A 72089-nucleotide genomic window follows, 5' to 3' on the forward strand; every position below is an offset into this window, starting at 1 on the left:
AGCACTTTACTATGGCATCTAATCTGGCGGCCTTGTAAAAGTATACATTGATTTCATTCAGCTGGCTTAATTAAGCCTTTGCAAACCTTATGTGGACAAGCTTACTTCAATTTATGAATGCCTTGTTTTGTTTACTGAAACTATGTTATAATTCCCATCTTCACAGAACTGAGATTTCACGGCTGCCCGTGATTATTAACATCACCCTGTCCAAAGGGTTTACTGGCTTCTTATCTAGTCTCACTAGACAAGCTAAACTGAAATAATAAAGCAAGCTTTAAAACAGTCTTTTGCATGCTTTAACTAAGTTAAATTAAATCAATGAAACTTTGTGTACAGAAAAACTCTAGAAGCCTAGCCACACAGGGCGCTCTGCCGGAGCGGAGCGGAGCAGAGCACCGTGCATGCTGCTGCTGCCTGTGCCCGCTCCGAGGGGCCTGGGCAGCCGTGTGCCCCCCGACAGCGTGCTCCCACGATTGCTACGTACAGTGTGATGCAGCATCAGCAGGGGACACAGAGGACCTCCTACCTCCACCCCGAAATACTCCGCTGCAATAATTTCAGGAGAGAGGAGTGTTGCCATCTCCTCTGGGATACAACCCTACCCTTCCTTTATTTTCCGTGCTGACCCCCCAAAAATGGTGCTAGTTTGAGTCTTGAACAAAGTGGCATGACATTGCTGTTTGCAGCCCCTAACCTCCTTGGTCAGGTCACCTCATGGCAGCAGGGATCTTGCCCATGGCTGCATCAAATCCAGTCCCCACGTGGTATTCTGTACACAAAATCCTGGAAACAAGCTGGCATTAAAGAGGGCTCAGTGTAGCAGGGCTGATGTTTTATAAAACCTGGCAGTTTGTCTGGGCTTTGCCTGAATTCAGAAGTCAAGGCAGAGCAGCTGCAAGACCCCCAAACAATAGTGGTTGTTTTCATGTCAAATCTGTGAAAACAGATCGTACACCAAAGCAATAGCATGTCCCTGGGATACACTGGTAATGCCAAGCAGGTCTCTCCAACGCCTTCAGAAGCGTGCCAGACGTGTGCAGACCAGAATTGGTGCTCACTCTTGCAGCAAAGGTCCCAAGTGGCTGCTCCTGCCCACATGCACCTTCAGAGACCTGCGCTGCCCACACCACCGGCATGCCTGCTCGGGGAAGCGCTCCAGCGCAGCCTCAGCTCCCGCCGGCACCAGGTCATTCCTGGCAGAGTTCAGCCACCCCCTCAGTTCATACCTGGTACGTCAGGGAAAGGGCTCCTTTACTGGTGCAGGTGTTGGGGAGGGGAGGTTTGCTTTCATGGCTACAGAGCCGAACAATGCAACGGCATGGGTGCACGTGTCATGCTGCTGACATGTTGTCGTGCAAATCAGGAGTTTGGTACATTTTCAGCATCGTTTTTCTCGCTGATAATGCTGAACTTCATTTCCTGCTACTGCTTCACCTGGGCAGATTCCTGTAGTTCTATTGATTTAGGCCCCAACCCAGCATAACATTTAAAAATGTCATTACATTAAACATTTGATTAATTTAATTTCAGTAAAATTAAATTAATTTCAGACTTTTGCAGCCTTAAAGCTGCATGCACACATAAAGGTTGGATGGGTTGCAATCTAACAGAGACACAACTTCTTGGGGTAATACATCTCCAGCCATCAGTATTTTAAAATTTAAATGTTACATTGCTAAGTCTCAGGGTTCTCCGTTAATCAAAATTCACAAAATCACCGTACAATTGCAGCCCTATCAATACATTAGGTCCCAGAAAACATTTGTTAAGAGCAAAAGCATTTTAGCTGTTCATTTTGACATCTTCCTGGGTCTGATGGATCATCAGATTTATGTGAATGCTGTAACAGTTTGAAATCCTTTCTGGGTTTCTGTATATGAAAACTATTTGCAACTATTGCAAATTTGTTCATAGCAGGATCTTCTGCCAGCAACTGCAATTTTTTTCTCATAGACAAAGATAGGCATATCTTGTGGCTAAATGGATTTGCAATTGTCATTATGATTTTATATTTTTAAATTCTATCACATGAGCCCCAAAGTACACGCTCACAGCACTGTGGCGCGTAGCTGGACACGGCGAGGACGCGAAGAGCAGGACGAGGCACACAGTGCTGGGAGGCGCACAGCTTGCCCATGGTCACGGGGATTTCGGGGGCAGAGCTGGAAGGAGACCCCCATGTCCTAGCCGCTCCCCCCAGCGCCAGTGCCTGCCTTGCCCACTCTCCTCGCCCCTTGGAAACACACAAGGGACTGGAAATGTCGCACGCAAGGGGACCAGGCTCAGAGCGCTGTGGTCGCCGTTTGAAGAGGCGCTGTGAGGTGCTGGGTGCCACTGGCAGCAGCCTGGGCTCTGATCCCGCTGCACAGTGCCCCGCATGGGCTCGCCGCAGAGGCAAGGAGGCTCCGCTGCCCATCCAGCCAAGGCTTCCTGACCACCGCCTGGCCAAAGCTGCTTGCAGAGGGGATTTTGGGGGGGTCAAGGACCTGGCCCTTGAAAGGCAATGAGCAGAAATGCAAAGTCCTTCTGTTTGGTCTGCCATGACTGCAAATTATTTCCAATGTTCTGTAGACAGAAACAGAAGTTCCTGCATTTGTTTGATTTTAAGGCAAAACACAAGACAAAACAGCCTTCGAAAAAGGAAAGAAGAAGTAAACTGACAAACTCCAGTAGCCAGGCACAGCACAGCTTGCTTACATAGGTCTAAGACAAGAAACACACATGTAACTAAGGCAGTGCAAACACAAAGGTGGTAAAATTCATCCCTTGATGCTGGCGCCAACTAAAGATTGAACCTTTCCAGCATCACTGCGCTATTTTTTGCAAGGTGGTGAACAAGTGAGATTAGTCGATGGCTCCCATCTTTGCAGTCTCTAGCTCCCGTCTTTGTGTGTGTTTCTAATCCAGGTCTGCTTCACAACTAGAGTATTTTGAAATTAGCTAGCATGTGTGCAGAGATCTGAAATGAATAGCCAGGTCCCTCTTCTCCTAAACTGTGCGGAGATGGGAAAGCCAAGTGTAATTTAAGTAGCGTTAGCATCATGTTGGCAGTTCAGATCCCACTCACAGGGTGTGCTGTATGGAGAGAGATCCACGCATGCAGCATCACTGAAACCTGTGGGGCTAAGTACTGTGCAGCATACAGAAGTGAAACAGGATCAGTCCCCACATGGCATCCAAATTCTCTCTTTCCTCTCAGATCCAAGAAAAACCCTGAGTGCTGCTTTCTCACAGCCAGGCAGGTGTTTGGTCTGACATTACTGACCCGCACTCCTCAGCACAGGAGGTAAACGAGGGTCCCCATAACCGCATCTGATTTTGGCTCCAAGAGGCAAATCTCCACAGGTTTGATTTAAATATGCAAAGACTGTGGGGTGCCTCAAAACCACACGCACTTACAAGTGTGCAGCCTACTCCCATTTAAATGCAGATGCTTCAAGAATAATTATAAATTGATCGATCTCCGTGTGAACCAGTAGCAGAAAGGAGTCCGTACGTGCAGTGAAGACATCAGAGCAGGCAGTCCTAAGGACACTGAGCAAACTGCCTTTCAGCTCTCACATTTATAAATAATTTACTTCTATCCACCTGTGCCCAGAATAACAATTTGCTGCCTGAAATCTCTGAGCTGGTGCCAGGACGCTGCCAGGGACTCACTTTCCCGGGACCCTCTGGACCTGTTGGGAAGTGGTCTGGGTCTCCAGAGGAGCGGCTCCAGAGGGATCTGCCCCTAGTGGGAAGAGGCACCGAGAAACAAACACAGGAGCATCCGTTCAGCTGATCGCATTAGGTCTTCACACTGCTGCTGCTGCCACTTAGATATCTGTCTATGCGGCCATCCATGTGTTTAGAGAAATATATAGACAGAGTGTATGAGTAGGTCTGGAAACGTCTGTAGCTGCAGAAGGCTGCAGCGCTCTTCCGTGAAGCAGACGTAAAGGAGAGGCTCTGTTTCCCCGAAGAGGGGGAGTGTTATGAAACACAAGTGTACCGACTGTGGCTGAGGATTTTGGCAGTGCAGCGCTGAGGCTGTTTCGATCCTGCCTGTTGGCGCAGGAGGCCATGGAGCGTTTTTCTCCTGTCAGCCCCTGCACGGCGCAGGACCCCGGCGCCCCGGCCCGGTGAGCCGCAGGGACCCCGGCGAGGGACCACAACGGGCGGCGGTGAGCAGGGAGCATGTGCGGGGCTGCATGGCAGCTGGGTTAGTTACTGATATAAACAGCTGGAGGGACCGGAGCGCCGTGCAGACACAGGCAGAGCACGGAGGGGTGCTCAGGAGGATTACGGCTTTGCACGCTGGAAGCAGGAGGCAGGAGAAGGATTAGTGGGGAAGGGCAGAGGGAGCAGGATTTATCAGCTTTTCAGATATGCATTACAGCTTTTTATAATATTTCACTGGATTGTCTAGGACTTTGCCTGGCTACAACAGGAGTTCCTCAACCATAAAAGAAAGGTGAGGTTTTTTTCTCTTTTTCTTATATAGTTGCATTATCTGCTTCTGCAAGCTGTTTGTCAGCTGGCCTTGACACAAGTAATAACCAGACAACTTTTTGCAGAGGCTGAGGTATTAACATTCATTGCAGTCTGAATGGCTGTTTGATTTATTAAATTTATCCATGGCATCTAAGTACACGAGGCTTAGCTGCATTATTTATAAAGATTGCAGTTTGCTCTCGAGATGCCCTTCTCTGAGCATCCACGAAACATTATACTTGAAAAGTAGGCACGAATAATGCGAGTGTGTGTTTGTGTCACACAGCCTGGTGAGGCAGACTAGAACGCTCGGCTTCTCTAAACAGTTTCTGAAGCATCATTTTGCTAAATAAATAGACTCTAACAATTTTTAGTAGGTGGATGTTGCAGGAATTTGGATGTTGAGGGGTTTATGAAAGACATTTTTTAAATACTTATGATTTACTTACAATCTGCACGTTATTTTAATTCCAGTAGATTTTCTTGCACACAGGAAAAGATCTCATCTCTGGCTACTGTGGGCTGAGGCAAAAATCAATATATGGTACATTTTTTACAACAATCTTTTCCAAAACTTCAGCCTATAGCCACAGAACCATATTGGGTTTTTTTGAAATTGCAGATAAAGCATCATTTGCTGGGTGCTTGAGTTCTTAATATCAAAGAGATGTACATTATGCACGAATGGTTTATTATTGATCAAAATACTTTCTAGGTTCAAGAATACTCTTTGCTGGTAGGTCTCGCTTTATCAGTGAATGGTGACAGCAGATTGTATGTTATCTTTTGAGTACACATCGCTCTATGTACAGAATGCATACACACATACATATATATGTGTGTGTATGTATACATATAAAATGTACGTATGTATATGTCTGCATCTTTTCCATACTGCATGGAGTCAGTCCTCCTGATTATTACTTTATCACTGAGCTAGGTAAAAAGTATTGGGTTAATGGAAAAAATACCATATCGCCATGGTATGCTTTCTGTTACAAGCTGTCACTGGAACACTTTCCAAGTCAGCACTCTGTCTCACAACAAGCCTTCCTGGACCAGCTGCCTCCTGCAGACTCTTCTGCATCTCTCTCCGTAGGCTATTGCGTTCACCAACAAAATTATTGCCTAGATTTACACCTACCTATGCTAGAAAACTGGTCTCAAAAAAGTTGAATATCTAGTGAAAGAGCTGCTGTGACCAAATTTGCACAAGTTAGCACTGACTCTCCAGCCTCGGGCTGCAGCTCTGCTCTGTGACATCGCCTTTCACTTCCAAAGCTGAATTATCTGTCAACTGTAAACCACCTCCCATATTGTTTACAGTGGATATAATGTATATTTTTAACTTGTGTATTTTCACCTTGATTTGACTAGTTTATGGACTATATAGTTTTTCTCCATCCTCTTGCTATGTCTGCATAAAGATTTTTATTACATTTTTATTTATTTATCACAGTTCATCATTATTTAAGTTTTAACACGCATCAAAGCATCAAAGATAACTTTGCAATCTGATTACATCTTGTAGCAAGTGCACTTCCAACACAGTGTGGGAAGGGAGGACAGGTGAGGGAGGAAATGGTAAATTTGCTAGAAAGCCCTCTCAAGCTGCAATGTTTGCCACTACAGCATGTGGAGAAATTGTGGTGCTTCTACCTCATTTCTAGTTTGTTGACAGATCTTATGTTGTGCTTAAAGTAACACTCAAAGCAGCATTGTGTCAGGAAAGAGTTGCTCACAAGGGGGGCATGTGCGTAGAGTCAGCACAGATCCATCCTCTAGCAAGTAAAACTTTGTAAGTTGGAAGAAGTGCTTATTGCTTCTGAAAGCCCAGATAGTTAGGCCAGATCTTTTGGTAGGGAAGCTGGCATGACACATCGGAGCTTCAGTGGTCAGGACAGACTGAAGGTCCCTTCACTTATGTCTCATTGGGCACCATTACTTTACTGAAAATCCCTAGATGATAAGCTTCGTTTTGATGGGAAACGGGTGGAAGAGTTAGTTTCTAGAAATATTTAAAAGCCAAATTATTCTCTAAATCAAACAATTGGAGGTGACTTGGGAAGAGATGGGGAAGAAACCCTTTTATTATATTTAAATACAAACCCTCAGGCAAGTTCTGCAACAGCAGAACTGAATGATGTGGCGTTTCACATGGAGGGTGATGCAGGATGTGCACGAGCAAAGCACAGGCACTAACTCATCCTCAGCCTCGCATGCCTGAGCTAGACATCCTGCCTTGGAACAAAGAAGAAAAGCAACTTGAGTTTTCCACTTGCCTTGCAGGAAGGGCAGGGATGAGAAAACTGGAGAGCAACAGAACCGGCACAAGCTGCAGTGGCTGCTGGAGCCGTGTGGCACGTCACCGTGCGAGGCTCGAGACATGCCGGGGCTGTCTGCTGGCCCTGCCCGTGCAGGACAGCTTGCGCTGCTGGGATGGTGGCTGCAGTTGCTCCAGGGCCTGCGCTAAAAGCCTCATCTGCAGGGTTATCGGAAGAGCGCGGGGGGAATGCCTGCCCAGGGCCAGCATTGGAGGGTGTTTCTGCCTCTCCATCTGAAGCCAAATGCTCTGGGAAGTCCAGGTTGTTGGATTCTAGATGGGTCTCATTTAAGCATTGCATTGTAACTGCCAGAAAGGTCAATGATCAGGTTATATTCCGCAGATCTTATCTCACAGAAAAGTACATGTTTAAGTTGGTGAAGAAAATCAATATTATAGTAACTCTTCATCAAAAATTTCCCCTCTTTTTGGTGAAAGAATATCCTAGGAAAGGTGGTGGAATTATGAAATCACATCTTTTTCTTTTCTTTGCATAAGTTCCTAAATTACACTGTTAAGTTAGTGAGACGATTCCACATGACACTTTGTTAAGGAGCTAGAAAAAGTAACAATGGCCCTGAGCCAAAATCCATCAGCATCAACCTATATCTTGATCTGAGTAGATTTTGGCTTAAGACAGTAGAGTACCAGGATGTTTCTTCCAAGCTTTACTTTTAGCATGTGCTGCTTTCCACACAAATGTGATCCACGGTTTCATTTTTCTCCCTTATCCCATGATTTGAAACTAGGATAATGTGGAATTTCTCTGTTGATTCCACTATGAGCTCAGACAGCTCACCTTTGTTGTCTTTTTAACCCCTTTCTCAAAACTCAAGAGATGGCTCTGGCCATGCATGAAAGTACGACTGCGAGCAGCACTTGCTGTCGGCCGTCTTGGGACCGACACTGGCAGATACTCAGGGTTACTCAGGGTGCTTTTAGCTGTCAGAATAAAGGGAATTGCAAATATTTGACAGGATCCCAACATTAAATTTATGGCTTCTCAAGAGTTTTTCTTCCTACATGCATTCACACAATATGATGTTGGCCTTGACTTTCCAAACAGCCTAAAGAAAATGGCAGTGTGTATGCAAAAGAAAGGCTGCGAGCCAGAATCCTTCAGCTAGGTCCTAACTGACTACATTTGTCCTCAAAGAAAGCTGACAAAAGAGAGGAGAAATGTGGAAGAGGGATGGATTTTTCTAAAAATAGTGTTCGTGAGTCCAATTCCCTTCAGTTTACAATAGAAAACATGGTCTTGCTTCCGTGCCAAGAACTCTGAATTTGCAAAATGCTGTTGGTCTTTAGACAAGATCAACTATTGATGAGCTGCAGCTGTCAATGCAGTATTGACCTAAGTTTCTGCATTGAGCAACCTGTTAAGGGACAGCCCTCAACTGAGCAACTTTTCACCTGCAAGTCTGGGGCTGTTCTTTAGTGTCTTCAGCCTCTACCGGCTTTCATAGCATCATTGAAAGTATTCAGTCTTCCCTTAAAAATTCTGTAACTACTCCTTTAGCTAGGAGAGTAGAATTGCCAAGAAATTTACAATTTTTCTTCTATTTCTCTTTATAAATATATTAATACAGCTGCCTAGTATGACATCTTCTGTCACACTTTACAAGATCACTTTGGAAGCAAGGTACTGACCTGCTTTTCCTTATACCAACTTTGTAATGGCAGTTATAAATCTGGTATTATATATGTAATGAAAGAAAAATAAGGATTAAAGGAAAACCAGCACTTTAAATTGGAAATGCCTTGGGTCTGGCGCTTCGTCCCATCAGTGCACTCTGAGACGCAAGGTGCTGAGTTCACAATCTGTGCTCTGGCATTTCTCAACACTGTGCATAACTTTGCAGCATTGCAAAGACACCAAGAGAGGGCTACATTTCCAGAGTGGCTGAAATGAGTAGCACACACAGACAACTTGCTTCTCTGCCTCCTTCCAAAAAGAGCTCCCTACAGTCATGTCAATGGTGCAGGTGTTCCCCTACCTGTTAACCACATCGTTTTTGTGAAATATTGATAGAGCTCTACAAAGATACAATAGCCTTGACCAGGCATAGCGGCTGTTCCTAGTGTCTGCAGTGAGTTCAACCAGGGGGCTCACATCCCCTCGAAAACGGCCGGCTGCCTGCTGACGGACGTGTTCAGAGGAGCTGGGTGCTACATGGCTGCCAGAGCTCATTTCAGAGGATACCACTAAAGTCCCCTCAAGGATTGCCGTCTCTGCCACCCCGCCCTTCTCAGCAATGGCAAGACCCCACAGGAGAAGGCTCTGAGCAATGTGGCCTGCAGGAAAGTTGCAGGAAAGAAAAGCAGCTTTTCTGTGGGTGCTGGTAGGACCATGCCTTATCCGAGCATTGCAGATTCATGCAAAACCTTTGGGAGAGCATCTCTTACAGCTGGTACCCAGCACCACACACTCTGATGCCTGACGGCACCTGAATAAACAAATAACCCACCTGCAACAGCGCTTGGGAGGATTTCACCAGTGGTCCAAAAACTTGGCCACCAGCCAGCAAATCCACTGGTGATCAAGTCATGCCAAATTTAGAGGAATCTTTCTTCTAAGATGTTTGCTTTCCCAGAGACAGTGAGAAGAATTGCAGCATTGCCCATTTTAGGAAACAGATTGGAACAGATTCATATTTTGAGATTCTGGGATTTCAGGTAAGATGCATTTTCCAGCTCTGCATTCAGTCCTGCTGGTATATATATATAGGTCTTACAGAAAAAAACCTCAAACTATTTTTTCTAATGATGCTTCTGGACAAAAAAATTCAGGCACAAACAGCTAAAAATGCTGTTCAAACAACTGAATGGTTATCTGACTTCTGAACAGTTAAAAATCCACCTGTCACTATAAAGTGAGTAAATTCATATTTTATAAAAGAAGATCACTCAATGCTTTTCTGAACCCCATCAAATTCTTGCCCTCAATAACCAGATAATTACCCATTTTATAAAAACGCAGCCACCAGATGCACCACCTTTTAGTGGTGCAAGGGATCCTTTCCTTGCTGAAGGCACAGCACCCAGCAGATCTTCTGTACTACCACTCACCATCTCCAGAGCTGATCCTTGCCAGTGCTAATTATTTTCCTTTTTTTTGTTGCAGAGTTAACCCTTTCATTGTTCTCTTCACCTAGAGGTCTTCTCTGCTGTTTAACAGTTCTCATTGCCCATCTCAAAGTCCTTTCAATTATCGTTTTATGATTTTACTGACTAACTCAACTCTCTATTAATATGGTCCTAAAACCCCTTTGGCTGTGAGAACTGATAAACAGGAACAGAAGACTCTACTTTTCTTCCATTTCACTTCATTCATTTTAAGTGAAACGTATGAAAAAGACAAATGATACATTTTCTATTACCAGATACTAGTTCATATCCTCCTTACTCTTTCCTTCTTAATATCATCATCAGAAGTGATGCACTTCAATTCTTTTAGGCATACTTTGATGATATTGCAATATGCAGTTTATGGAAAAATCAAATGACATTTTTTTATGTCAGCAGCACTCTGCTATTTTCCCACTAAAAAGGAACATTTAATTTTTGAGTTGCACATTTGCAGCGGTTGCTGTGGGCGGAGAGTCTGCTTATTTATTTGGTTGGTTTTTACTACAATGCACTGTCATGGCAACTGTACTGAGGGCGAATGCATCTGGAGGTAATTTATATATGTCATATTGACTGCAGTAAAATTGGCTTGTACAATTTAAACTTTTTCCACCACTAGGCAAAGGCAAAGTTAGCCTTTTGAGACCCAGAAGCAGCTTCTTCTTAGTAAATAAATAAATAAACTAGGCAGAGCAACAGGAGCAATACCAAATGTTTCTTGGTGTTTGGATGCAGAGCTTGCTGCATACTTAAATTAGGTCCAATATCTTGGGCAGTTACCCTAGTTCTGCTGATGCATAGTAGGCTTTTCATCCTGCTAACGTGGGAGGCAGCGATCGCACCCCGCACAGGCATTGTTTGGGCAGGCAGTGGCCAGACCTGTCTCCCCTGGCACGAGGAGGCATCACCATGTGCTGCCCAGACAAGTGGCAGATCCTCTCGTCATGGGGATCCATGGATCATGGATCCAGCTGCTCTGCTTTACATCACTGCAAACATGGAGAAATTCGACTGAAATCTACTGAAAGACTCAAGCACACGGTGGCATTAAAAGGGACTAAATTGGGCCACTGATGCAGTTTCAAGCATAACAAGCCCAACCTCCGCTACACGGTTTCGATGGTCCTTCTCCATCCAAGCTGCCACTCGCCATCGCTTATTAGCAACGCCTAAAGGTTCCCGGCTGCTGCAGCACTGCCTTTCCAATGCAAATGACTTGGACGCGCTTGAGAACTTTGGCTCAAAGCATTTCTTGATATTGTAACTTGATCGCTTTGTGAGTAAACCAAAAGAGCTATGAAACCCTGAATTACAGTTGGGCAAAAATGATTGCAAGTCTGATAAATTTATCTAGCCTCATCTTGCTGCTGGGGGGGGGGGGAATCTTAAACCTTTTGAATACCTATGTGATTGCAGCCATTATCATCTCACCGATGAGGCTTTGCAGCAGCGTTTTACTAAGAAGGGCCATCCCTTTGCAACTCGAGATGGCAACTCGAACAGTGTGCTGTCTGCTCAGCCATCAGCCACCACGGCGTGCAGCTGCCTCATCCGTTGGCCAAGCCTTAACTCAAAATACTGTATGCTGTAAGGAGCATGGTAATTTCCCAGTCAGAATCTCAAATGGCTAATACACGCACGCATCCTTCTTTTAGATTAGACAGCCTCTTTTGGAAATAGCTCAAGTTTCCAGTAGCCCCATGTTAGGAACAACTAGTGAATCAAATCACACCTGTGCTGATAGACAGTAGTTCTTCAGATAAATTAGCGCTGTAACAATCTGCAGTATCTAATTATGGCTAATTTCCTGTTCATCTGTCTAGGTACTTCTGACCCTTTTACTGTAATTCTTGAGCACTCACAACGTTGATCAAAGATTTTTCAATAATTTAACTTTAAGGGTCGGCTCTTCAGCTGGTGTAAATCAATGCATTTTCTTTGGCTTTGGAGCTGATCAGAAGGGAGTTGTGGTAACTTTTACAGTGGAGAAAGTGGTCTTAATTTACTACAGCATGCTACAGCCTCGTAGCCCTTTGCACCTGCTTGCTCTCTTGAGTTCACTGGCTGCTAACAGATCCACAGGTACTGGTGGAAAGAGAGTAGGAAGTCCTTATCAGACTGAGCTCTTGGAGAAAGTGTAGAGATAAACACATAGAATATTTTTTGATATTACTCAGCCCTATACAATTGAGACCAGCATACGTGAACCTTAACAAAAAAATTTTGAAAAAGCATCTAAATCAGGTCCTCAAGACCACCTGACTTGTAAGATTAGAAGACAGGGACTCCTGCCTTGTGCCAACCCCGTTTAGCAATCAAGGCTGAAAGGTCACACAAAGAGAATTCAGGCTCAATTGATAAAAGATTCAGCTGAGCTTCAATATATTTTGGGCCTAGAATTTTTTGGGCTTTGTTTTTGATTGCTGGTTAAGATAGAAAGAAGTTGCACAACTAAATGAAAAGGGAATGGGTGGACACTTAATTGGTAGCATCTATTTAAGAAAGAGGCATAAGTGAATATCCACAAAACTTTAAATCAGATACTGAAACAAGAAATACAGTGAATGGATGTTTCTTTGCCATGACTGTGGATTTCAAGAGTGTGCCCCAAATGCAAGTTAAGCAAAAGCCATAATATTTTCTTTTCTGGAAAACACTGCATCTTTTCTCAACACTTGCCTGGCTCCACAGAGAAGTGATTGACTGGGAAAACAGGAACTTATGGGGAGATGCCAGCTTTTATTTGCTACGGGAGGTTAAAGGTTCCCTAGAGCACAAAGGAGCTTTTCTTGCCCAGACAATCCCATCATGGTATACATCAGCACAAGTAAAGCCTGCAAAGCTTAGAAGCAGTCAAGAGATATCTGGTGAAACTTGACATGATTTTTTTTTCAAACATTCAGGAGTCTTTGTCCATACATCCACACGTCAATATTTGGCAATAGAAATCTACTAAAAAAATAGCAGGATCTCTGGTTTCTTTTAAAGTGATATGCACAGCAACTCACACAGCGCTGTGTTTAAGTACACAACCCCCAGACATCCTTCCAGCATAAAGCCTGACTTTATTGTGCTGCAGAGATTAATAATTATTATCTTATCTATTGTGAGTTGATGCAATTTCTTTTTTTTCCCCACACACCCACACTGCTGTTTCCTTCTGATCTGCATTTGTAGCTTAGCTACTGTTTCAGTGAAAGGAAGGAATTTGATAATACCTTCCTAAAAAGACGCCTATACTGTGGCTGCCTGTTCCAGCCAGTGACAAAGAATGGAGATGTCGGCTATTGACAAAAGAAAATAAAGAACTTTTTTTCCAAATATCCCAAGAGAAATAACCTCATCATAAAGGTGTTTCTTGTGCATGCCAAGTTAAAAGAAAGGAAAAAAAAAAGTGAGGCTGAAGATCTGAAACTAGCTTCTGCTTAATCAATCATTCTCATTGGATTATAGTTTTTAAAGTGCATAATTATAAACAACAGATGGAGAAACACTCAGCTGAAAAAAAAAAGGGGGGGGGGGAAGTCACCCTGATGATGAGTATTTTCTCTTTGGATGTGAACCAACCTTCCTCCCTTGGTATTTCAGGTTTGAGCATCGGCTGTTAGGCAGCTCAGCAGAGCACCATGATGGCATCACCCCGCGTGCGTGCAGAGCCCCTTGGCCAGCCGGGTGCCTGAGGCCGGCAGCTGTGCCACGCCAGGCTGCCTTCTCTGCCACAGCCAACCGGGGAGAAGGCTTTTCACTGGGAGAAGGCACCGAAGTGATGGGCTGAACTTATGGGAGGAACCAGCGGCCAGCCAGGTGGAGATTCAGGTGCCCGTTGGGAGGCGTGAAGGGCCCGGTTTCAGCAAGGGCATGGCCAAAGCTTTCTTCAGGCTACAGAAGTTTCTCCGTCGGACCCAGTTTCTGCTCTTCTTCCTCACAGCAGCTTATCTGATGGCTGGCAGCCTCCTGCTGCTACAGCGGACCCGCTTGGTTATCCAGCAAGGTTCACGTGGGACCTCTGCTAATCAGGCCCTGCTGGTGCCGGACGGGATGGCCGGGGTTGGGATTGTAGACTCCAGGACGCTGCAAAACCCCCACCCCGGTCCCAGGCTGCTGGTGGGCATGGACGCGCTGCAGGAGCCGGCCCTGGATCCGCAGCACAGCCCGCGGTGGCTCATGTCCCGCAACTCAGAGCTCAGGCAGTTGAGAAGAAGGTGGTTTCACAGGTTCATCAGCGATCAGGAGCCCATGCAAACAGCGGGATTTAAAGCAATGAAGCACACTGCTGAACACAAAGGTAAGGGATGTACCCCTGCCCCATTTTCTGGCACGCACATAAACTGCACCTCCTTCTAGACTGTCCCAGGCACAGACTGGCAAGCACCACAAAGTCTGCCTGCAGAAATGCCTTCCTCCTGGCTCATCACCACTTTCAAACCAGTTCTTAAGTGTATGCACAGGCCAAAGTACGATCCTGACGTCCTTGGTTATGCTGAGCTGTAACTTCCTCCAAAAATGTATTTTTATTGATTGAATGGAAGCCCAGACAGTGAAATATGCTTCCCTAATTTAAATTATTTTCTCTTCAAGCAGGCAGAGATGAACACTGTTTAATTGATTTTCTTTCTCAGAACAGGGAACACTTTAAAAGCGGGTTTTATTAAATTAACTACCCAAAACCACACAATACCTTAAGTCTACAAGTGCCTCCTTGCTGCTACAGCTTTCTAGCGTATACTAAATTCTGTTATTGCAAACACATTCGCTGTTCCTGACCTGCCCTCTGTGACCATCTCTGCAAACACACTGTCCTTAAGAGGACAAGATGTGGGCCATACAACCGTTCTTCCCTTACTGAGTGCCAAACCAGCACCGCAATGAAACGAGAACTCCTGGATCGGAGACAAACTCCTAGTGTTTGACAAGTTTGCTGGAAATTTGCAACAGGCCAAGGGGAACGCAAGGGGAATTCACACCGCTGCACGGGTGCAGTCCATCAGTGGCCAGAGCACAGCATACAAAACTGTACATTTTCCAGTGCAAATGGAAAGCCATTCAGGTTTGACAGAAATCTGAGTTCACTTCACTGTGAGCCTGATGCTGCTGCCCTAACTGCTGCTGATAAATATGTGCATGGACTGCTTTGGTTTGTTCAGTAGGAAAGCTTTTAAGAAACTATTATCCAGACCAAGCAAAGAAGCAAAACAGCAATCTGTAGATGTTCACATTTCCTGCATGGCTTTATACCCTTATGACCCACCAGAGAGAGCTGCATCATCCCAGGTGAGTTTGGGATGGCACCCCCTCGCTGGGCCCATGACATGCTCCGGGGAGGTGCACAAAGCTGGGTGCCCACGGTGTTGGGCTGTTACACAGCTGAGCTGCTCGCTGTGCAGCAGCGAGCTGGAGCCCCAACTCTGCAGGCCCCTCCGAAGGCTGAGCGGCCCCAGGGAGCAGATGAGCCTCCTTGAGGAGCCCAACACAGAAAGCATCAGGATTCAAGCTAGGTGACTGACCATGCTCTCAAGGCTGCAGCATCAAATTATGACTTTGCAATCTTTGATCCATTGCCTTTCAGAAGAACTAGTTGTTCCTTGGAGATGTTTCACTGATAATAAAAAAAGGAATGGGATCTGGATGACTAGACACCACGTTACTAAACTGTTCTTTTAGTTTGTTGAATAAATTTACCCAAACAAAGGGGCACCTTCTGCAAAAATCCCACAAAATGGGTGCCACCTCGTGACTCCTACTGAGTGAATTGTTAGAAATGGGAACAAGAAGGTGATAGTGATGGTGTATGGGAGATGAGTTACACAGCGTGAGTCAGGCAAACTGTAACCACTGGAGCTACCTGAAGCACCAAGGTGGAGCTTCCAAGATTGCTCCACAGGCGCTTCATAACATCCCGTTGCTAGCAGGTTTTGGTGGCAGAGAAGAAAGGCTGCAAAGCGCAGATGTCTCCCACAGAACCCCACTGCATTTTGTGACTTGCCCCGAGCACGTAGCCTGGGTGCTCAGAGCCTAATGACAGCCCCTGGACTAGCATGAAACATGAGGTTGCAGCTACTCCATCCTGCGCAGCAGTGACCAAGCCTGGCACAGGGGAGTGGAAAGCTTTGGGGAGGTGCCCTGTCCCCATCCCCATCCCCACTGGGAAGGGCACTGGATGCAGACACCGCCAGCTCTCTGCGGGAGGAAGACACACCTTCACCTTCAGCAAATACGTCTTTTGCTGACATTGTTCCCCACCTACTTTAATAAGCTCTTCATGGACAGCTGCAGAAAAGAATCATACGAACCCTCCAGGCTACCACTTTTGTACCTATACCTCATAAAACCAGTATTTAATATTCACGAAGTATTACTTTTTCACTCTTTTGCAAGCAGCAGACACCCTGGTCTCAGCTGCTCAGTAGAGGCTGATGATTTAACCAGGAGGGGCCGGTGGGGTGCTGCTTGGGCAGGCTTGCTGTTCCATGCCGGGAGATTTGAGGGGGCCAGGGAGGAGAGAAAGCAATGCAATAAAATAGGGCACATTATGTTCCCTTGCTCGGGATGCACTGTGATTTGTACTCCCACGCTGCATGTGCTCTGGCAGCACGGAGAGTTTTGGTGGGTTCCATGAAGTAAACCTGGCTTGTTGAACTCAGCGAGTGCCCATGAGCCCTTTGGCTTTGCCTCTTCCCCAGTCCCAACTGTGTAAAGACAGCACGCCTGGTTCTCCCTTCACAGACTGTAGCTACTTGGGCTGCTCTAGTGCCCCTTGCGTCTGGTGATTTTTTTTTCCCCCATGATGAGTGAAAGAATAGATAAAAAGTGGTGAGTCTTTATGAGCTACTCTAATACCAGGCAGAATATGAACCTGTTCTTTAAAAACTTCAGTTAAAACCAAAAAGATTAATTTTGAACATTATCCATAAAGTTAGTTAAGGCTAGTGCCCTTATCAGCTGTTAAGCTAGTGCCTTGCTCAAGTTCTAACTGCTGACTGAGAGGAGCCAGGACTATTTATTGCTACATCCCGCTGAATTATGTTGATTCAAATACGCATCATTTGAATATCTGACTGAACATGAAGTGACATTATTAATAACAGTATTGTTAACAAGTGTTGGAATGCCTTTGGAAATTATTATCAATTAAAAATGTAACTACCTATGTAAGGCATGTTACCTTCCCCCCCCTCCTTCTCCTAGTAAACTTACAGGCTTGTTATTTCATTATGGATCGCTTCCAAGATATAATGAACTTCTCCGTAGTTCCAATGTTTGTTAAAGTTTCAGCGTTGCCCTGTGGTTCCCGCTCAGTAAAGCCGCACATTGCCTTACCACGGAGGCTGTATTTGTGCATTCCTCATCAGTGCCATCCTAATAACGCCCATGCTTCCCGATGCGGCACAGCCACTCTGCCCCTGCCTGTTCACGGGGATTGCAAGCCAGCCCTCAGTGGTCTTCCTGGGCAGACCCTTAACCTGAGACAAAAATCATGGCATCTGCTCAGCATATTGTGAACACCTGCTGACTTGCTTCGCCTTCCTCTGTGTCCACCAGGATCAGCGCAGCCTTGGGTGAGAAAATTCAAGTCCTTTTTTTTCTTCTAAAAGCCTGTCGTGTTAAACCACGACATCAGGGCAGGGACCACATCTTATCCCGCCAGGGAGACTGGCAAATACTATTAGTGCAACAAATGAAAACAGGAATTTGTCAGGTAAAAAATGAAAATTTTCTGTTACGAATGCTTCCAGCGGATGGGGTGTTTCATACTGTTTCCCCTGGTCTGGTTATGTTGTTGCACAGGGTGCAGAGGTGACAGGGACTGGATCGCTGACATGACATGACATTGGGCTCTAAGACCGCAGAGTCTCTCCATGACTCATTCATAGGAGGATGTGAATGAGATATTGCTGCCGGGCTGGCAGCAGCGTGGGAGGGACGCAGGGAGGAGGGCGGACGCCGGCTGTGTCGGCTGGCCTGCCCGTGCCTCCCGACTCGAGCTCTTTGGCCCCACACACTGAGTTTTCTGCTGCTACTGGTTTGAATCAAAGTACCCAAATCAAAAGTCTCAAGTAAAATGTAGAACATCCTCATTGCAGGTGTGCAACTCCCATCTCGTTAACAGTGTGCTGTGGGTGTATATTCACAGCTTGTGAATTTTCTAATTGCATGTTTGCAAATTACTGATGTGCAGGTCTTTGAATCTGCTGTTGTGTTTGTAATACTTAAATGTTTGATTTATTATTCCTAGCTCCAAAATCTCTGTTAGAGTGGCTTGAACTTTCTTTTTCTTGTGGATTATTTTATTGTAAATATAATGCTTTTTAGTTTCATCTTTCATCATATATTCTCTTCCCGTCCACAGCTCATGTTATTTAATTTCCCTGTGTTATCGTCTAATATTTCTAAAATCAAATTTCCTTTTTTTCTTCATATTTTAATGATAAAATGTACTTACATACACACAATTGTTGTATAATAGTGGGACTCTACATCATCCTTCCAATCATATATTAAAACACGGGCTGGATTTTTATAGTATTTTGTTCATGACAACAAAAAAGAGTCTTAAGATAGGATGCAGTCTGAGAGAAATATTTATCTTTTATATGCAAACTAAAGCAAGACATATTTTAAAAGATTCATTTGCACTGGAGAAAGAGATAGTTCAATACAATAACTAGACAGTGCTGCCTAGTTAAGACTGAAGTTATCTTTCCATTATAGCTTTAATGTAACTCTATGTACCCAAAGAAAATTGATTTTCTTGATATTTCTCTTGCACCATCTTATTCTCAACTAGAGATTTTCAAGAAAACTTTGGAGAAATCCAACAAGATTTCTCAAAGTTTATACCATTTTGAAGACTACCTTCTCCTTTATTTTAGAAATTCGCCATGCTTTGTCACCAAAGGGAGGGAGTCAAGCAGGCGGCAGCTGCCTGCGGGAACCGTGGTTCCGGGGTGGTTGCAGACTCTGGGTCTACAAAGGCAGGCCTGCTTAAAGTAACCTGGGTAAGGGAAAAGTCTAATTTCCCTTCTGTTCATTTCCATTGGACATATGAGCTTACCCCTTCAATAGCACCTACAAAGGTTCAGTGCCAGTGGACAGGTCTGCAGAGCAGGCAGGACCCCAGACAGGTGGTGACTTGCAACTTACGGCACTGAATCGCCGCTGGATGGTTTTTTCCCTCTCCCCCGTTCTCCATCCCATGCGCGCTGCCTAACTCTGGTCTTGCATGCACACAGGCACCTACATGGGATGCTTCAGCGATGATTCGAGGGAGAGGACACTGAAGGGCGCTGTGTTTTATGACTTAAGAAAAATGACAGTATCTCACTGTCAGGAAGCTTGTGCTGAGAGGTGAGTGGTATTTTTTCACTGCAAGTTTTTTCTGATAATAGGTGGAACTGAACTTGAAATGGGAAAAGCATGCATATGTTAAACATATAGCATCTGTGAAAACTGTGATTATCTCATACCTTCAGGCATGGCATAGCTCTGCTACCTTGCTTAAAGTAGACTATTTCACTGCTGCCTATCCTCTTTATTATAGCATGGCTACTTACAATGTATTTTCTGTTGTCCCGGTCAAAAATTACTGTTTTGTTAGATAATCTTTGTTAGATATTTGTTAGATATTGCCCTCTAGGCCAAATCTTTGATCTAAAATATTTTAAAAACTATGAACAAACTAGCATTCCCAGAATCAGGAGAGAGAAATACGACCGGGTGTGCGGTAGGGAGCAGGGCCATTCCCAGCGCAGCCGGGGAGCTGCTGGCCATCAAGGAACAGGCAGGCAGAGCTCCTGCCACCACTCTGCCTGCCCTGGTCAGCCAAGACAGGGTTCGGGCCAGGGACGATCATTAGTACCTGGGACAGGACTATACGAAATTATTTATGAAAAGGACTTCCCGTTGCTCCCAAGCACAAGAGAAAGCAGAAGAAACGATGCAATTTAGAGCTATTCCTGTGAAATTTGCTTCCTTTGGTCCGTAGGGCAATGCAGTGCACGTGGAACCCATCACTTTAGGCGTGCCCAAACTGCAGCTTAACCCCATCTTGCTGGCTTTCAGACCCCTCTGTTCCAGCCCAGACCCCTACAGACACACAGTGATGCTCCAGACAGAGCTGTCCCATGGGTGAAGGAAACAGTACTCTCATCTCAGATGGACAGACCGTCAGGCCTGGTCAGACACTTTTCAGAGGACACGGAGCCAGGCCCTGGCTCGGTGCAGCCAGCAGAGGGGTCAGCTGTGGGGTCTGGCCGGTGGGACCCTCACGCACCCTGCGTGGGCACAATGCATGCTTGCCTTTGGTGTGAGAGGCCCAAGGGAGCGCTTCGCCCTGCAAAGGGGACCCAAGGGTCTGCACACCGCGACCACAGGCTGCCGCCTCGATGCAAGCGTCGGCTCCCGTGTCACGAATCCACCCAGACTGGACGGTGGTTTCACGCAGTGTAGGAGACGTTGGTGGCCAGCAGCAACCGCTCCTGGAGCCAGCGTGGTGGCGGGAAGCAGGCCACGGCTTGGGCACCTCGGGAGAGGCAGCGAGCCCTGGGCCTGCTGTTCGAGCAACGGCCTTGCCTTGGTTTGAGCATTTGAAAATTGCCTGACTGGATCCAAAATGCCGAATTTCAAATGCCAGTTAACAGAACCTCTGAAAGGGGCTTTTCTTCTCTGTCACTCTAAACCGTCCTAAATATTTCTGATCAAAACCTCAAGTGGTAGCTCTGGGTCAGGGTGGCGTCACCCCCAGCGGCGAGGCCATCACATCCGCAGTGCCGGGTGGGTGAAGGCAAGCTGTGCTCCTGCGGGAACGGCACCAGCACGTCCTCACGACCAGGGACAGGGCGGTCGCTCAGACACCCACATCGGGAGGCAAAGCCCACCCCGCCCTCCCGAGGACTGCCCCGGGCCCAGGCAGGCCGTGCCGGGCGGACTCTGACCACCACCAGTTCCTGCTGTTGCCTGCGGTACGGTACGAGGTGGCTGCCTGCCTCCAAGAGGCCGTGCTGGTCCTTGGGGCCAGCTGCATCTCTGGAGCCGGGCGGCAGAAGCGTATGCCGTACACAGGGACAGGCTCCTGCCTTCATTAGGTATAAACTCGGGAATAGATGGGGTGCCGGTACCAACAGCACCTGGTTTTGCTCCCTGCAGGGCTTACACCTATGCGGGCCTGGCGTACGGAGCAGAGTGCTACTGCGGGAACAAGCTCCCAGCGACTGCCTCAAAGCCCGAGGAGTGCAACAGCGAGTGCAAGGGGGAAAAGGGCTCCATCTGCGGAGGGGTGAACCGGCTCTCTGTCTACAGGGTGGAGGAGCTGCGGGCAGGAGAGAGACGACGTAAGTGGGTGTGTGACCGGAGAGAGGCAGCCGCTCTCCCCAGGAGCGACGCTCACCCCACGGGGGGGAGATGCCGCAGCCAGGCTGAGAGTGTGGGCTGTCTTCGCTGCTCGTCTCGCTCCATTTGTCACCAGAGTTTGAAACAGCAAAGGACAAAGGTGCCCGTGGGGCATGGTATCCATTTGCTGCTGGTCTGGTCCTGCTCACCGCCTCGGAGTGGCAAGACGTGCCTGGCGTGGCTGCCTCAGGGCTGCCACATAGGAAGTTAGTGTCACCGGGGAAGAAACAAAATACAGTGCAGAGCGATTGCAACAGCAGCAGAATTTCAGCTGAGGAAAAACTACTCCCTTTTGCGTCCATTGCAGGGGACAAACCCACATGTGTTTAAGAAACAACCCTGGGTGCCTTGTAATGGAAGGGCAGAAAAGCACTCGTATCAATGCCACCCTAAGCTCAGAAATGATCCTAAGCAAAATAAAAAAGATGGCGGCAAACTTTTTAGCAGGACCTGTTGCGACAGGACAAGGGGAATGGCTTTAAACTAAAGGAGGTTAGATATAGACTAGATATAAGGAAGAAATTTTTTACACTGAGGGTGGTGAAGCACTGGCACAGGTTGCCCAGAGAGGTGGTGGATGCCCCATTCCTGGAAACATTCAAGGTCAGGTTGGACGGGGCTCTGAGCAACCTGGTCTAGTTGAAGATGTCCCTGCTCACTACAAGGGGGTTGGACTAGATGACCTTTAAAGGTCCCTTCCAACCCAAACTATTCTATGAATCTATGAAAATAAGTGCTATGTGACTGCAGCAGAAGAATAAGTAGAGGCCAGAGAGAAAGGCACACCAATCTCTCTCCTAAGTGAGAGAAATGAGACCACAGAGTTTTGCTTTTCCAAGGACTTCTGTTCTAGCGGTTTTTGGGATTGTTGTTTCATCTTTAGATGACAACACTTACTCTACTTGTCATTCAATTAGCTACCACAGGAGATAAAATAGATAAACCTTTGGGCCAACACAAAGCATATAAAATATCTAAACAGCCGAGCACTCTTTACTTTTGGCAAGCTCACAAGACCTTAACAGATGTCATTTGCTGAGAAGAAGCACCAAGACCTTAGGTTGTGCCAGTATTGATGGTACTTCATTTCTTCTTAAAGACAAGTCAAGGTTTGTACAATAATCCACCCAGCTACATATAAATTATATATCAAAGGTACATAGACCTAAATTGCTAGTGTCAGGCTGACAGGCACATTGGCAGGTTTCCCAGGACATGCATCACTGTTTAAATCTTCAGCATAAAATATATACACATGTTTCACAGGAAAAGGCGGCATTTATTTTTTTCTTAAGTATTAATGAATTAGTCATCAAATTACTCTAGCCTGAAGCTAGATTTGTATTTTGTTTGCCCTTAGTAATACCTGATATTTGACTGTTTGAAGAATCCCACTGACACTGGAGTGGGCCAACAGGAGTATTAATCACACTGAGCAAGTATATTGGAAAGTAACTCTGAAACTGTAACAGCATCTGTGATTTACACTATGCAATATAGGGAACAGACCTTGCATAAGGCTTCTCCTTATGCAGAGCAGATCCAGTGGCATCTCCATTTAAACCTTCCTAGACATGCAGTTTGCTGGCTCACCTCTCTGTTCCTCGCCTCCCCCTTCCCACCCTGGCTCCCTGGGCGCCATGAGCTGCGCAGCTCCTGCACCGCAGGACTCATGCCCCCACATCATGTTAAATGCAGTGAAGCTCAAAGTCTGCAGCTACTGCAGCCCAGGGATCGCTGTGGCACAGAGTGCCATTTTCCTCATGGCAGGATTCAGCCATCCTTCCCTAGAAAGTAGGCAGACGACATAAATACAGCACATTTCCAGTGTGATCCGTGGGTTCTCTGCAAACCCTGCTCCCTCCCGAGTGCTGGTGTGGGCAGTTCAAGCTTTCTTCCTGACCCGCTGAGGCAACTCTAAACATGTTCATAAATATTTTGTTTCAGGAATTAAATATTAGTGTGAGATTTAGTAGGAAGTCTTTCAAGAGCATCCTGAGAAGCCAGAAAACTTCAATTGTTTTATTCTTTGGTGCTGTGCTTGCAGTGATCTGGTCCCAGGGAGACTCCTGTTTCCCCCCAACTTGCATTAAGTTATTTCATTTTCACATCTCCTGAGTGATCCCAAAGATATAGGATTGCTTCTAGTAACTGGTTTGAACAGTTATTAGAATAATATTTAAGCAGCTTCTCCTTAGATTGCTCTTGGCTCATGCTGGAGAATCTGGGCCCTTCTGCCAGGAAATTCATGCAGAACCAAATTTTTCCATCAAAACTGCACTGCATCTCTCCTGTCATCCAACATATTTCCCACATCAGCTCTAGTGAGTATTGTTTAAGGTAGCCAGTGGGTGCGGACCAGGACTCAGAAGACCTAAATTCATTCCCAAATCCACTTTTCTCCCTATTGAGTCGTGCTAGGCAAATTCTATCAATAGAGAGTTAGTACACAGCGATGAAGTAAAAGCATTTTCCACCTTTGTAAAGCCCACAAAATCCTAAGAATTACAGAAGTGTCATACAACATGCAGACTTTTTTCTTTTTCTAACCAGCCACATAATGTTATTTTCTTCATTACCATTAGTTAATCTGTGCAAATGCATTGCCTCACCTGGGGTAGTGAGTTTCCATGACAGATCTGGGGTTTTGTTTGGTTCTGTCAGGGGACATTTCTCTCTTAAGCAGGAAGGAAAATTGTATTGCTGCTTGTAACAAGTATTTGGGCCAAATCCTGACTTCAATCACAGTGATGCAAAAAATGGAGCAATTCTGCCAAGCTCTCTGGCATTTATACAGGAGCAGGTGAGATCAGAGGCTGATGCTAAAGACTTGAAGAAAGCTGTTCTCCCTAAACAGCTTACAAAAGCCTAGTTTAGATTTCGAAGGCTGCAGCAAACTCCCTTGCCCTGAAAAGAAAGAGTGGGAAGAGGAGAGGGATAGCTCAGCAACTGAGCAGATGTGCAGGAAGGTGGGTCCCTGTGGGGGCTTTCAGGATTCATTTAAATTCCTTTCCCTTTCTGGTGCAGATCATGGGAAGCTTTGTAGATTTTTATCGTGGCTTTTAAGTCTTTCAGGGGAAAGCTTGTCTTCAAAAGAAAACTGGGACTTGCAAACAATAGCAATGCCCTCCACTGGTGGAATTTAATTTAAACTCTTTGCTGCAGCCCTACTTTCAGTGGTTAGTACAAAGCTAAAGGCATGTGCTCCTTTCAATACCACAGGATTTGCAACACATTTTTCTAGTGTATATCATGGTTTCTCTTATTTTTACAGCATTTGGAATATAAAATTTCTTTTATTATTTTTAGCTTCTGAACCTAATATTGTTCTTTGTGAAGGAGGCAGGATACTACGGACATTGTTTTCTCAAGAGAAACCTATTTCATATCCCTGCAGGGAGGAATGTTATCTATCGAGGATGTTTTAGAGCTCCAGAAAATTTAACAGACACCTTTCCAGCCTCTTTGATACAGCCCAATTTGACGGTGGAGATGTGCTCTGAATTTTGCTCCAAGAAAGTAAGAACAGTTCTCATTTCACATCCTTTCTTCTTTTTTGTTATTTTAAATTTTAATCTACTAAGGGAATAGCAGAGATTAGTGCCTTAGAGCTTTGAATTTGTAAATGAGTTTCTAAAGGACAAAACTCATCAGAGTAAATACCCAGTGATGCATCTGGTCCAACTGCTCTCTTGAGTGGGGAAGGTGGGAGGGAAAGCCATCAGAGCGATGCCACTAAATATGATGCACAGAAAAGCCATTCTACGTGACGAGTATTGACCATGAGGAAATCGATACCATTTCCGTGTCACATTCAAACCAAGCCCAGAGCCAGATCTGACCCGGGGGAGGTCTCAGTGGCTGTGGCTCATGGGGAGACATGCTGCTGGAGGGTGGATGTGGGCTGAGCAGCACCCGAAATGTGGCTCCAGTGCCCTCCAGGGAGCTGGTCCCCACTCAGCCCTCGGGGAGCCACGTGCAGTGCATGGGCAGGGCAGGGCAGGGAGAAGCGATCCCCAGCGCCCTCCACTTTGTGCAGCCCTGTGTGCTCCCCTCCAAGGTGGTCCTTTTGGTCTCAGGCTCCTTGACAGTCCAGCAGCAGGCATTGCCATAACAAACAAGAGGATTTAATGCTGAGGTATCTACACACAATTTTTACACCAGTGTGTAACTGTGTTGGCTAGGAACGTGATACAATCTTAAATACAAAAAAAAAGGCTGCCAGAGAAAAATTTTAGCAGATAAGCACACTGAATGCAGGTGGACTTTCCTGGTACTTTTATACAAATGTGTCTCTTTCCACACCAGAAGAATTTATACCACTTTCACTATAACCTATGTAATTTAAATCTAATAAATTTTAATTTAAAATGGACTCATTGTAGGACTTCATGCCGATATATAAGACTACAAAAAAGCAACAAATAAGGTCAGCTGTGTGCTTATTGGCTTTGGACAGAAGGTGAGAAGGGACATGCTAACATCCACTGTCCTTGTGCATACTCTTGGCCTGAAGCATCACCTTTGCTCATTCTCCACACTTATGACAGAGTAAGACCATGGATTTAAGAACTGAAGGAGTTTGACTTTGACGGACTTGGGTATCCTCAGGGGGAGGGAACGTTTGGTCCAGGGCACCCTCTGCTTTAGTGGCTGTTGCTGTGGTTGGTTCCCTTCCCTTCCTCGCCACTCCAATGGGGCTTTTTTTTTTTTTTTTTTAATAGAGGAGGGTTCACTGTGTGGTCAGATTTAGCCTGCAGCCACATTCAGCCTCATGCACTAAACTGAACATTCAATTACTTTGTCTTCTAGCATCACAAAATTGATTAAAACAATTAAGGCATGAACAACAAATCTTCTTAATTACTAGGTAGAGTGGGAAAGCTTTTGCCAGTCAACATATCCTCTATATGAGCTCATCAGTGTTTTAAGAACGCATCATAGAATTAACTCTGTGCAACGAATTGCAGTGAATCACCCATATACTCTGTATATAGTACCTTACAAACATGCATACAAACACACTCTTCACATCCTCTATGCATATAAATGTTCAGTAAAGCAGGACTTCATGAGCAATTCTTTCCAAGCTCTGCCATTAATCTGTTGTTTAATGGTGGAAAAAAATCTTAGTCTTTCTGTGTCAGTTTACCCACATGTAACATCATTTTATTAATATTTACTGATGAAGTGCAATTAATTATTGCTTCTCTATCTGGGAGAGTGGTATGAAATATCTGGAGAAGTTGTTTTCAGATGTGCTCAAACATGAGGTCAATGTTTTTAAGCACAGTTATGCCATTCTGGTTTTGGGAGATGACTTTTCTAAATAAATGGGTTTTCAGAAGTATAGTTCCTTCAAGGTTTTCTGGCCATGCAGCCAAAAAGTGGAAGCATCTGAAATTACTTGTGACTGAGAAGGATAGGAAAAAGACCACAACCAAAATGTACCACATTAGTGTGACATTCGAACAGGACTAGGATAGAGGAGAGCAGCAGGATGGAGGAAACTGTCCATCTCTGCAGAGCAGCTAGTGTCTTTCCAGAGTTAGAGCCAATGCATATTGGCTTGATGAAGCTTGTGTGAGAAAGCCATCAGCAAACCAGATATTCTAAGGGATTATCTAAACAGACTCTTTCTGCACAGAGGGCATGGAGAGGGCTGCAGAAATGGTAACATCAAGAGGAAAAGGTACTGAAGGAAGGTGAAGAAAAGGTTTGGTACCTCTCTCATTTATTCCTTCCCTAAAATGGTGCAGGTAACAACCTGCTTATCCTTCCCCGCCCTCCTTTAGCTCTGCCAGGCACCATGCTACCCTTTGGAAAATGATTATTAGAGAATATTTGCCTACAAAAAGACTGGCAAGGTCTCCCTCCAACTTAAGAAGCAGCAATTGCATATCCACAAGTCCAGTTGTTACACACTGATTTGAGCTTTAACTCTAGATACCAAAACAAGTCCTATTATGACACTACAAACATTTGTCCCGACTTAGGTTCCTTTCCTTTCAAAATAAGATGGACAACTTCCTAGCCAATAGCAACATACTTAGCTCTTCTGAAATCAAGACGGCACTGTCATTTTAGTCCTTCCTGTTATGCTGAAAGGAACTATCCCAACAATTTCTGCGTGTCCTGAAAAAGCTAGTGGGCTTTTAAATGGAACTAGTTGGATGCTTAAAGTTGAACATATGAATAAGTCTTTTGCTCTTTGGGACTTAGAAGAAAAGCAAATTGAGGCATACCATATTTATTTGTTAGCCTTGCAAATTGCTTTGTGCAGCTGAAATGGTAGCTCCAGCCCTTGGAAGCATTTGAGATATGAATTTGATGTAACAGCTTCAGATGAAACCTGCTAAATACCCTTAATTATAAATTTTTTTCTTAATTAACAGAATGATGACATGGCTTAATAGTAACCCATTATCACCCCGTAACACAGATCCATGAATGTGTTTCTGTGCTAGGTCCCTTGGCCAGAAGCCATAATTTTCATATATGCTCTTTTATAAGCCCACCTGCATACTAAATGAGCCATCTCCATTTGAACTTATATTTTTAAATAAACAGTCCTTTTACCATTCAGGTGCTGTATGCAGTAATACATGATAATATGAATAAAATCTGGAAGAACACTAAGTCTGAGGACAGAACCCCAGTATCTCAATGCATCCAAAAGCCATGCCAGCAAGTTTGCATACTTGAACATTACCAACTCTAAGGTGCTTTTTCTTTTCTTTATACAGCAATATACAGAATACAGCAATCTTCTTATTTCAAAAATAGACCTGCTATTTTGGATTCCAGATGTAGCTACATGCCATTATTTACCCATAAACAAAAGACTCCTAGGATTTTGATCAAAATCCCATTGTAGAATTCATATAGAGTGTTTCCATAGCTTCATTTAGATTTTTTTTTAAACACAATAAAACAAAGATAAGTAGGCCAGAACCTCAACTGGCGCAGATAACCACAGCTTCGCAGACTTTATTGCAGCAGTGAGAGAGGAGTATTTCAAATTAGGGTCATATTGGGTATAACAGCACACTGAGGAATTGTCCCCTGGCCTCAACAGATCACAGTGTAAAACAAGCCAGAATTTTTATGCGAGGGCATGATTGGCTTTATAGTATTTATTCTTTGCTCTTAGCATATCCAGTTCAATGAAAACTTGAAGAATGACTTCTAGGTTTGTTGCAAAATGAACATGCCCATTTTTAAATAAACCAAACCCATAATTTTTACTTGGGAGAGAAATTCCCTTCCATGATTAGCCCCCATCTCTTATTCTTTTTGGTAGATTAAGAGAAAAATTTTAACTGCGTCAGATAGGATAGTATAGGAGGTTGGAAAAGACAGCAATTTAGCAGAGTAATCAGAGTAGAACCAGTTAAGTGTATTTTTAATCTTTTACATTTCTTTCTTTAAGAATTTAATAATTCTTAATTTGAATACAATCTAATAAAAAACAATTAGCGATTGAATCATCACATCGTCTGCGTTGCTATTGGAGAATTATTGCTTTCCTTACAGCACTTAAACTACCTGTTGAGGCTTCATCTAACAAATTCTTATGTAAATAGGCCCATCGACATCAACTCTGAATTACACTGAATTACAGCTTGCAGGATGGACGCCTAAGCCTGTCAATGCATGCTCTAAAGCTCAATCCAGAAAAATGCTTATTCACAGACCCGCAGATTTCTCTGGTGATATACTTGTGTTTAACTGAAGTGAGGCATCGCAGATTTGTGTGCGCTGAGCTGGAGTCCGGCACTTAAAAGTTAGATGGTTGCTTAAAGCCATAACCACAGCTTGGGGCATACATAAATACACAGGTGAGCAAAGTGGATGGCTTGTAGTTTTGATTAAATACTGATGGGAAATCAAGATTGAATATGTTACTTTGCAGTCTCACTTTGTGCACTGTATCAGGTGGACTCACAGTCTGAATAATCAGCTGGCTGATGACAGCACTTTGCACCAACGCTGTGGATCCTGGTGCGATTACCAGAACTACTGTCGTGCTTCTTTCAGCGCGTGTGCTGCCGTCACTGAAACTTTGAAACTTTCATTTGTGAAGCCCAGTCCCTGTTTCTGCCCTTCCTCCAACCACTTGCTGCCCAAGCAGCAGGAAGGCTGCACAGGCGCGGGACAGCCCGACCGCCCCTGCCTCCCAAAGGGCTGGGCACCCCGCACCTCCATTACCCTGAACCTCATGCAGAGTAGCTGCAGAACAGCACCATATTGCCCAGTGCTTCTGCAGATGCAGAGATACAGAGAAGCGTTTGCATAGGTCTCTTCACAAAACCTCCAGCCTTCCAGAAAAGTCAATCGCTTGCAGGTGCCACTTGGCACGAGGTACAAGGTACATTTTTATTCTAGGCTGTGTTTGATGGCCGGGACACTTACTAATTTCTCAAACTGAGAAAGGCTGTTTCATTGTAAAGGAAAAATTTCTGTTTGCAGGCAGAAACAGAACTATTTTGTCCTTAGATCAAATCTGTAAATAGTTTTTGACTATGTCATATCTCATTCACTAAGCAAATGTTGGCTGTTTGGGCACAGATGGCACATGTGTTGTATTTGACTCCTTATCAGAGGATGAACATGTGGGGAAGAGCAAGAGATAAGCTGCTCAGCAGTTCTGTCACACACTCCCAGAATCCAAAAGACTTTTAAAAGGCAAAAAGTGTTGATATGGAATGGGTGGAATTGAACGCTCTGTGCTCGAATAACCCCTGAGCTTCCTTCAGCCATTCTGTGGCTGCACCGAGCCCATCCATGCATGCCAATGCACCACCGTGCCACTGAGCAATCCATCAGGGGAACTTTGGAAATCCAAGGAAAAAAAAACCCAGTCTTCCTGGTAAAGAGGAGAAAGACTGAATTTTAGGGCCAGTTTCAGCAAACTAGTAAGCATGCTTTTCCTATTGAGCACATAAGCAACTACTAATTTCTTCAGCAAATAATTAGTACGCATTTCCCTCAAACTTCTCTTAATTCTCATCAATATTAGCCCAGCAGCTCAGCCTCACTGCTCTGCCACCACATAGCAACGCTGCTTTGCAGCCTGTTGCCTGTTTTGGGTAAGACCGGTACACCAAAACCTGAATTACTTTTCTTCATATCCATTGAAAAGAAATTTCTTACAGCCAGAAATTTTCCTGGGGAATTGTTTCCTTGCAATGAACACTACATATATCTTTCTTGTAGTTGAACATTTTACACTCTGCTGAGATACCTGTCATTCGCAGCAGTCAGTCTGGATTTCATGTGAGATTTCCCTATCTAGAAGCAAGGTAACATAAAACAAGAAGTGTCCATGCCTGAAGACAGAGCCAGGCGCCAGCTGAGCTAACGCTGCGTGCACCAGCAGGCAGAGCCGTGCGTGCCTTTAGCTCACTCCCAGCACCAGGTACAACTACAGCTGCACTCAGGCACCTCAGGTCCCCTTCCGCCTCTGCCTTTTCTGGTGCAGCCCCATGTTCACCGTCAGCACAGTCCCTCTGAATAGATGTACCAAAAATTACTTGGTATCGTATTTCTAAATAGTTTTTCAAAAAATATACACAGTAGTTCTCAGACTCTGTATCAGCCGCTCTACGCACATTCATTTTTTGCAAACTGTGAAGAAGTCAGACCAAGGTGCATACTTTTTTTATGGCTTGACTTTTTTCTTTCTATTTTTAAACATGATTGCAGCAGTTAGTGGGTCTAAATTTCCTTCTTTGCTTAAATTCTTTAAGTTTAAGGGCAAGTTTCCTCCACACAAACTCTGGTAAAATCAACTGAATAAGGCAAACCTTTTAACAGCTGACGACTCAGTTTGGGGGAATATAAATAGAAGTTTAAAAGATGATCCAATTCAAAATGTTCATTTTGGGGGTAAATAAGAACAGCTTTTCCCACACTGATGTTTTGCAGGTGGAATTATGTCCTAGGTGCTGCAGGAATATTATAAAATTATTTTTATGAATAATGAAAAAAGCCAGAATATTGTGACTTTTCAAGCTTTACAAGGCTTGTGTGTGAAAACCAGTTTTTAAGAAATTGCCATATGAAAGACAGTAGTGGTATAAGCATGACCCTTACAATGATACCTCAAACACTGCTTTCATCTTGACAGTGGCCTTGTGAAGATTTATTTTTCTTTGTGTAACAGCAGCATTCCCCGCAGGCTGTTGATGCCATGGCATTTACGCACTGATCTATTTTCTCTCTTTCGTAGGAGTTTCCCTTGGCAGTCATCCAAGGGCAGGAGTGCTACTGCGGCTACCCCACCGGGCGCTTCTCGCTGCACGACGGCGCAGACAGGCTGCTCTGCAGTGGGATGCACAACACCAGCAGTAACGCCGAGGGAAAATACTGCCTGGTCTATCAGACACCAGTGCAAGGTACGAGCTCCAGCCTCGTGCCAGGGCCAGACCCACCACTGCTGGAAATAGCCCATGCGTCCCTTCTGCAGTGGGTAAAAGTGATCTAGTTTACAGCAGTCTTAGGCACAATGGTTGGTATCACAATACAGGCAGGAATTTAGCAAACAGCCCTTATCTAAACCCCTCCTTGCAATCGTGCTCGTAAATATGCATCTTTCCATTCTCTCATTAAGCAGCACAGCCTCCCCCCACCCTGGAAAAATACAATTATTTTGCAGATGGAGAGAACAAGGCAGAGCCTGGGAAGGCATACCCTGAACCATGCAGCACCCCGGGCATCAGGGACAAGGACCCCATACTCTGGTTCCAGTCCTGCTCGTTAAACACACACCTAGCCCCCACGTTACACAGCCACCAAGGCAGCTCTGCAGACACTAATTTTGCTCTACCCATCTTGCTCTAAAATATTCATCTGCACACATGTTTCAAAGCCGGAAAATAAAGCAGAGAGTAAGACTCCAATCCAGTAAACCATTTAGGTGGTACTGGCAACTTTATCCATGCAATGATTTGCACTGAGTTTAGTGAAACTCCTCACGCTTAAAATTAAACAAATTAAGTGCTTTTGGGGATTGGTGCTGGGCTTTTTTTCTCCAACACCCTTTTTTTCCTCCATCTCCCAGTTCAGAGGTAGACTGCAAACACCAGCACGTGAAAAGATCATGCAAGAAGAACACTTGCTTTCATGAAATTGCTAGTACTTCCCACATCTGTGTAGGTCAGTAGTAGCAGAAGACAGCCTCCTCTGGACTGTGCTGGCACTTTCTAGTCATGGCTTCATCTAGAGGCTGCTTTGAAGAATGAAGAGCATAATTTCTAATTTATTTCCTGGCTTCTTTTTGAATCATCACAGAGGGTCAAGATTGGTTCTTATCCTATCCTTTCTTTTATTGCCACGCTAAGAAATAAGGTTAGGATTTACGAAAGCATGTATGGAAACCAGGTGTCTAGCCCCCATGGGAGATTAACGCAATGTGGGCTCGTCACTGCCTTGGGCCCTTCGGAGAGGAATGACAGCCTAGAGGTTTAACTGAACACCAGCTCCTTTCACTAGGAGAGGTTTCTCCTGCGTTATAAAACTCGCAATTTCCAGGTGTAATGGCACATTTAGGGTTTCATTGAAGAGCCAACCTGCCAGGCAAATAGCCATTAACAAACAGGCATCAATGGGCTTTTATCACAACTTGCTGGCAAGTACAATGGTTTGCTGCAGCTCTATCAAAAAAGCATTGCCTAACACAAAACCAGCAAAAACCTCTTCTGAGGATAATCTCTTTGGCCTCTTATGGCTGAATTAATTTTGGGAAGTAGCTGACTCACAACTGGACTCAAATTGATATCCTATATTCGTAAGAAAGAGAAGAAAGAAGCAATAAACCCTGTAATCAAGAGCTGTCAGTGGAATTATTAAAAAGCCACAATGCTAACAATGAAATATCTTCTGTACTCACAGACACCCGCTGCACAGACAGGAAATTCTTAACCACCAAATCCAAAGTGTTCGTTGCTTTGTCAAGCTTTCCTGGGGCTGGAAATACGTGGGCTCGCCATTTGATAGAGCATGCCACAGGATACTACACGGGAAGCTATTACTTCGATGGAGCCCTCTACAACAAAGGTACCGTATCCAGGGGGATGGGACACACAAAGCCCTTCCAAGGCATGAAGCTTTACTTACTCTCTCTGACATCCTTCTGCTTGGAGCCAGCAAAGGCTGGCACTGTCAGCACATGTGGTAAAATTTAAACACGTGCCTGGAACAAGCGGTCTCACGTGGTGCATACAGCAGCAGGGACTGCTCCAGCAGCGTGCTGAGCCTGACAGGCAGCTACTTTCACAGACAACAGCCAGGCTCTTGATTTGCAAAATTTGCGTGTCGCCTGCACTGGTGCTGCTGTGCACATGCACATGTGCAGCTCCCATCTAAAAGACTGGTCCAAAAGACCAGTTGAGTAAAAGAAGTTGACTAAACCCTGAGAAGGCTGACTAAACCCTTCAGTAGCACATGAAACACAAGGGTTGAATTTTTAAATGTTACTAATTATTCTGGGAGGACACTATCCTGAGGGGGCACTGTATTTAGCAAGCACCAAGCACTGGTCCTATGAAAAACAGCCCTTTTGCAGCAAGGTGCCGACGAAGTGCTCCCCAGCAGAGGAAAGCCTGGCTCCCAGCGCATGCCCCGCTCAGCAGCTGGGGCTCCAGCCAGGGACAGGGTCCTCCTTACGGCAGGCATGGAGAAGCACGCAAGAAGATGGTTCCCAACCAAATAAAGTCAATAAGCCTTGCAGATCAGTGGCAGGCCAGGAATAAAATTCAGCCCTAGTCCCAGGTCCTGGGTGATGGGTTTAATTGACTTGTACTTTCACAACAGTTTTACACCACTGTAGGGAATGATTTAGAGCGTGAAAAGGCACAGACATATAATCAAGTGAAAAAGCCAACAATCCTGTCTTGTAAAACAGGTTTTAAAGGAGAAAAAGACCACTGGAGAAGTAGAAGGACCATCTGTGTGAAAACACACGAAAGTGGCAAGACGGAGATTGAAATGTTCGACTCGGCGATCCTGTTGATAAGGAATCCATACAAGTCGCTGATGGCGGAGTTCAACAGGAAATATGCCGGGCACCTGGGGTACGCCACCGACCGCAACTGGAAGAGCAAAGGTAACGTGCTGCCCCAGCGCGGGCTGGGGGTGCTCGCTGCCACTTTGGACACAGTTTGAAACTTATCTTCTCGGCATGCTGGGAAGGGGGTAACACACTGGGACCTGAGTCAGCACTGCAAACAAATTCAGTGGGACTTGAGTTCCACCACAGCCAGATCAGTCCCAAAAGCACTCAGACCTGCACTCTGGGAGTGGTTGTGGTCTTGCCACACATCCACCACCATGGAGAGGAGGGTAGCGCAGCACCAATGCTGTGGCCACAGGCATGCAGCAACATTGCTGCCATCATACTGTTTGGCAGAGAAAACATGTCCAGGTACAACACCCCTGCGTACAGCCCATTTGCCAAGCTATGCGAGGTAAAGAAAATTTGCCCCTGCAGCATGTAATAACCATGAGAAATCTAATTTAATATTTGGAGGATTCAATGGAGCATGACATTTCCTGAAGGAAATTTTACAGCACTGCACAGGTGCTACTGCACTGCAGATAAATCAGGATAATAGCAATAAGGGGACTTGAGATTCAGTGTTCCTTGAACATATGAAAAGACTTCAGAATATGCCTGCCACGCTTCATGCATTTGACTGGCAAGCTGGATGGTGTGACTACAATTTCCCTACTGAATACACTGCTGCATTCAGACTCTGCAGCAGAGAAGAGATTCAGCTTGCATTTCTCTTCGTGTGTATTTTAGGCATTACAGCTGTGGCTTGGCAAACCACGCAGCACAGGACCATGGGGGGCTGGGAGGGAAGTGTCCTCTGTCACAGCATATTTCTTTCCCAAGTTCATGTATCACCTTTCATCAATCAAAACTCAAGACCTATTCATCAAAAAACCAGACAAAATAGCCCTTACAAAAGAGAAAAAGTCTGGAGGGAACGGCTTTTCCATACTGCAAACTACAAATTGTCACATTTCAGCCACAAATGCTCTTTGTCCAGCCCAAAAGCTTTAGCTAGGACTATCTTGACCCTTGGAAAATTAAATTATCAGAGATAGCAGATAGAGATTGAGGTCTCATTAATGCCCAAGGCAAAGGTGGGAAAATTAATTCAGTAAATTCTGTCCCAGTGATCCTGGCAGGTGACCCTAAATCCCTCCCATGTGCCAGGAACAGAAGAATCTTCCCTATTAATCCCATTTCTTTATCCAGTCTCCCCATAAACAGGCTGGTAAGCATGCAGAAAGATAAGTTATTCGACAGATTTGGAAATCAAGAACACCTTGGGTCCCAGCCAAGATCAGTGTCTTGATGTTGCATTTACATAATAAAAATGTTAATATATTATTATATAATTATTATATATTATTTGTTTACATGTATATTAAAAAATAAACCTGTCTCTTTCTCAGTCTACATTTGAACCAGCTGCCTTCCCTGCTCATATCCCTTCACAGGCTTTCAGTCAAACTCTTCCCCTGGCGCGTTCTGTCCTCCCCCAGCCCCTGCGTGGAGCCACCTGCCCGGTGCACACACCGATGGCATGCACAGAGAGCTCAACTCCTACAAATAAGGCACAGTAAAGATGCAAAGTTGCAGCTCTGCCCACCTGGCCGCTGCCGTGCCCTGTCCCTCCATCGGGGCCTCCTAGGCAGCTTGGTGACTCTCCCAGCCCTGTTAAGAGCCATGAAGCCTGCACAGTCCAGGTGACTGGGGGCAGAAGAGTTAAGCATCTTCTGCCTCCGTGCCAGAAGCTGCAAAGCTGAGCTGACGTACCCAGCAGCCGGCCACACTGTGCTTCTCCAGCGCATGCCTATCCAGCAGCATCAGACCATACCCAGCAACTCCAGCCTTGTTGCACAAGATAACATTTGGAAAACTGTTGAAACGCAGCATGGCTAATGTTGTCTCATTTTCCTGGTTTTCCGGTTCTTTAGAGTGGCCCGATTTTGTGAACAGCTATGCCTCCTGGTGGGCCTCCCACGTCCTGGACTGGCTGAAGTACGGGAAGCGCCTGCTCATCGTCCACTATGAGGACCTGAAGCAGAGCCTCATCCCCAAGCTGAAGGAAATGGTGGAGTTTCTGAATATGACAGTGACAGAGGACCGACTGCTCTGCGTTGAGAACAACAGGGATGGGAATTTCAAGCGGTCTGGTGCTAAGCAAAAGGATTTTGAGCCATTCACCCAGGAAATGAAAGATCTTATCAACAGATACATCCTGACAGTGGATGAAGCCCTGAGGGGAAGAAACTTCACAGGGCTGCCCAGAGAGTATGTGCCAAGATGATAACCTGGTAGCACTCTGCTGTGTTTAAAAATAAAATAATTTTTTCTAAAAAAAAAAAAAAAAAAAAAAAAAAAGAGCTTTATAGCAGTTAAAGCAAAGATACTTGTGAGTCTGCTGAGCAGTGCAAATTCTCTCCACTCTTGGGTGTTCTTCAGGGCACTAAGTGCTCCAGAAGGCAAGCAATGAAGGATGGAAATTGGGTTATAAACCATGGCAAAAAGTTATTAGTGTCTACCTGCGTGTGCCCCTCCCTGCACAAACGGCTCAGAACTTCACAGCGGAGCACCCCTGCTTCTGCGGCAGGCATCCTGCCTTCTCGCTCCTGCTGTCATCACAGACCTGCCAGCGGCTGCTTGGGTTTTCACAGCAACTGTGTTGGAAATGGACGTACATAAAGGGGGCGGGAAGTCTTAACACTGATCAACAACTTTCATCTGAGCATTTAAGAAAATCAGTTGCTTTCCTCTTAGTATAGCCCACTAGCTTCCTTCTCCCGGGTTTGCTGGTCAGGTCACCTGCCACAGGGGTGTCAGAGGTGCAGGGGGAGAAAAGCACCTGTGGGCGAAGGTGCCCCGGGTGCTGGGCAGAGAGGTGCTTCAGGACTGACCCCAGGCTTCCCTGCAGGAACAGCATGGCCTGGGGCCATGTGAGCTCTGCAGGGAGGTGGGCGGCTGCAGCATCCCCTGCAGTGAGGTGCACAGCTGGAGACCCTTAGGAGAAAAGAGAAATTCAGCATGGCCAGAGGTGGAAATCCCTGGGTGTCACCAGTCCCAAACAGATCCAAGACCCGGCCCCAGAGAGGTGGGAGAGGAGGGGCTGCTGCCCATGCCAGGGGTTCGGCACAGGTTTCTGCACCTCCATCCCTGCGCCCAGGGAGTCACGGTGGGTCCAGGGAGACACCAGGGCCAAATGTCATTGCACTCAGTGCACTTGGTGCTAGAAGTAGCCACGGCCAGGCAGCACTGATGTGACCCCAGACCACCCGGGGAGCGGGGGCAAAGGGGATGAGCCCCAGCCCTGCCAGCCCCAGCACAGGCAGGATCCCACCTCTCCTCCCATCCCTGGAGGAAGACCGAGGCAGTCCAATCTGAAAAACATTAAGCTACTTACTGCTGCTCTCTGGAGCCACCCCCAGCAGTGATGCGTGTTTTATTTCTAACTCACTGCAGTTCCCTGCAGTTTGTTTCATTCTGCGCTGGGCCCATGTGTGGTGCGGGGGCGGCCAGCCTCGTGGTCCTGCTTGCAGGCAGGAGCCGCCGGAGCAGGTCAGAGATGGTTAAACCACACAGCCCAAGGGGTTGCCCTGCTGCGAGATGCTTTTGTTCATGTGAAATAAAGGATTCCTTAAAAACTTGAGTGAAAATACTAGTTTTAATAAAACAAGAAGTTTATATAAAGGGAGCTGGACGACTTCTGTGTGTGTATCATTGGTGCTTTAAACAAAATACAGGACATGGAGCACACTTTGGCCCGAGTCTCTCCCTGTTTGCACTCCGTACGCGGCTCGTCTTTGTGCTCAGGACCACCCTGCTGGCGCGGGCCTCACTGTGGGGCTCTCATGCCCCCATCTCCAATCCCCAGTTCCTCCCCCAGCAGCAAAGGCCCCAGGGGCCGCAGGGAAGCGGTGTGGGATGGTGGTCAACTGAGCTGGTTCACAGGGAAAGCTGAAATCTCCTTTTGTTTACACAAGTGGCACAGCTTGCCACAAAGTTAGGATGCTGCAAGTCCAGGTAAAGGCAAGTGGGAAGAATTTTAAAAAGGTACTTGCTTTAAATAGCAAAAATGATCATATTTCTAAAACAATACATGCATTGCATTCTACATTGCCTTAAAATCAGCAAATCCCGGTATCAGTGAGCTGGAGCCTTCCCTGCCCTTGCGCTCGACTGCTGTTTGTGTGTGCTTGTGGGGGGCGCAGGTGGGTGTCAGGGCACAGCGTGCACGAGACCGTGTGCCACAAACCCTGTGGCACGGGGCGCAGCCCTCCCCAGGGCGCCGCACGAGCCCCACACAGGAGCACGGCACACACACAGACACGCGTCCCGCAGGAGCTCGGCTTCCCGGCAGCCTGGGCTGGGGATCACAGAGCCAGGGGCGCAGGTACGGCCATTAGAGTGCCTGCTGCGGAGGAGATGTCAAACAGACGGGCTTGTTCTGCCTGGGACTGCCACCTTGCTGTGTGCATTAGTCTGTTTTTAATATTCTCTCCACAGGTCCCCTACTAGCCTCAAAGACATATAATATTGTGCTAGACAGATGTAGCAAACACCACAGATAGTATATAAACACACAGGTAGAGAAACATACACGTGAAGCGGATAAATTAGGATGCTACAAAACAGGACTATCATCATCTTCACTGTGCCTTAGTAAAGAGCGGATTCTTTTTTAAATTAGGCATTAAAACGCTTCGAAGGTCCATTTGGGTACCAGTTGCTGTTGATGGATGTGGGTCACGTTCCCCGGAATTTGAGGCCAGCCTATGCAAGGTGCACAAATACTTCACAGAAAGAAGCTGCTCTCGGCCTCACTGAATCACATGCATGAGACCACAGACCAGAATTTGGGTCCACCACAAAACATTGAGATTATGAGAATGACATTTTATTATATTGCCTTTCTAGCCTGGTGTAGCTTTATAGGATCATTTAAATAATATTTTTATCATTTCAAACCTGTAAATGGTGAGAGTAAGGACAGTTTGTGAACTCTCAAGAAGGCTATTTAATTATGTGCATGTCCTGTAATGAAGACTCTAGGTGGTTAAAATTAGAGCTGGCAAAAATTATGAATATTCATTAGCTATGTGCATGCCAAAAATCAGCTCATTTAAAAAAGAAATTGTAGCTAACCAATTCTTAATAGATGAGGTACAGGGAGTGCCTCTTTATTTATAATATGTATTTTATATAAAATATATATACACACGTTATATACGTTATACATATATATGTATACACACACAGGTACGTATCAGCTTGCTGTATGTTCTGCAAGGATTCATTTAAGACAGTAGGAATAGACAAGGACTTTTTGGGCCATTGCACACTATCCCTGCTGCTGCCTGCATCACCGCATGCAAGTTACTCACACAAATACATTGACTTCTATCTTAAAAACAGTTGCAGTATTTTTACTCCTTACTCTCCCCTAGAAGAAGGTTGCAGAATCTTCTTCCTCTAATGGTTAGGAACCATCTCCAAACCAACAGCCTGAACATACATGTAGCTCATGCTGCCCTCCCCCCTCCCCTTTTTTTTGCCAGCATTGTTTTTTTAGCTTAAGTAGCCCTTCTTATTTGCCTCCAGATGTGCTCACAGACATTGATCATATCCTCTCTCAAGCTCCATCTTGCAAGGGCAACTAATCTGTGTTGCTTTAGCCTTGTATCCTAAGCCAGCAGTTCAATGGCATTTGGAAAGACAAAGCTCTCTGCCACAGCTGACCTAAGCATTGCAGTAGGTTTGCACAGCAGACACTGATACTGGCATGCTGCACCGCACCGTAAGAATTTTGCACAGATATTATACCCACTCATGGAATATGAAAATACGCATTTCTTACAAAAACAGTGTGCAAGTTTCACTTATGTCTCCACTGGGTGCACGCAGTCTGGTCACACACACAAAAGAAGGAAGAGTGAACCACCATGTGCAGCTAGTGCTGTCCAGGTCAGAGAGGAAAGCTTTTGTCTGCCTTCCTCTCCTGGAAGGCCACCTCCCTCTGACCACAGATGACTTCTGGCAGATTAAGACCCACAGAACTTGACTCAACTAGCTATATTTGTCCCATTTTCCCTAGAACTTGGTTTAGAGGTTGCTCATCCTTCCCACTCCCCATGGGGTTATCTCTAAATAGAGAATATCCTAAAGTAACATAACATTTTAGACCCTCATACATTGCAAGTTGCCCAGGTAAACCTCTCCATGTATCTGGGCAAGCGAAACAACAGTCAGAGTCCAAAACCTGCTACAGGATCAAGAGGACAGAAGGCTCTGAAGAAGCAGATTGTTATATCCAGTACAGATTTTGGGCCAAATTTTACTGGGACTCCTCTGCTTCATGCCAGGTCAGGGAGTGACACTAGCAATAAATCTACTAAAATCAGCCAAATTAAGTTGCATTTGGGACTGTCATGCAGTAGAAGCCTATTGGTGAATGTTAGGTCTTATTGAATTATTTCTCCCCCTGCATCCCTTTTAATGAAACATAGGGGCAAATGAAGAAAACTACTAAAAAAAACCCCAAGCAATTTCCCTGCAAGACAGGTTTTCCTACACTCAACAAACTCTATGCTTATCACACTGAGCTTTAATTAACCAGGGTGTTTTAATAAAAGAAAAAAAACCAAAAAAACCCTATCATGCCATTAAAAGCCATGTTGATGTTCACTCCATGTACATTTTCCTTCTTATTTTGTATTCAATAGTAGCATATTAGAAATAGAAATATGCATGCAATTCTCTCAAGCTTTCAGTTTTCTTCAGGAAGTTAAGGCTATGATGAGTCATAAGCAGGCAACTAGAGCAAAACAGAGATGCTACATTTGGAAAAGAAGAGTTTAACACTTGAATTTTTCAAAGTGAACAACTGTCACAATAAAGAAGTTGGAATCAAGATTCTCCATTAAATTGCAGCTACGTTTTGTCCTGCTGCACATCTGGATTCAGGTTACCCCAGCCGCTCTCCTGTTTGATCCCGACCGCTCTCCTGTTGACTCAAGAGCTCCAAGCCAACCTCCAACCACACCACCAAGTTCGACCAGCTTTTCTCTTAAAGGAAGAAGTTGCTCATGCTTTGCATTTCTCTTCTTCTACCAGATAGCCACTGTCAAGACCTACAGGATAAAACATTTGCAGACACCCTCCCCACCACTCTGAAACCCGTGCAAGCTCTATCGTGTCAATGAGCAATGTTCCCCGGGTGCCCCAATACCGAAAAGCCTGGTCGCTCAAGCTAACATCCCCAAAGACGACAGGCAGTAACGATGCAGGTGGATACATTCCCTACAAACCAGGCCAGATATGAAACCACCATATGCATGTAAGCTTACTACAGACACACGCTGTCATGGCACAAAACCAAAAACAAGTTTTGCCAGAGTTGGCTTGAAGACAGGAACAGTGAGCACCTCTCCCCCTGTCAAAGCTGAGGTCCTGGAAAACTTTTACATGTGGGTGGGAGACAACCTCTCTATAGAGAGAGACTAAGTTGGTATCTCAATTAGAGATCTACTTACTCCTCAAGTGCACTTGCACTCTTCGGGGGCAGGGGGGGGTGGAGAAAAAGGAGAAAAAAAAAAAAGGGGAGGTAAACCTTACTAGGAACAGAGGACAAAATAGGAGAGAAAATGGTTTTGCTTCCTGGAAACCAACTGCAAAATAAAGCCTTTAAAGCAATGCTAGAAAAGCACGAATGTCATCACCAGCCTTCATATGCAATTCAGCCATTCTGCACTGCTTTATTAATTTTCCATTAAACTCATTTCTACTAAAACCTATTATTCACTGCTAAGACCAAGCTACTACTCTACTACAGCAATATTAACCTCCATAAAATAATTAAAGGATGGATTATCAGCATGAGACCTTACGTGTCACCTCTCTGGAACCTAATGTGTCTTTCAATAGCCTAGAAGATAATGAGATGTTCAAATATAGAAAGTTGAGTTACCAGTTTTCTCAGCTGTGACATTTATTCAGCCAGAAAGATCCAACTTCTCAACTGCATTACTTATAATTTACTTTTGACCCTGGGTAGTTAAGAGTAATCTTTAAAGGAAGCTATCCCTTTGAATCTCCTTTTTATATTAGCATTTAATTACTCTAACAAATTTCCAGATGTACAAATTATAATGGACTGTAAATCAGCTCTTGCCCTTTGAACCACAACATCTCATAAGAAGGCATTTTTTAGCCTTCTTCATACTCGGACCAGCAAACATGTCTCTCAGCATTTGTTCTTGTTCCTTACAGCATCTGTTTATCTTCAATTAATGGTTCTCAGGTCAGAAGTTTTTCCTATTGCAGTACTCAGCCTACCACCAAACACCATGGTCCAGTTTCAATCTGTAGGCCTCTCAAGTGGCATCATAATGCTATTTTTCTTACAAATACAACTTACATGTGTGTCCAAGAAAATGCAAGAAACGTATCAGAAAGTATATAATTTCTACACATGGGGCATGGTCATCGTTAATGGATGCATATTTTTGACCAAGCTATCTGTAAGAGCAGCAAAGAGAAGAATGGCTGCTCTTAGTCACATGAAATGGTGTCAAGCACTCCCATAAATGAAAAGAGATACAATTAAAGTGCATTATTAAAATGAAATGTTTTATGCAATAGTTAAGATGGTGTGATAGGCCCAAAGATTTTTAAATGAAATCAATTCTAATTAATGCTATCTCATTTCATCAAGCCGGTCTCTCCCCGCCCCCACCTTTACCGCAGAGCTGTGTCTCTCCCCTGTTTTGGGAGCTTGCTCATCCCCTCCCTGTCCAGAGGAGGGTGGTCCGCAACCACCAATTTAGCTCCTGCCTGCTGCCCACCTTGGGGACACCAGACAGGATTTTCCTGAGGTTCAAGGCTCACCAAAGCCTTGGCTAGACCTCCTTCAGGTCTTGCCCCAGTGCAATGAGTAACATCTGGCTGCCCACCTGGTTACTGCTGCTGCCTTTCAGCAGTGCCAAATGTAAATCACTGAGATTTGCAGATAGGAGATGCTGTGTAATTGCAAGCTCTTACAATTATTGAAAAGGAGAATAATTTTCTTGTGTGGACCATAGTGGAGACATCTTTCAAGGTCAGTTCTGCATCAGTGGGGTGGGTCAGAAGAAATACTGTGTAGCTGGAGCAGTTCCTGCAGATACGCATTGACTGGATTACGAGCAATTATCATAAAACCACTGCAGAAGCAGAACAAACGATCATAGCCTTTGGTTTTTTAAGATATGTCGAAAGTCTGCATTAACCTATAATGCTTCTAAAATAAAGCACTTACCACTGCCTTAGCAAAATTATACAGCTCATTTCGTAGAAGAAAATTCATGTCACAATGGATAAAAAATACAGATAGGGAAATGATTTAAAGAAAACACCTTGCTAATGACAAGAACATTTCTTTGACGAGTAGGGCTATAAAGGAGCTGTCTGAAGTAAAACTGCATCCTTCATGAAGCATCAAATATGCTGGAAAATAAACCAAATCTTCCATGCTGACTTACCCTATTAAAATGATGTTCTGGAAAATTGTCAAATGCGTGCAAGTACATGCACGTGTGACGCACGGGCAGTTGTTCCTGCATCCTTTGCGAAGGGACCAGGAGGTTCGTCCCTGCCTCGAGGCCCCTGGAGCAGCCATGCCGCCTTGGGGTGCGCAGGGCCGGGACACCCACTCCACACCCCCAGCTGGGCTCCGCCACCCCCACGCCGGGGAGGGCACAGCTCGGGCAGCACCGCACGGAGCACCCACCACTGCGGAGGATGGGGGGACGGCTGCATTTTAGCTACCGCGCTCTGATGGAGTATTTTTTGTTAAAAGACTGTGCAGAACATTTGTTTTCTTAGAAACTGTATTTCTTTCGCAGTCGCTCATTTAAATGGATTCCACTGTGCCTGTTTTATGCCTCTCTTCATTCCAGCAGAGGCTAAATTAAGCTTTGAAGTTTAGTGAGAAATCCCGATGGCATAAGACTTCAACGCTATTTCCTGAATCCTGGGGAATTAAAGAAAGGGGGAGAGCAAGAGAAAAGAAACCACTCTTCTCTTTTATTGTTTTCTACAGCTTGATCCTGAAATGACTGACTTTGAAAATAACCTTAGTGCCTAACTTTATGCATTATTCATATATGCTAAGACATGTAAATAGAGTTTTCAAAGGTTAAAATAAAACTCTTTTCCTATACAGGTTACAATTATTTAAAATTTTGACACAGCAACTTACATCATTAATATTAAACACCAGATAGGGGGAAAAAGTGACCTAAAATGAGCATGCACTTTTCTCCTCAGTACCGAACATAGAATCATAGAATCATTAAGGTTGGAAAAGACCTCTAAGATCATCAGGTCCAACTGTCAACCCAACACCACCATGCACACTAAACCATGTCCCCAAGCACCACGTCTACACATCTTTTAAATACTTCCAGGGATGGGGACTCAACCACTTCCCTGGGCAGCCTGCTCCAAGGGCTCTTAACCACTCTTTCAGTAAAGAAGTTTTTCCTCACATCCAATCTAAACCTCCCCTGGCACAACTTGAGGCTGTTTCCTCTCGTCCTATCGCTTGTTACTTGGGAGAAGAGACCGACCCCCACCTCACTACAACCTCCTTTCAGGTGGTTGTAGAGAGCGATGAGGTCTCCCCTCAGCCTCCTTTTCTCCAGACTAAACAACCCCAGTTCCCTCAGCCACTCCTCATAAGACTTGTTCTCCAGACCCCTCACCAGCCTCGTTGCCCTTCTCTGGACACGCTCCAGCACCTCAACGTCCTTCTTGTAGTGAGGGGCCCAAAACTGAACACAGTATTCGAGGTGCGGCCTCACCAGGGCCGAGTACAGGGGCACGATCACTTCCCTACTCCTGCTGGCCACACTATTGCTGATACAGGCCAGGATGCCGTTGGCCTTCTTGGCCACCTGGGCACACTGCTGGCTCATGTTCAGCCGGCTGTCGACCAGCACCCCCAGGTCCTTTTCCAACAGGCAGCTTTCCAGCCACTCTTCCCCAAGCCTGTAGCGCTGCATGGGGTTGTTGTGGCTGAAGTGCAGGACCCGGCACTTGTCCTTGTTGAATCTCATCCAGTTGGCCTTGGCCCATCGATCCAGCCTGTCCAGGTCCCTCTGCAGAGCCTTCCTACCCTCGAGCAGATCAACACTCCCACCCAACTTGGTGTCGTCTGCAAACTGACTGAGGGTGCACTCGATGTCCTCATTCAGATCATTGATAAAGATATTGAACAAGACCGGCCCCAAAACTGAGCCCTGGGGAACGCCGCTTGTGACCGGCCGCCAACTGGATTGAACTCCATTCACCACAACTCTCTGGGCCCGGCCGTCCAGCCAGTTTTTTACCCAGCGCAGAGTACACCTGTCTAAGCCATGAGCCGCCAGTTTCTCCAGGAGAATGCTGTGGGAGATGGTGTCAAAGGCCTTACTGAAGTCCAGGTAGACCACATCCACAGCCTTTCCCTCGTCCACTAGACAGGTCACCTGGTCATAGGAGATCAGGTTGGTCAAGCAGGACCCGCCTTTCATGAACCCGTGCTGGCTGAATCTACACATTGCTCAGAAAACTGGTAGACTACAAATGTGCATAAGGTTTTCCAAAAAGAAGGGAAGAATTAAGCATTTTAATTTTGCATCAAACTGTATAGCTGCTAGTTTGCCACTGACTAAGTATATAATCTGTCAAAATGTCTATTTGTAAGGATTTTCCTGGCATAGTAATAGTCTTAGGGGATCAGGTAGTAGTATTATTTCAGTTTTCAGGAATAATAATGACAATTTAGTCCCAATTAGAAGATACATGAAGGGTTTGTATTTGATTACTGCAACAATAAATAGGATGCACCCAGAGTGTACCTAGTATACACGAGTCTGGACTAATTTAAGCCTATGTCCTCCTGTACTGCAGAACTTGCGTACTACATACACCACAGGAAAACCTGGAGATGCTGTGAAGTTTAGACAAAATACTTGTCTCAAGGAGCAGATCAGCTGATGGAGTAGTCTTATAATAAGACCCAATAACAATTAAAAAAAAAGACCCACACATTTTGCGTCTTTTTTTCTCTCCCCTCCTAGAAAACTCTTCTGGTGTAAGTAATCCCAGCCCAGCTCACCCCATGGTCCCAGCACAGTGCGAGGAGGGGTAGGAGGACCAGGGGGATGCTCCCTGGCCCGTGCACCTGCTGGCGCCAGGCTGGAGGGAGGGAGCAGCGGGAATGGGCAGGGCTGGTGGGGCGCCAGCCTGTCCACACAACCACGGTGGGCTCACGGCTCCGCAGATCACCAGCACAGCAGCTCAAAGCCACGGCCTGCTGCCCCCACACACCGACCTGCTTTCCAGGGCCATTGTGAGCAGTCATGCAGAGCACAGTGATGCTGCGAGACTGCTGTAAGTCACGCCGCTGGCGGGTATCCTGACATCGCTCTGATGGTGGCTTCTGCACAGCAAGCAACACAGGCGAGGGCACAGTCCTTATTACTTGAAATGCTACATCTCGCTGGATAGTGTGTTGGAAATTGTGCTCCAGCAGCAGTGGCTGGAGACACAGGAACCAGGTTAGCATCCCCACTCTTTGCAGCAAGCATAGTAACTGATAGAGCAGCAACATACATTATTTGTTTGAAATAGATTATGCTACAAGCAGAGAGAGATGCGGCAAGCACAAACATTTCTTGCATATAAAGGACCTTCTCCAAAAAAGGGACAGTCTTAATTATTCACTTACTTTAACGGCTGTTGGATCACGCTGACTTCTCTGGTTTGTGAGGAGTCTTAAAAGCTAGGACCTGATTCTCTGTCTGCTCATGCTTCCGTAAACCAGAGTAACTACAGAAGTCAGCTGAGTAACCCAAATAAAGAGAGTGAGAGAAGAGGTCTCACCTTTTGACAGGCCCTCTCAAACAAGCTTGTCACTTAATCATCCTTTCGAGGCCATCATGCTCCTCTGAGACTGGAGAAGAGCGAGTGAGCACTCTCTGCAGAACACCAAACAAGCTCAGCCAAACCATGGGAGACCCACTCTGCTTCCTGGAGACTGTACAAAGTTTAGTGAGTTTTACATCAGGGAACAATAACTGTTACAGGGATACTCGCATCATATTTTGAATCCACCCAGGGCATTACATATATTAGTCCTGAAAAAAATATATGGATTGTAGACAGACCATTACATTACTTGTTTTATAGCGCATTTGCTATTGAGAAGATCAACCTAGTATAAATTAGACAAAACTGTCTTTCCTATGCAAAGTACCGGGAAAGTTAACTTTAAAGGATGAAATTCACTTTCAAACTAAGTGGCAGCACCAGCCGTTTCATTTTTCAGTCCGCTAAGGTAAATCTTGAATGTTTAAATTGAGCTGTATTAGTTCAGAAGGCCAATAAAGATCCATTTGCAAGACTGTTTCTCCCACAACGTCAGGATCCTCAGCACAAGAGATCCCCTCCCACAGCACCTCAGCTGCAAGAGATATTTCAACAGCTCAAATTATCCGTGCCTATTGCTTTAGGGAAGAGAAGGAGAAACACCATCACAAGTGGAGTTTAGTCTGCACAACACTTCAAATTTGCAAGTAAAACATCTCCTGAAAGGAAGGGGCAGGAGATGTATGAGGTAACTGCACATCTACTTTCCTTTCCCGGCCTTGATATTTAAGGGAGTGAGATGTACAGGACTCACCTTGCCACCTTACCTTTTCAGAGTAGCCTCTGCCTATTGCTTTTACCTTGAGGTTGCAGAAGCAAGCTTCTCCTGCGCTGCAGGATTTGAGCCGCACAGCACCACTCACAGCACCCTCCTGTATCACCGAGCCCATCACAGCAGATCGGCACTAACATGTACAGTGTCAGGCAGGTTTGCTGCATGCACTCATAGGATGGTCAGGACAGCCCACCTTAGCTTACACGGATTTACTTCACCCAGTGTCAGCTCCTTTCCATTCAGCCCCTCACGGTTAAGCCAGAGGGCCCTGTAGTAACTCATGCAGCAGAAAACGCCTTGGAGCATTAGCAGTGTAACGTGCACAGGAGGAGGAGGAGGTTTCCGTGAAGGTACTCACTTGTAATCGCATCAGCTAGAAGAGTTTACTGTGAGATTACATTAAAATTAAGCATGACTAATTTTCAAGTTCCAGTATGAAATTTAATGGGCATTTTCTAACCCATTTTGTCTATAGCAATTTGGTTCTCACCTGGCTGTCTCCAACACGCGTACAAGAAAAGCATGCAAAAGAGACAGTAGCAGCTTGCTATTAAAACCTTCATGGTGTGCAAGGGAGAACACATATAAAAGTGCTGAACGTGAGAGTTCATGTTTTCCACTATACACAAGCAAGCCAGGAGAAAGAGAGAGGAACAAAGTAATAATGACAAGCTGCACAACTTGCTGAGTCCCTAAAGACCCTGGCATGGATGTGGATGGATCAATTCCCAATGCTGAATAGCTATACAGTGGGGAAAAAAGTCATCAAAATCTCATGGAAACTAAAATAAATTGCATTCTCAAATGTGATTGTAACAAACAAACCAACAAAAGAAAAACTCATCAGGGTAAATCAGTCCTCTTCATACCTTGAGATACCAACTAAAAACCATTCTAAACCCAAAATACCTCTTTGAATTCTGTGCTTTTTGGGCAACGTCAAAGATATTATTTCACCCACCACTGTCATGATTAAATTTCCTTATTGAAGGATGAAACAGGCCTGAGCTTTAAGAATGCATTCATTTCTTCTAATGTTCATTCAGAAAGGAGAGAGACAAGAACTGCTTTTGACAACTCTTTACCAGCTGTGAACAGGATTAATCCTAATTGCCAGGGACAGAAATCCTGTTAGGCTATTCAGCCCAGCAATTTGATAGCACAGGATATTCCCTCAGGCTTCTAGGTTATTATCTAGTGCTTTGTTTAGTCTGCCTTTGAGTTTTGTGTTGACGCCCATAACTAGTACCTAAGCATCTCTGAAGTTAATTACATTGCTAAGAAAGATCAATAAATTTCATGGACTCTTCAGTTCTCCAATTCAGGTCACTTAGGCACACTAGGGAAGGGGCAAGGTACCAAATATTAGATGCTGACAAGAATATCCTGCATCGTCTTCCTGCTCTGTCAAAAACTGCTTATGGAAAAAGGCTACCCAAATTAAAAAGTGTCCCAAATTAAGAAAATAGACTTGGAAAAAAAAAAATTGCAACTGCCAAAGCAGCATTCATTGAAAAAGATTTGGTTTAGTTCAAAGTACATTGGCTTTACAATTTCAGTTGATGGTTGGTTGTTTTTTAAGCTAATGAAGGTGAAGCAACATCCTTTCTGGGCCTGTTTTCTTCCTCAGACTAATTACATTCATGCACATACAAATTGTCCTTTCAGCTCTTGTTTAAAGTGGCAGCAATATGAGAGAGTAAAAAGGGTAAATAAATTGAAATCTCAACTTTCTTCTGGGACAGGAAACAAAATCTTCCGCTCATATCTACAGCAGCATTAAAAGTAAGTTCTGAGCTTTTTTAAACATAGAGGTTTATTACAAACACACAACCTCTATCTACTGTCCATGTACAGTAGGCACAACAAAATTATTTTCAATATAACTTCTACATTATTTAACCAAGGATTGTTAATGATGTTTTATTTGCTATTGCTGTAAATATATGGCCAGTCATAATTAGCATAGAAGATGCGAACCACGCGCTGATGTTCTCTGGAGTTGCATGAGAAAGATTCTTAGTTTATAGGATAGCCATAACCTGGTATCAGCACTCTTCTTTCAAATTAGAAAGCTAAAATGCTTCATTTTATCACAGCCTGCAAGATATACGCTAAGTGTAAATATAGCCAAGTTGGAAATTGCTAAAGCATTAGCATATATGCAAAATATCTTTAATCAGAACCATGCAGAGTGGAACTTCCAAAACAACTTGTTTCCACAGCATTTTATGAAAACTGATATTGCTATTTGTACTCAGCTAACTTCCAAAAATAAAAATAGGCCTGCATCAACAGTGTTGAGAAATAAAAGTTACATAGTATCAGAACATAAAATTCCAGTCAATCCTGCCAATTTTATCTGTACTAGGAGCACAATAAAACTTAAAAAAAAAGAGCAGAATGAAAAATGAGAATGGCTTTTATTTAACTAATCTAAGAATTAATTAAAATAAAGATTTGCTGTCAGTTGTGAGCATCAACAAACAAAAACAACATTATTCTAATAATGGCTTATTACATTATTTTTCTGCTAGAATGCAATATTGATTGGAATTCCTTGGAATGGAACAAATTGAATATTTGAGCAAATTCAACAACTGTTTACTTACAAATGCAGACACTTATTGTTTAATTTGAAATGAGTCTATAGGCAAGTTCTAGATGCTGGCAAAGAGGGCCCAGTGCAACCAGAGGTCTAAGTGGTTAGACCTGCGATTTGTTAATGCCGGGCAGTTTTTCACTGTGCAAAATGTGACTTGGCTCGGCCTTTCCCAAAACATGCTATCTGAACCCGCGTTCTGCTGGGTGGTGTTTTAGTCGATTATTCAGCCCCACAAAGTCAAGTGTGCTGAAAAGCAGGGCTGGCATCCAGGGCATGGCATCGCCTCCCCACGGTACCTGGCCCCCACCACGGTCCTTGCCGGGATCCCCCTTGGGGGGCTCGCCCCAACGCTCCTTCCCCTCCGCAGCACCCAGGCAGCAGAGCACAGAGACTACAGCAAACCCAGACCTTGCTGTTTGCTTGCAACACTACCTCTAGTGTCATGTACTTAAGGAGAGATTCACAAACAGCTCGCTATACACAAATTCTGATCCACCGAGGACTGCGATGATGCCGAGCTGATATCAAAGAAACATATGGAAATAATGACAACAGCCAGAGATTAGTTACCCTCCATTTGTGGCTATTGAATCCACTGCACCTTGGACTTAAATTTCTGGATTCCACAGCTACAACTTCATTGGTCCCGAGGTCTCAGGGCTATAAGCTTTTGATTATCCTAATTCAATAAAACATTTTTCAACCAGCTTGCTAAAAAAAAAAAAAAAAAAAATACAAAAACAAAACCAACAAACATACACAGCAAGAGAAAAAATTCCACTTGCTTCTTAGTGTGCAACATGAAACATTTCAGTCCCAATCCTGGACAACTGTCCTTTGCCACAACAGCACGATTTGGTCTACATGTCCGCTTTGATCAGTATTACTAACAGCATAGAACAGCCTTCCTCCTTCCAGGGGGGCTGCCTCCAGGTCTTAAAACAGTCAGTGCACATATTTAAATTAGAAACAATAGCACACACATGCTCTATAAATAATTTTCAATGTGTCAGCAACATGCAGAAAGCTCAGGAGGTAGCTAAAGCCTCTGATAATGCCCATGTTCAAATCATTCCTGCTTTCTGAGGTTTTAATTTCTGTATTAGTTATGCTGATTTAAAATTTACTACTATTACCAAGCCTGATTGCAGACTTTTAAATTAAACAAATACCTGCAAGGTAGAAGGAGATGGAAATTAATAGAGCAATACCACAAAATACCAAATTGGCTTATTCTACATGAGCTACACATAAAATACACATTTTGTTTCAAACATACCACAAAAACCTTAAGACTGGCTTCTTTTTGACCCAAAGCAGACAAAAAATTTCCTCCCGATTTCAACCTAGCTGTTCAATCTGGACACCACAGCAGCACCAGAGCCCCGCTCTGAATCACAGCCCCGTTGCGCCGCACGGGCAATGAGGGGACGGTCTCTGCACCGGCAGAGGCTGGAAGGGCTGGCCGGGACAGGCAGAGAAACCCCGGGACAGGCAAAGGGGCGGCGGGTCAGCACCAGCAGCGGTCTCTGCCTGCTGGCTCCCTCCACGCTATCAGGTCTCGGTTTGTAGAGGATAACATGGCAAAGAGGAAATTTGAGGAAAGGCATTGAGAAGAGACAGTGGAAGGGTGCCACAGCATCCACTTTCAAGTCAGGGAAGAAAACACCAACGTGATCACATCCACAAAGATTAAATTCCCTTTTGTACCTGCCATAGCCAGGTTTACAAACAGTAGGTCTGTTATAAGACCAAATACTCAGTAATACAAGAAGTCAAGAAAAAAGAGCAAGCAGGTTTTTAGTAGTAATTTGTCTCAATGCAGGCTTTAAACCCTCAATTTATCTCTGTCGTTGCCAACATTTAGCTTAATCTGTTGCTCTGTCTCTTTCTTACTGCTAAGAATCCCAGAAGGATAAGGAACTGGTATACATAAAGAACTGAATTTTAATTAATGCAGGCTCTTGCTAATTTTTCCAACACATAACTAAAACATTTTAACTCACTATTTTCTCATTGCTAAGCCTCTAGAGAAAATGCTTCTACATATTTATTTTTTCTGCAAGTTGGTATTTATCACCCACCGTGGCTGTGCCAATGCCATGAAGCAACACCTCTATCTTCCACCTTCCCAGAAGTAAATATTTCAATTAAAATGAGAAGCAATTTAAATATTAGCATGAGGTTTCCAAACAGATTTAAATAATGCCCCAGCTGCACGGTGTCTTGTTCTTGTTTGGTTCATCATTTTAAAGGAGAACATACAATATTAACCAAACAAATACATTTCATGTTCTTTCAACACAACACCATTAACAGGACTAACACCAAAACACACATGAAAAGCACAGATTTTTCTGTGGAAGCAACATCTGTGGCACATTTAAGCAGAGCCATTGCATGCGTTCTTACGTAAAGACAGGACAAGCCAGTAACGCCAAAGCAGCTCCCAGGGAAGGGGCGTGCAGGAGGGGCCGCTGGGAACTCAGCTCCGAGCGACCCCTCTGCTTCCCCAAAGCCAGTGACACCGAGCTCATCAACACTGTTAGCAAGGACCAGTGTCCTACCAACCCAGTGACTACAGTCAACAGCCAAGAAATCGCCCGACACTGCACTAATTATTTTTTGACAAAGTCATTGAAAGGTTTGTTATACAGCCCTAGTGAACCTGAGCCTTTGCTCTGGCTGAAAGCTTTCCCAGAGCTGAGCACCAAAGAAATGAGAACATTTTACTTACGGAGCCAAGCAGAGACTCGACAAACCCACAAGAGCCAACAGTCCTGTGGCTTGTTTAGGAGAAGAGGACCTGCCATAGCTGTGAAACCACTGGTCTTGTTCTCACCTCTGAAAAACAGCTGGTATACCAGAAGACAGGTGAAGCATTTCTAAAGTGAGTAAGTCAGTTAATCCTGATGGGGAAGAGAAAGGGAAATACTCCCTCCCTATGATGACTGATTAAAGGCAGGAGTGGGAACTTTTTGGCATGGTGTTACAGCTGATAGTGTGCTTTGTTAAGGCTGCATCACCCTTTTCGGAAGAATCTAACACCAAGCTTGGTCCTGAGGACTGTGAGCCCCAGGGCTGAAGGTAAACCCGTAGCTACAGCAAGCTCCCCCAAACAAAGCACAGCGACCCAGTCTGTTAGTCTTTCAGCAGAAAACCAAACCCTGGTAACATCAGTGCAGGGGCGATTCCACGGTCTCTGATGGTGGTCATAGCTCAAACACCTTTATCGCTCCATTTTGTTTCTTGATCTACCTCCATAGCCATGATGTGTCCTGCCAAGGGGCAAGGAGAGATGTTTTGGGACACTCGCTGACACCCAAGGGATGGGGCACATCTGGGGTGCCGGTGGGGAAGGGAGCCGCGAGGCACCGGCTGCGGGGGGAGCCAGAGCCGCGGGGGTCTGCAGCGGGGGTCTGCCAGGGGAAAAGGGGGAGGAACAGCTCCATGCTGGGGTAGGAGCTCACACGCAGTGAAAATAACCACGACCATGCTGACCTGGGGACTGAACCCAAAATACCACTTTCAGTTTCAGCCTGTTTTTAACAGCAATGTAACCAAAATAGAGCCCTGGCCTCAGGAAAGAAAACATATAGATTTAGTTAATTAGGCCAAGCAGAGCTTTCTCATATTGCCTCATTTTCTCCCAAATTAAAAACAGCCTTTTGAATTTTTTGTCACTGAACAATGTTTTCTTTCTAAGAAGTCAGTCTAGAAATAACTGCACTGCTATCTGACAAGCTTAAAGATAAGGGACCGTTCAGTCTCTTTCCAGCATTGGTACATGCTTTGCATTTCTCCTTTGTGCTACTAATTCATTAATCTCCTATCTGCGCTCCATTCAGATTTCTTCCCTGCTGTTTTCTGCATGAAGTAGTGCTTTGTATCTTCCGAGTGTCTCTTTATTGACTAAAATAAACAAGACTGTACAAAAAAGGCCATGCTTGTCCTCTTCAGCTTCAAAAATAATCATGTTTCTTTTTATCTTGAAACCATAATTAACCACATAGTTGGGAAAGCTGCTTTAAAGAAATTATATTTTTCCTTTGTGAAATCTTTGGGTTTATACCTTTAAATTTTTATGTTGATGTGAAAATGGGTATGAATTATTCTCCGCATCAGTTAGCAGTTTTAGGACAATTTGGTATTTTCTTTTGGTAAGAATTGGGGCCAAAACCTGTGCAGGCACTCACTGAAGGAAGGGCTGTCACCACCGCAAGCTGCTGCCGCAGGTGGCTGCCAGCACATGCTGTACCTGGTACTGCTGGCAGGGGAGAGGCAGGGGGGGTTCTCTCCTGATAAAAATCAGATTTATATCTCCTTCACTTTCCCGCTAAATATCAACACAGAAGCACACGAACTGTTCATAGTGTGCAAGTCACATACACATGTAAACCTTTGCAGGATGCTTTTCATTACCAACGTGCCCATTATTCCCTCTCTGTACAGTGCTTTAGACTTGGGGTAATACCGCCAGGAGCCATCCTGTCAACACCTGAATTAACTAACTTTTAAGAAAAGCCATAAATGGTTTTTAAAAGTCATGAGCATGTCTCCAGCAATCAATAAAACAAGTTTCTTGTAACTATGGAAAGACTCCAAACACAGGAGATGATCAGGCTGGATTCCCTACAAGTCAGGCACATGCACTTTGAGCATCCTGTGGTCTGCAAATAGACTTTGGGAAGAAGAAAGCTTACAAAAGCATGACTCCATTAGCCCAAAGGTAACACAAAGGTGCTGTATACTCCATATTCACGGAGGTAAGTGAAAGGGTGCAGCCAACGATCATTAAAGGGTAAACAGGGCATTTGGAAAAACATTTGAAGAATACTCCTGAGACAAAAGTCTCCAGCTCAAGAGCTGCACCGAGACATTAATGGAACTAAACTAAACTAACAGCCATTAAAAGGCAACATCAAAGAAGCAATGACACAGCCTGACCTTCCTGGGACCAAAAATAGTCTCTTTGGTTTCCTCTGAATTTTATTTTAAACTAAAAGCCCATTGTTAGCTCCCCTTCGGCTTCTATAGACTTTTTGTTCTCCAGATTCTGCATCTGGCAATTTTAAACTTTGCTTGGCTTTCACCTTAAATCCCAGTGCAGATTTCACAATTAACCCTAACAGCAACTTCTGCAAAGGAACAGTTTGATACATAAGTTGAAAGACTGCAGAACCTGGGCTGGAGTCTCTCCCCTGAAAGTCTATGGGCAAGAGGGACAAAACCTTCCTCAGGATGCTATGCTTTTAAAGGATGCCACACAGGCTGGGATCACTGGCTCCAACTCCACCCCGGCTTGTGAACATCTGCCCAGCAGCAAGATGCTGCAGGACAAGACCAGGAGCAACCAGAGGTACTGGGATTCTGCAAAGCAGGAAAAATGTGCCAGACAGCCCAGCACGGCATAGCTGGGATTCACCAAGCTGGCAGGGGTATAGAAAGCCGGCCCTTTAACTTTACAACCAATGAAATAAAGCCAGTCTTTTCACTACAAAAGAAGGTTTTACAAACAGCCCTGACTGCTCTGTGGACACTGGATGCTCCCCACGCAGTTCCTGGGACTGTGGGGGCCGTCACTGCTCCCCTCTTGCCCATTTCTGCCCTCTTCCCAGCAGTGCCCCGGGGAGCTCAGTTCCCACCAGGTGAGCACACACAAAGGGCACCACAGAGGATAGATGACAAGGGGTAACAGAGAGGGGCCACTCCCCTGCGTTGCCTTTGAGGACGCCAGCCCCCAGGGGCTCCTGTCCCTGCACAGAGCAGAGGACTGACTGCTGCTCCCAAAGCGGGGGGCCAGGGCATGCGACCACCGTGGCAGCTGTTGGGGTGCACCCCATGCTGCCCACACCCACTCTCACCTGCTGCGGCTCTGCCTGCAGCTCCCTTCGGGAAACTCTTGCCAAATTGCCAGTGACAAGCAGGAAGGTCACCATAATTGTCAGAGACAAGCAACCTTTGAGGCAGAAGTGCTCAGCAAGCATTTTACTCCCAGCCCCAGTCAGGCAGTAAGAGAGGGGAGAGCGGTGGAGGGGAATCCCATCCCATGCAACATATCATTGCTTTGGCAGCACTTTGTCTTCACTGCAAGCAGAGCTGTCGTCTCTGTGACACACAGGGGATCCCTGAAGGGGCAGACAGCATTAGGTCTTAATCAAAAGTCTCTGCAGGCCAAAAAGATTTTTTTATTTATTTTTTTTTTTTTTAAATCTGTCTCTAGGAGTGAATCTCACAAACCAGGGTACAGCATCACCTACTAGCAAAGCAAATTACACAGCAACTTTCTTAACCTTTGAAATGGGACCATCGGGGGGGGGGGTCCATCCTTTTATTATACTTTATGGGCTTTGTAGCAAAAGGAAGTGAAAGGGAAGGGGGGAGGAAGCAGCAATGCTGCTGCTGAGAACATCTCCTTAGAAACCAGTAGTCCTCCTCGTAGTGCAGGGCAGGCTGTTATCCACACACATTCATACCCACCACTAAAGGTGCTATTTCAGACAAAACTACATTTGTTATGGCAAAGATCAGGCATGTTAAAAGATCAAACTCCTGCTGTTGGGAAGATGAATAAGTCTGCGCCACAGAGCCCTCAAAGACCCCTTTTCCCAGAAACCCTTCCTGCCATCCAGGCTATTGAATCCTAACCCCAAAAAGGACAGCAGAGCAACCTTTCAATTTGGGACAAGACCAAAAAAAAAAAAAAAATGGGCATTTAAATTATCAGCAAATGGTGCTCAAAGAAACCACATTTTAGAGAAAAAACACACCAGTAAGTTTGGAGAGCTTTTGTTGCTTTCAAGACCAGATAAAATGCATCTCATTCTCTGCTCTCACCCCTACTGAATTCACCTGAGTTTTGCCATAAAGGTATACGGCTCAGGAGTCAGTCATCCTGCTGTTCTAGTGCTGTCAAGGACCATTTCTTGAGCTGGTAAAATTTAGCATAATTCTGTCAACTTCAAACAGATTTCTTTTGGGTTATCAACTGCTGAGGATCATCTCCTTCAGCCATTTCAGGGTAATAAAAAGGTTGCTTAAAAAAATCCATTACGACTGATAAACAGTCCATGCAAGGAAACATTAAAAAAGATTTCTAAGTGCAAGTTGTAAGTCTGAAGAGATGCTTCAATGATATTTTTATATTGCTATTAGTACAATAAAACAGACAAGGGAGTCATGAAGTGACTTGATTTTGGATACACAAAAGGGCAAATAGAGGGGAAAGTGCTGCACTGAAGTAGCATAGGTTTCAGAAGATTTTCACAATTATGAGATTAGCAAGAGAAACACAGTATCACAGTCATTATAGTCACTACCTCTTCCAGGTGGGTCAAGCAGAAGGAAGTGGAGGACCTACATGTTGGCTCTATGTGAAACAAGTGAGAATTAAAAAGGCTGTGTTAAATTATTATATATGCCAGATGTCATACATAATAGTGTTATGGAGGAACATAAACCAAATACTCATGGAAATGACATGTGTTCATGTACTTTGTCCAATATCCCATCCAAATCCACCAGAGCAGTTAGATCCAAATGCCAGTCACTGATCAGAGGGACAGATGGTAATTTTCATTTTGCAAGGATTAGCGTATTGGCAACGGGCAAGGTTCAAAGACACTGTTTTCCTTGAGCTTTAGAAAAATATCCAGAAGCAGTAACGTTAGACTATTTTTTCTGCTTGTGGCTTTGCACCATGCAATACCCAAGTTACTGCAAAACAGTCTGTGTCCTGTAAGCCAAGTTCTGCATTAATTCAAAAGCTCCCTATGCTTCTGTTAAGGTTCTCCATGGATATGTCAAGGGATTGTACAGGATCAGCCCACCTTGTTCTTCTGCTCTGGATGAACACAGTCCTGATTTTCTGCTAGCAGACCTGGGCTGGGTTTGTCTGTCCGGACCAAGACATCTGTAGCACAGGCATCCACCTTTCAGCCTCAGAAGCTACGCACCCTTTGCAGTCAGTCGAGAGCAATGGGCACCATTGTTGCACGATTCCTTTGATGCATGTTATACATCTACTTTAAGATAGCACTTACACTTCTCCAGACTTTGTGTTTCGAGGTTACTGTTTTTAAGAGTAAATACTTGTTGTTCCCATTCAGTTTATAAGTTTATACCAACAAACTGCCCAAACTACTCATCCCTTCTGGCCTGCAGTCAGAAGTTATCAAGTCAGAAACTGGCAGCAGTGACAGCAGAACACCACTTAAAACATCTGGCTTTGTCCTTTTATAAATATGTTGTCATACAGTAAGGTCCTCACAAGCGCTTAGCATTTGGTCTCGTAAATGCCAGTTGTCCCCAGGACGGAGTGCATATCTGCACCACATAACACAGCTCTGTTACAGACACCAGCTTGTTTGGCACCAGTAGATGCTGTACTGTTAGCCTCACATTTGAGCAGGGTTGGCAAAAGGTTGGCAAAAACAGGGATGCACTATTACACGGAAAAGACTCAAATGATAAAACTAAGGTCTATTAATATCCACAGGCTTCTATCTCTGTTGGGAGCAATAGTATAATAACTGCCAAAACAACTACCAGACTTCAAGGTGGTTACAAATTCTTCTTCCTGAAGAAGGAAGTATCAATAATTCTGCTGGTTTATTATTCAGCACAAAGTCACCCTCATATTTGTATTTTGGCCAGTCACAGTGACAGGAGCGAGAAGGTCTTGGCACCTGAAACAGTGAAACAGCTTAGCATCAGCAGCTTAACAGAGACAAGCTGGGCTTTCACAAGCAACAAAAAACCACCAAACCCCACCAAAGGAAGTAAACAAATATCGCAATGCTTTGGGCTGAGTGCGAGCCCAGAGGATCTGAGTGACAAAGGCAGGAGAGGTAGCATCTATTAAAAAGCTCCATAGGGCTGTGGGCATCAGCACCCTCCAGACAGCTCAGGTTGGCCAAGGTGATCCCAGGACATGCAAATTCAAAGGCTGTCAAGAGATCTTACAGTCCTGAGGCAAACAATATGCTCCGTTGGACTCGGCCAAATGCAACATTCAAGGCCAAATTCCCAGTTAATCTAGATCAGCCACGTATTTGGCAGAAACACATTGATTTCTGGGAACCTCCTTGTACAGATGATGCCAGAGAGCCCAAGAGCATTGTCACTAAGCCACAAACCAGTTTTGGCCAGATAAAGCCAGTCAGAGCAGCACAGATGAGCATCCCATGCACTCTCCAGGCAGAGCTCCTTTCCTGTCCTTTCTGTCCTGTTGTTCATGTTTTCAGTCCAAGCACACCATGTTATTCCCCATCACGGCAGCTCTCCTGAGCCTTATTGCTAATCCTGCACCTTGCTTTTGACATTGTCAAGGCAGGAGAAAAACATCCCCCCTCGCTGGGCCCAGCAGACCCCCTCCCGCGCTGCACATCCCACACCCCAGGTCTCAGCCGCTCAGAGCCAGCTCAGCTCAAGCCACCGGCTCCAATGGCTGGGCTGAGGGCCCACTGCTTCCAAACGACATTGTACCAGTGTCGTGGATGGAGCAAGACTGCACTTCACTCGTAAGAGAGAGAAGCAACAATACACTTTATTGATAGAAAACAGTGAGTTAACAAAGTTTGATGGTAAATGCAACAGTGATTTAACAAGATTCGATGGCAAGGTATACTTGATTATTTACTGCATAGAGGACAGGGTCAGACAAAACGGTCAGGGAGACCCTCCTGTTGAGCCGTGAGGTTCAGAAGGGGCCCCCTTGCTTTCTAAACTCCTTCTCTGAGAGGAGTCTAGGTGTGTCTGGATCCAAACCTAGCCCCAGACTTGGTCAATGGTTTATGTCTAGAGGTTTATATATGCGCAATTAATCCTTTATATCACTTAGCTAAGATTTCAAAGTTTAGCATGCTGTTAGTCACTTACTGAGTATCTGTTACAGCACAGAATCTCTCAACCTTGAGGAGTAACCTTGAGAGGCGTCCCTACTCAAGGGGAGATCCCGCCGTGCAGCCCGCTGCCGTGCAGGAGAGCTCAAAGGGCTCTTGGGCTGTTCACTATTTGTAGGGGTAAGATGACTGACTCACAGTCATATTCGCATACCAATCACTGTGGTTAGGTGGGCGTATTTCTCACAATAGCCCTTGGTTATTGTGTTGTTATCTGGCTCCCAAATACACTTCCTTAGTGGACGCAGCTATCACCATCAGCATCCATTAACAACCACCCCTGGTAGTTATCACTTGAGCAGGACTACAGGAAATAAAGGTCAGGCTGGGCAGGGGAGCACAGCATCACAACCAGCCGCTCCCCGACACGGGGCCACGGGTTCCTTTGTTAGCATCTGCTTCAGTGCTGTTCTGCTGGCAACAAGGGTGTAGTAGTTCAGACAAAACCCAGGCAGATAAAGGACGATCTAAATAAACTAGAGTGCAAGCAATTCTCATTTAAGAAAAACAAATTGCTTTCTTTGTACTTACTTTCACCTGCTAAATCTGAAATTAGTTGGCAGTTGATGTCAGCAGCTGAGGAGACCTGGTCAGGGCCAGGAGCAACAGCAGGCAAGGCCCCCCACACCTGTAAGAGAAACCCCTAGGGAGCACCAGCAGCCAGGAGCACTGCCAGCAGGGCCTGGCACAGCAGTTCGCAGCCCTCACACTATTATCCAGCATTGCTTTTTCATGTAGGCAGCGATGAAGTTGCAGTAAGTCCAAGGGCGATCAAGAGATACTTCAGGGCCTTGGGGTGACTGATTAAGGGATCAGGAGCACAAGTAGTGTTCTCCTCTATCCTTCCAGTTGCAGGGAAGGATGAGGGAAGAAACAAGAAGACCCAGCTGATCAAAACCTGGCTCTGGGACTGGTGTCACCAAGAGAACTTGGAGTTTTTTTGATCACAGGACAGTCTACACAATGCCAGGCCTCTTGGCAACAGACAGGGTGCACCCTTCTCAAAGAGGGAAAAGGATCTTTGCGCAGGAGTTAGCAGGGCTCATCAAAAGAGCTTTAATCTAGATTTGAAAGGAGGAAAGGGATAAAACCAGGCTCTCTAGAGATAAGCCTGGGGGCAGCATGCCAACATTCAAGGGACAGTGTGCTAGCGAGGTCCTTCAGTCTGCTCCATGATGGGCTGAGTACACTGGAGCACATTTGAAATATCTTTACACTAATGTGTGCAGCATGGTGAAACACTGGCACAGGTTGCCCAGAGAGGTGGTGGATGCCCCATCCCTGGAAACATTCAAGGTCAGGTTGGACTAGATCAGCAACCTGATCTAGTTGAAGATGTCCCTGCTCACTGCAGGGGGGGTTGGACTAGATGACCTTTAAAGGTTCCTTCCAACCCAAACTATTCTATGATTCTATGAGTAATAAACAAGAGGAGCGAGAACCTTTGGCCCAGACCCAGAGCTACGACATCATTGGCATAAGTGAAACCTGGTGGGACAAGTCCTGCGACTGGTGTGCTGTGACAGACAGTTACAGGCTCTTCACCTCAAAAAAAGGCAGATTTGTTCTTTGGTGCCACTGAAGAGAGATTTTATTTCAAGTTGTGCTGGCTATGAAGCAGAAAGCTAGCATTAAATAAGCTCTATAAATTGAAAGGTACAGAAAATTGTTGTGCAATTACTTAAATTCAGAGGCTTTGCATTTTACTTTGTGGCCCATTCTTCCAGCCACATGAGGTCTTCCCAGAAATAAGATCCATCTTTGAAAATGAAAACAAACCTTTTTTTTCTTAAACTGCTCTCAGAAACCTTCCAAATGAAACCCAGCTATATCCAGTACTGCAGACTGACAAAGCCTAAAATAATAATTCCCAGGGAAACAAACCACTTCTATTAACCAGAAGAGCATGTTTACTTCACAATGCAATTATGTCGATTTAAATGTTGGTATTAGCCATTTTGCCTGTGCATTTGTCATCAATAAAACAGATAGAGTTATATAACTCTATTAGAGTTGTAAGAATAAAAGCATCCTGTTTTCCTAGGGAAAAATAAAATTAAAATCTAAAACACTGAGATCCTGTAAAAAAAACACTTAACACCATGTGCTGTCACATCAGGAGTGACTTCTGTGATTCACTGGGTAAGAGGACTAACATCTCCAGAATTCACCTGGATGCTACACAAACTCCCGCAGCAGGTGATCTATACCAGCTCCAAGTTGCTGCCTCATATTTAACGGTTGAGTTTTTCTTTAACATACACATATATAATCCTGTACAGCTATCACAAGCATGTAATAGAATGGTGAAGGTTAAAGAAGCCACATTTGCCCTTAAGACCAAGACTTGCTTTTGACTACTCTGCCTCTCCTGCACAGCTGACTCACTGCCAGAGACTCAGCAATCAGCTCCTTGTTCCTCCAAAACAGCATTCCTGCCCAGGAAACAGTCCCTTCGGGCCACAGATGACTGCAGACAGATTTTGCTGAGGCATTAGTATCTGAAGAACCGATCTTTATATAGTACACCAATAAAATCTCACATCTGCACTTTGGCAAGGTATTAGAGAATCCACTTTTATATGCGTGGTGCTTTTGGTTTAAAACACTAATTTCAATATCAGCATTTTTCACATGTTTGAACTGGCACCAGCAGCCACACAAGGTCGCCACAGCCAACTCCCCCAGCAAGGCCATTGCTTTGGATGGAGTGCAGCGGTAGGGGGTCAGGCAGGGAGCGTGGACCTTGCGTCTTGTGGAGGGATGGACACGAGTGCTGAAAATCAGCATGGGGCCATCAAAGCCTCTCTGGTGCTAAAAGGGAAGCCATGGCTTTGTCTGCGCATCTCGCAGACAAAGCCACCACTCACAGCTGCGTGGTCTGGAAATGTCCTTGACCCTAGGTCAAAGGGGGACCAATGACCACTAAACCACAGGAGGATACTAGTGTCACTTCGCCACCCCCATGATGTAGCATGCAAGGGTGGTCAGCAGACAAGCTCTCACACCCTTAAAGCCCAAAGCTCTTTATATTTTTAGTCTTGGAATACATTAAAAAAATTACATTGGTCTCCATCTTCAAGGCACATAATGACCATGAGCCAAAGCACCTCCAAGACTCTCTGAACTTCTCACTAGTCACACACTTCCAGGTCAATAGAAAGGTCCCACAGAAAGTCATTTTTATTTTTTACCTTGCAAGTGTCAGGGATCTTCAGGAGGTTTGCCTAAGCCTCGGCATGCTCCCGAAGTATCTAAGCAGCATAGGAGCACTCACCATTCTGCCATGAAATGTAGCTGTGCAGCATTCCCAGGCTTGTCATCACTGGTTCTTTTTAACTGTAGGAATAAACCACACAATGGATATTAATATCTCTGCGTAAGCATTGCCACTCTGAAGAATGCTAGTAATTATTACTAGTGACATAATGCTATGCTGGAGAAAAAACAGCCAAACTCACCTTCCTCACCAGTCAACACCCAACTGATGTCTAACCCCCTACCCATTTATGTATTAATTAGACAGCCTGCGCTGATTGAAAAGTGGGGTTGAGCACTTTTTTCATTTTTACTAAATTAAAATTATAATTTTCCAATTGGCAATAACCACCCTTGCATTTCAACCTTAATCAACAAGCACGTGTGGTTTTGTGCACATGTATAAATGTGAAAGGGAGAAAGAAACCTATGACAAACAACTAAATAATTTTCTCCATTTATAGTTTGTTGCTTCATCCTTACATTTCTGCATTTCCAGATGAATCTAAGAACCTGCAAAATTTCTGCCATATTTGCAAAAAGATAAAACTCTTCCTTTGAATTCTATTTTCAAAGTTTTTCCAGGATCACTTTGGTTACCAGATTTTCACTGTGCATCTAACTTAAACAATGATATTTAGTTATGTTTTAACCTCTTACTGAAGACGACTATATATAGCATCCAACAAAAGCACTAGCAATCATGGGCTACACATGGCAGGAGCTGGTGAATCCTACCTGAAGCCTCAGTTACCTGCTGCCACTGATTTGACCACAGTGCTGCCGAGCATCTGCAGCCGCAGCCGCTGTGCTGCCCTCCAGCCGTCCACCCTCCCATGCCTGCTGGCAGCCAGCATCCCCCTCCCAGCCCAGGATTGGAGCCTGCATGCTCTCTTCTGCCACTCCAGCACAAAGTCAGGCAACAGCACCTTGACCCATTAGTCATGTACAGTTGCCATTGTATAAATTAACTCAGACATTCAGTGGAAATACAGTTACGATGTGACCTGGCCTCCACTAAAATTATTTACTCACCTTGGGTAAAAGACCAGAGTAATATTTTTAAGTTTGTTTCAATTTTGTTTCAGCTACAACAGATTTATCAACAGTTTTGCATTTTCTAAGACTCCAGAGTTCTTGCATTATTCAGAGGCAATCCTTTCTGTAATCATTCTTTACAATGAATAGGTAGCATACAAGATTATTCTTAATGGGGGAAGAAACAGTATACATACAATAGCTGATGTTACTGGTAGAACATGTGCCCCATTAGGGCCATGGAATACTTGCAGTCACTAGAGATGCAGCCAGGTAGGCTTTACCCTATACTCATTATCTCTGTAATATCTGTATCAGATCAAGTTAAGGCGAGAGAGAAGAATTAGCAAACATAATAGGGAATCACCATCAGAGTTAATAGCCCCTGGGGAAATCTCTTTCCAAATGGCTCCTAGTAGGAGGCGAGACTTGTGAGATAAGAGGCAAATAACCAAGACTATCTTGGGTGAAATGATTTAAAGGAGGGGCTTTGGGAACACCAAGCTAGCTTCCTTAGGGACTGGTTTCTATTCTCACATCTCCTAAGGTGAGAAGAAAGCAAGGGGAAGGCTTCCCCAGGTGCTCCTCGAGGGCAGCTCTAAAAGGTCTCCATCCTCCCCAGAAGGAGATATGTCTGCCAGTGTCTCTCTCTAGTCCTGTGCAATGTGCAGTTATTTCGTCATTTCTTTTCACAAGACGTAGAAGTTAAAATTATTTTTGGGAAGCATATGTAAATAAAAAACAGGTTTAGCTGTTAGGGCCTGAAGAATTGCAGAGCCAGACTAGAAGTCCTCCAGGTCCCAGCACAGGGCTTTGAGCCATTCCTCTGTCTTGGAGGAGGCATGATCCAAGTCTCGCATATTTTTCAGGGCACTCTGCAATGCGCAGAGTTTCTTGTCTGTGACAGAGGAAGTCTGAAGGAAGCAAGGAGGATGAAATTACTCTTAGGAAACTGAACTAGCAGGGATTTTCTGGATCACTTATTTGTTCCTCATGCCAGTTATTTGTCTTTTAATTCACCTTTGTATTGTGCTGGCAATACAAAGTTTGAGTTGTGGTACAAAAAGGTGGAGTCTGCCCCAAAACCCCCTGAGCCAGAAGAGGTTGCTCTGCCCGGTGCATCTCAGGACCTGCCGACATACCACCAGATAATGGAGAGCAGCAGCCCTTTCACCAGGACGTGCCAGCCAGCCAGTGGAGATTTGAACATAAATGTTTTTCTGAGTTAATCTGCAGAATGGGCAGGAAAATCACTCAAAGGGTTTTGATGCATTTTCTTGTAATCTGGAGCATCTACAGAAGCAATGCCTGGGGAAGCACCCCTCCGCATTGCCCCCCAAGAGCCACAGCCTAATGGCTCATTTACACTGAGGCAACCTGGATCACCTTGACTGCAAGAAGGGGCCTTAAAGAGGACAGAAGTGACATTTGCAGACTCCCAAACATCCCTTTGTGTTTCCAGAACAGTCAAAGGCAACTGCAGTATAAATAAGAACAAAATCTTTGATGCTGGAAGTAAAGAACAAGAGAAGTTATTTTACCCAAAACAATGAAACTCCTCTTAAATTCAGTCCTTTCTCAGGTCTGTAAGTTACAATAATTGGAGGGGGAAAAAAAAAAGGTCAAGCTATTAGATAATTTATTTCAGTGAGTAACAGTTGCTGACTTCTTGCAGCCTGATAAAAAGAAGAAAAAAACAGGGGCCTATTTTTACATTGCCCTCCATAGGTCTAATTCCTGTGCATGTTCTCCATTAACATTTCATATCACTACAACTCTTAGCTTACCTCATTCAATGAAAAACAACATATTTTTGCTTTGGCAGAGAAGAGTCAGAGCTGTTGTCCAGCAATCAGTCCGAAATTTCCTGTGCCCTGTAAAGATATGCATACCAGAGAGATGCTCAATAAGGTAAAGTGGCAGCGACCCTTTCAAAAGGAGTCAGGAATGCCACCGGCACTGTAAAAGCAACCCAGTATCTATCGTTTTACTCTTTATTGAAAATATTTTGCATTCCCCTTCTTCCATACAATTAAATTTACTATGGTGAATTGGCATGCAAAATTGCCCTCTTCATAAACATTGTTGTTAAATTACTCTATAATTAGCACTAAGATATTGTACTTATAGCATTTACTATGCTTGATGGTTCCATCAACATAACCTTATTGTGATCTATAGCAGTAAGGATAACAGTTAAAATGGTATTACTCAATTTTAAGCAGCCACTGACAAGTTCTACCCACATTTACAAGCATCGTTTCAATCATGTTTAGCCACATCCATAAACTCTATTAATATTTCCATACTGCCTTTCTGCACTGTTTTCCCTATGTATAGAGAGAAACAGAAAAAGCCTTCCCACCCTTTTGGGCAGGACTGGGAGGCAGAGGGTTCGGGGCCATGATGGGGTACCTGCCTCCCATGGAGCAAAGACTGGGGGCTGTTGGGAGCCCAGGAAAACTTCTGCCAACAGTTTCATCAGTGCTGGAATTCCCACATATAACTCAGTAGGATACAGAATCCTAAGTCCTTCTGCAAATCCTGGTTTATTGCCCAGGAGGGATGCACCAACCGCACTTGCCCAGGTGGGGAACGAATGGGACCCCACAGAGCTCAAGGGCAAACACCTCCCAGTCGCACGCCCGGGCAGATGGGGTAACCATGGTGGGAACGGAGAGCATTGCTGGAGGGCACGACAAATGGCACCCCAAACCTTTTGGCATTCAGGAGGGGAATAACCTGCTGCCATGCCACCCTCCTCTGCTGTGGCCAAGGACAAACTACAGGGACCTGAAAACTGAGGGCAAACACCAACTGCAATGTTCTTTTTTCTTTAAAGAAAACACACAGACCATGCCCTGTTTGCCACTTTGCAAGCTGAATTTGACCACCGAGGATTTGAAGGGAGCTGTTATACTTGGTAAACCTGTCAGCATTTAAAGCCCATCCCTTCAAAACCCACCATAAAATAATTGTAAAATTAGCATTTCCCAGGCTGTTGGAAGCAGCAGCACAGAACATGCTTGTGCAGTGGTGAACAGCTGGCAAATACAAGCTTTTATGTTGTGCCTGCCCAGATCTGTATGTCAGGAGGGTGGAATCAATGACGGGTGCTGATGAATGATAAAAACATGGGTTAAGGTTTGCAAAAGCATTTCTCCCTGGCATTCCTGCATTTCCAATGAAGCTAAGGGTGGTGTTGAAACTTTTCAGGGAAAGACTGAAGCCTCCTTTGGCCAGAATGGAAACTAGGAGAGATGCTTTAGAGGTCACTGGGAGGATCATGCTGTGCAACAAACAACTTGGACAAGAGCACAGGCCAGAGATGCAGAGCTCCAAGTGTTGCCAGCAACTACCATAGTCAAAGAGGGATTTATCCACTAGGGTCAAGCTTCTAGATAAAATATTTTATGGTCTATGTTGTCTAAAATGAGGTGCAATTTCAGATCCCTTGGCTTTTGGGTGCCCAGTTGGAGACGCTGTATCAGGGATTGCTTGGTACTGCTCCACCTCTCAGTTCCTAAAGTCATCAGAAGTTAGGTACCCCCGGGACCCAACAAAACAGAGAAGTAATTCCTCTGTTGGAATTATATCCAGTCACTATTCCCTGTGCTCCATCTTGGAGCCAGGGCCAAGATTTAGCCCTTGGTTAGAAAGAATATTTATACATCTAATTCATACAAGCTGAGTGCAGGACCCACCATAAATAGGTAGCTTAACATTAAAATTACTTCTAGAAATGAAGTCTTCCATTTTTCATATGGAAAAGGAAATCCATTTGAATACTAATAGCATTCATCTTTCCCTTACAAGCAGTGTTTCAGATTTGTAGTCTGGTACAGACGAGCAGGGTGAGGAGGAGGGGTAGAAGTGACCTCAATTCTGACAGTCACATAATTTTGCAGTTCAAAAGTTATTGGAACGTTTCAGAGCATAATGCCCAACAATTTGCATTCCAGATACCTTCAGTACAAACTGAAGGATTGCTAAAGGTTGCATATCTCAGCTTTAATGCTTGTGCCCTTTTCTCAAATTAGTGATACAGTCAAGCTCTGATGAGATCATATCTTTGACACAGAGCAAAATTATAGTAACATTCATGTGTTATCTTATCCAGTACAACTCCTACTTCTATGGGATTAGAAAAGGAAAGAAAGTCCCATTAAACTATATTAAAGAAGGTGATATTCACCCTGCAGCTATAGGAATATATTTGAGCACTACACATCCTGTGAAAAGAAAGTAGAAAATGAAAATTCAAAATCAGCAACAAGGATCTCAGCAATCGTGTAATACAATCCCAGCTACAATTTAGTGCTGATTATAATTCTAGGTTTCTAGACATAAGTGAAGGAAACCAGATGAAGTTTGGGGGACTGTTTCCACATGTATAATTTAAAAGGGTGCCTATAGCAGCTGAGGATCCGGCCTTATTTATGAAAGGCAGGATTTGAACAGCGTATTTTGCCTATAATTTGGCAATGTCCAGAACACATTCAAATATCCTCCCACTTCCTTAAGGGGAAGGATGATTAACAACAAGAGGCATGCTCTGCGCTGACGGTAAATCTCTCTTTCCAGGGACAATGGAGCGGTACACGGCTCCTGCACCTCAGCACACCGGAGCAGCAGGTCAGGCAAGCCCCCAGACAGCGGCCCCCCCAGTTCTCCTGAGGGGCTCCTGTGTCCCCAGCGCAGGGCATGGCTGAAGGAGCGGCTGCCAGCAGGCAAGCAGCAGCTCGGGGCCAGGCAGGGGCACTTACCCCGGCTGGACAAAAACAGGATGAGCCCAAAGCACACATCCTTGCCACATTGTTGGCAATAATGGTTGAGAGAGTCCCTTGGGAGACGGTCCTGAAGGGCAAAGGGGTCCAGGAAGGCTGGACGATCTTTAAGAAGGAAGTCTTAAAGGCGCAGGAGCAGGCTGTCCCCGTGTGCCGTAAGAAGAACGGGCGGGGAAGACGACCGGCCTGGCTGAACGGGGAGCTCTTGCTGGGACTCAGGAAAAAAAGGAGAGTTTACCGCTTGTGGAAGAAGGGGCAGGTGACTCAAGAAGAGTACAGGGATCTCGTTAGGTCGTGCAGAGAAGAAATGAGAAAGGCAAAAGCCCAGCTGGAACGCAATCTGGCTGCTGTCGTTAAAGACAACAAAAAATGTTTTTACAAATATATTAATGACAAGAAGAGAGCCAAGGAGAATCTCCATCCCTTATTGGATGCGGGGGGGAACATTGTCACCAAGGATGAGGAAAAGGCTGAGGTACTCAATGCCTTCTTTGCCTCAGTCTTTAACAGGCAGACCAGTTATCCTCAGGGTATTCAGCCCCCTGAGCTGGAAGACAGGGATGGCGAGCAGGATGAACCCCCCATAATCCAAGAGGAAGCAGTCAATGACCTGCTACGTCACCTGGATGCTCACAAGTCTATGGGGCCGGATGGGATCCACCCGAGAGTGCTGAGGGAGCTGGCGGAGGAGCTCGCCAAGCCGCTCTCCATCATTTATCAGCAGTCCTGGTTAACGGGGGAGGTCCCGGACGACTGGAGGCTTGCCAATGTGACGCCCATCTACAAGAAGGGCTGGAAGGAGGATCTGGGGAACTAGAGCCCTGTCAGCCTGACCTCGCTGCCAGGGAAGAGTATGGAGCGGTTCATCTTGAGGGCGCTCACAAGGCATGAGCAGGACAACCAGGGGATCAGGCCCAGCCAGCACGGGTTCATGAAAGGCAGGTCCTGCTTCACCAACCTGATCTCCTTCTATGACCAGGTGACCCACTTAGTGGATGAGGGAAAGGCTGTGGATGTGGTCTACCTGGACTTCAGTAAGGCCTTTGACACCATCTCCCACAGCATTCTCCTGGAGAAGCTGGCGGCTCACGGCTTAGACAGGTGGACTCTTCGCTGGGTAAAAAACTGGCTGGACGGCCGTGCCCAGAGAGTTGTGGTGAATGGAGTTACATCCAGTTGGTGGTCGGTCACGAGCGGTGTTCCCCGGGGCTCAGTATTGGGGCCGGTCTTGTTGAATATCTTTATCGATGATCTGGATGAGGGGATTGAGTGCACCCTCAGTCAGTTTGCAGACGACACCAAGTTGGGTGGGAGTGTTGATCTGCTCGAGGGTAGGAAGGCTCTGCAGAGGGACCTGGACAGGCTGGATCGATGGGCCAAGGCCAACTGGATGAGATTCAACAAGGCCAAGTGCCGGGTCCTGCACTTCAGCCACAACAACCCCATGCAGCGCTACAGGCTTGGGGAAGAGTGGCTGGAAAGCTGCCTGTTGGAAAAGGACCTGGGGGTGCTGGTCGACAGCCGGCTGAACATGAGCCGGCAGTGTGCCCAGGCAGCCAAGAAGGCCAATGGCATCCTGGCCTGTATCAGAAATAGTGTGGCCAGCAGGAGCAGGGAAGTGATCGTGCCCCTGTACTCGGCCCTGGTGAGGCCGCACCTCGAATACTGTGTTCAGTTTTGGGCCCCTCACTACAAGAAGGACATCGAGGTGCTGGAGCGTGTCCAGAGAAGGGCAACGAGGCTGGTGAGGGGTCTGGAGAACAAGTCTGATGAGGAGTGGCTGAGGGAACTGGGGTTGTTTAGCCTGGAGAAAAGGGGGCTCAGTGGAGACCTCATCGCTCTCTACAACCACCTGACAGGAGGTTGTAGTGAGGTGGGGGTCGGTCTCTTCTCCCAAGTAACAAGCGACAGGACGAGAGGAAATGGCCTCAAGTTGCACCAGGGGAGGTTTAGACTGGACATGAGGAAAAACTTCTTTACTGAAAGAGTGGTTAAGAGCCCTTGGAACAGGCTGCCCAGGGAAGGGGTTGAGCCACCATCCCTGGAAGTATTTAAAAGATGTGTAGATGAGGCGCTTAGGGACATGGTTTAGTGGGCATGGTGGTGTTGGGTTGACAGCTGGACTCAACCTTAGAGGTCTTTTCCAACCTTAATGATTCTATGATTATGGGCTGGGAGAGGAGGCACTGACCAAGTGCATGCCCCAAGATGGCCACAGTGCCATGTGCAAAGGACCATGGTCACAAGGGTGTCGCAGGGGATGCCCCCGGCAGCCCTGTGCCCACCTGCCAATATCAAGGCACACAAATACCAAGAGAGACTCTTGTACTCTTTCCCAAGCTAAAGGCTCACTTTAGCAGCACTATAAAAGTGAAGACAGTGTGACAGAGACAGTGCTGTGAACAG

The 72089-nt window shown here is 45.2% G+C and overlaps 1 protein-coding gene across 3 annotated transcripts; it reads left to right on the plus strand.

Moving 5' to 3' along the window:
- Nucleotides 1-3543: 3543 nt before the first annotated feature.
- On the plus strand, nucleotides 3544-38061 carry WSCD1 (WSC domain containing 1). 3 transcript variants are annotated; one of them, XM_076354338.1, is made up of 10 exons: nucleotides 3544-4166; nucleotides 4412-4456; nucleotides 13517-14213; nucleotides 19159-19273; nucleotides 21071-21255; nucleotides 24711-24832; nucleotides 31548-31713; nucleotides 33209-33373; nucleotides 34221-34421; nucleotides 36308-38061. In XM_076354338.1, the coding sequence occupies exons 3-10, from the start codon at nucleotides 13787-13789 to the stop codon at nucleotides 36658-36660; spliced, it is 1734 nt and encodes a 577-aa protein (XP_076210453.1). In that variant the 5' UTR covers nucleotides 3544-4166; nucleotides 4412-4456; nucleotides 13517-13786; the 3' UTR covers nucleotides 36661-38061. The 3 variants fall into 3 exon arrangements, with proteins under 3 accessions (XP_076210453.1, XP_076210452.1, XP_076210454.1); XM_076354337.1 differs by having other exon boundaries at nucleotides 3544-4456; XM_076354339.1 differs by lacking the exon at nucleotides 4412-4456.
- The last annotated feature ends 34028 nt before the right edge of the window (nucleotides 38062-72089 follow it).

This window comes from Aptenodytes patagonicus, chromosome 17, assembly GCF_965638725.1.
Source record: "Aptenodytes patagonicus chromosome 17, bAptPat1.pri.cur, whole genome shotgun sequence".
NCBI lineage: Eukaryota > Metazoa > Chordata > Aves > Sphenisciformes > Spheniscidae > Aptenodytes > Aptenodytes patagonicus.

Excerpts from the sequence above, each read along its gene's own strand:
- WSCD1 (XM_076354337.1), top strand. The coding sequence starts at position 13,787 with ATGGCCAAAGCTTTCTTCAGGCTACAGAAGTTTCTCCGTCGGACCCAG. Across the intron at positions 14,214-19,158 it reads GCACACTGCTGAACACAAAG|GCACCTACATGGGATGCTTC; the intron begins GTAAGGGATGTA and ends GCATGCACACAG. Across the intron at positions 31,714-33,208 it reads CTATCAGACACCAGTGCAAG|ACACCCGCTGCACAGACAGG; the intron begins GTACGAGCTCCA and ends CTGTACTCACAG.